Consider the following 72,089-nt stretch of genomic DNA (forward strand, 5'->3'; position numbering starts at 1 on the left):
AGAACTGGAAATCTAGAAAAAATTGAAATTATAGACAGATACCATGTATAAAGTTAAATTCACTGTATCTCTAATGTGGAAGGAGGGTGTAAAAAACTGCCATCAATCACTGCTATGCTCTTACCTGAAGTTGATGAAAAATGCGAACCAATGATTGTATGACGAAACCAATATGGTCTATATCATCTCTCTAGGCTTTTGTACACTTTACATATTAAGAAAGGTTCTGAATCAATGCTCTACATGGATGGAAACAACTTCAATAAACATGGGACCAAGTACTAATGGACTTTGGTGGGTTAGTGCAAATGAATTGTTACATGCATTAGAGTTTGAGCCAGAATATATGGTGAAAATGTATATCTGCCATGACATGAGAGAAAAGTCACTATGCTTTTGTTACTGCCCATGTGTATGGTATGAGCTAAAGGGAAAGAGGTATTCTCATATCTTACAGAAGGACATTTCAATCAAAGTGTAATTGTTAACTATCCAGGTAAATATTTTCATTCCCCCAAGATTTTCTTTGTTTCAGGGCTTAGGATATCAAGTTAATGTCTGCATAGAGAACAGAGGTTTACAGGGCACTGCTTTTTCTGCCCCAAATTGGCCCAAAGAACAGTGGGATGAACTGATATTGTGCTGAAATACTGTTACCCACTATTACCTGAGACTCAGTGGTCTAACCATGGGAAAATTGACAGTGCCCTAAGAACAAAAGGAGAGCTTAAACTCAAACTCAAAGGTTGGTGTTGAACAACAAAGAAAGGATTGCTTTACCAAAAATTATTGGCAGGGCTCTGCTAACTAATCTTCAGCAGGATTCCTCTCTGGGGTCCAAAGTATTGAATTGTTCTTACTTACATATGTTGTAACAAGATTTGTAAGTTCCTTTCTGTAAATCTAAGCAATGTGTTAGATTTGTAGTAATGTAAATCTAAAATAGTGAAATTTCTTTCATAAGTGAGTATATGTGGGGGTCTGAGGCAATGGTCAAGACTGGGAGACTGATTTCACTAATAGCTGTCAGAAAGGGGAAGTTAAGGGAACATGATTTTTTTTAAAGAAGACGTTTCTGGGAGGGAAGATATTTTCTCCACAAGACAGAAAAAGCTCCAAAAATAACTACACGTTCCTCCAGGTACTTTTCCAAGAATTTTATTACTCCCTCATTATTGTTGTTTTTCACAGTAACTGAATATTCATAGTCAGATCTGATAGTTAAAGGTAAAGATAACTGTACCCATTGGAAATTAATTTTCCATGTGGACTTCAAATTTCTGGTCCGGTGAAAATAAAGAAAAGGACGTTACCGGTTACAGTAGAAAACTATCATTAGTGTCCAAGGAAGGATGCATAGGCCTCCTACTTACCTTTGACCTATTGTACCACACACATGGAGATATTTATCTGTTTATGTTTTACACACCTCATTCTCAGACTCACAGGTAACCAATTGTCCAAAATCAATAACTAATTACTTTTCATTACCAGGCGGTCTAGTTCTCCGTATGGACTATTCATTGAACTATCTCAGAGATTAATTGGAATTCTGACTTCCCCAACATCTCCCTGTTCCCATTTTGAATTTTATCATTGTGATACTACCTGCTCAAGGGGTTGCAAAAGGTAATGAAACCAATTTCGAAAGGATATGCATGATTTTTCTACTCTTTCAACTTTGTGGTTAGTCAGCATTTTACCATGGCTTTTGAAGACTGTCAATGTCCTCTCTGACACAGCATATTCGGGTCATTCGTATCATAAGACTGAAAATTCTATAGCTTTATTCACTGAATATATACCCCAAGTTCACCTGGTGCAAAAATTCCAGAAAGCACAGTGGGAAAACCAGGCTTAAAGCTTCAGTAACAAAAGACTGAATAAATATACCAAATTTCCTGGGGAGAAATCCAGGAAGACCAGTCTAAGTCCCAAGAACAAAGACTGAGAACAAAAGAGAGGAACAAATGGACCATCGCCCAGGTGTATGCCCAGATGTGTTGCTAGTGAACCAATGCTTTCCTTTATTAAGAACAAAAAGCCTCTACATGCATCAGCAGGTCTTAGCAGTGGACAAACACTTCAGGGCACCCAGAAGTGTCTGACAATGGGGTCAACCCTTTCGTGGAGCCCAGCCCAACACATCCCGCCTATATTATTTCTTATTAAGTAGCACCAGTCTTAGGACATTTTGGGGTAGCACCTCTTTAAAGTCTTCCAGTCTCTGGTTTTCCTCTCTTAGGCAAGGATTGGTCCCACAGAGTTGCCCATCTTTGGCTTACTGCTTCTAATGAAGGCTGAGCCCAATAAAGGCAGGGGAATTGTCTCCTACCAAGGAGAGTAACACCTAGTTTGTCACTGCCCAAGACTGGCAGTGCTGTTTGCTCGTGTGATAATAAGCACAAAGCCTACTGTTGCACTGCCCTAGGGCCCAGACACCAAGACCCAAAACACCAAGAGCCATTGTCCAGCTGTTCCTGTTGATTTATATTTAGAATTCCCAATTGTCAGTATCTACTCATGAAAGTTTGTCCTCTGTGCTTGCCTTAACAACAGATTGTGGGAGGACAATTCAAGACACTGAAGACACAGTGGTTGCAGCATCATTATCTGCTACAATAGTAGTGAAGATGTCAAAGTCTTTACCAAGACAGTTCAAGATCAGGCGACTTTCTCCCAAACAACCGGGCAGGAAATAGAACCATGTCTATGATCCCTACAATCAGGGAAAAGTTCCACATAGATGGCATTCCTGTGAAACCACAGACTGTGAAATGGCAACACAAGTCACAGTGAGGATAGCCACTAGGGGAATGAGGAGAGGGAGAGATAACAGCTGGAGTTTGGTCTTCTCTAGCATGTAGCAGTTCATGGAGTATCGGAGTGCCGGGAGTGGTGGGACTGGACATACAGCAGGGTAACAATAAGAGCAGCAATGACAAAATCTCCAGGACAACGCAAGTGAGGAGGAATCCTCTATCTTCATCCAAGGGCACAGGAATGATTCCAGGGTCTCAAACCACAAGAGCTGAATCTTCATTCTTCCATTATAGCATGTCTCAACAGCCACTCTTGCAGCTGGCACCCTCTGCAATAACCTGCCGAAAAAAAAAACAAATTTGACCTCTTCCCCATATAAAATATCTGAGTTGGATCATGCCATATGCCAGTATGTGGATCCTTTGATTTCACTTAGGCACAAGTATGCTTAGTTTAGGGTCCCATAAGCATTCTAAGAGTTTCTTGGAATCCAAATTTTCAAATTTAAAATAAAAGGACCATTACAGTGATAAAATTACATAATATAGGTTTATTCACCATTCTTTTGTAAAAGTTTTTAATATCATTTCATGGCTTCTCTAAAATTGTAAGGAAGCTCCCTAAATGAAAACCGTTCACAATTGCAAGTATGTAATTTCTTAATAAAAACAATCCTCTAAATCTATCATGAAATGGCAGTTGGAGTAAGTAAATAGCCTGTACTGCTCTCACAAGTTCCACAACAATCTCTATCTGTTTGACTTTTTCTTAATTACAAATAGGTATGAGTTACCAATGTAACACTGCCAATCTTTAACCACACACTTTAAGTTCTCATTGCAATACCAGAGCACAAACACAACCTTGGAAAGAAAAACTTAACCTCCATCAAACAGTCTACTTTCTAAATTTTAGTCTGTCCAAAACATTGAGTCTATCCCTCATTCTATTAAATTTGACTGACAATTCCTGTGCATGAACACAAGGTGTTGCGGTCTCCAATATATTAACAAAGAGACACTGCCTTAAAATTTTTATAAATTTGATTTGTAGGATAACAATTCCATAAAAATATTACCCCTGTTTAGAACAGTTTCCCTGGATTGCCTCATGCCAATGTTTTCTAGAATGACTCCACCGAAATTACCAGATTTAAGGAGACAATCTGTTACCAATATTACAATTTCTAAGCATATTCAATAACTTAAAAGCCACCAGTCTATAACCAAGGAATGTAGAGCTTACATGTACATTTAAAACAACCTAGAGACAAAAGCGAAAGGCTACATGATCTGGAAACCAGGTTGGCCTCAAACTCTGAGTTCCACCTAGTGCTAGGATTAAAGACATTGACAACTAGTGCCAAGTGAAGTGAATTCTTTTTAAAAATATTGTATTTTGAGTTCTAATAGTAGGCATGTTGTTCTCAGAGTGGGTATGTATATATGAATAATTTCAAGTGTTTGTGTAAAACAGAGTTGTAGGATCCCCTGTAAATGGGACATATAGCTGGCTGTGAGCCACCCAGATATGAATGTTAATCCTTCACAAATACACTTAAAAATTACTTAACCACTGACACATCTCTCCTGTCCTGAGTCTTCTTAAATAAAAGACATTAAATAAACAAGAGGTAACAACTGCAAATTATAGATGTGAACAGAAGTTTAGAAACTGAAAATCAGGAGTGAGTCTATAATATGACTGTTAGTGTGATATTCTCTTAAGAATCAGACATGGAAAGGGAAACACACCAGGAAAATCCCAGGCTTACTCTCCAATTACCAAGGAAGCGATCAAATAAAGGTGTAAGCACAGAGGCGGACATGTCTCCCTGAGTTGCAGGGAGGAGGATGGCACAACCAAAAACATGTATGAGGTAAAGAGGTGGGAGAGAAATAGAAGCGGAGAAGTTCATATGATGTGGATAGAGGCTGAACTGGAGACCTGATGGTACTGATACCCACATATCAATATGAGACCAAAATGTGTACAAAAAAGTACCCCTTGAGTTGGTTTTGTTCTGTCCAACTACTCTTGGATTGGGGCCTGACCAGGTGTGCTTAATATAATAACCTGAGTTTACTCTTTTGTTTCTTGTTTTCTATTATTTCAATCAAGAATTCATCCTGCTTCTCTACTGGACCTATCCAATTAGCTATCTCGTATTGGCAAGTGCTTTTGCAGCGAGGTTCTGGCAGCGCAGTCAAATACAGAGTCAGATGCTGTCAGTCAACCATTGAACTGAGAATTGGGTTCCCATTAGAGAAGTTAGAGAAAGGATTGAAGGAGCTAAAGTGGTTTGCAACCCTGCAAGAAGAACAATATCAGCAAACCATTGCTCTCAGGTACTAAACCACAATCCAAAGAGTACACATGGACAGATCCATGGCCTCAGCTGCATATGTAGCAGAGTAGAGCCTTAGTGAGCAACAGTGGGATGAGAAACCATTGGTCATGACAAGGCTGGAGTCCCCAGTAAAGGGAATGTGATGCTGTGGAGGTGGGAAGCAGTGGGTAGTTTGGTGGGGGACACACTCAAAGAAAGGTGTAGGGATAGAATGGCGTTTATAAGGGGAAACTAGGAAAGGGGATAACATTTCAAATGTAAATAAATGAAAATAAATCCAGTTAATTAAAAAGATCTTGCACCTTCCATACAAATATCTTTATAGAAGAAGATATTGCTTGTTATTTTTATATATTACAAAGTGACATAGAGCCCTGATGAGATTAATTCTCATGGATCCTGAATTGACCTGCTATTCCAGCTCCTTGCCTGATCATAACTCAAACAGATTCTGTTTCCAGACAATTGCTTGCAGGGTATCTTCAAAAAGGGATAAAACAAACATAACCTTTCAGTTTTATTTTGACTTAACCATTTTTCAAATTTCCTTATGGGCCCCACAATAGAAATTCTTTACCTCAATCATCAGTAAGAAATCATAAGTCGACCATCGTCCCCAATTCCTTAAATATTGACCATTTAATGAATTGTAGATATACTTTCATTTTAAGTTACAATTTCAAAATAATTTCAGTTTTGGACAAGGAGGAAACTAAAAGGAGTGTGTGCCTTTCTTTTTGTCTACCTTCATTCTTTCTTAGCTAAAGGGATTGAAAAGATAAAATGGAAAATAGCATAATACATAACAAATTAATTTGGATAATTAATTAATAATTAATAATTAATTGGGTGGATAATGAAATTTACTTTTATACAAAGAATTTTATAGTCATAATCTGACATTGGTAGAGATCTTTCAATTTTGATGGAGAATTGTTTTATATTTTCTTACACTGGTACAGAATCTTCATATTGATACAACTTTAAGGTTTTCACTGATATAAATCTTTGTATATTGATAGAAAATTTAAACTTACTTTGTTACTCGTAGGCATCTTGCCTATGAAACTCTTTTAAGAATAAAAGTTTTAATCTCAGAACATTAAGTAGTTGTTATTACATACTATTTAGGATAATAAAGTAATGCAAGTTAACAGAGAGTCAAACTCATTAGATTCACATTAATTTAGTACAATAACATGTCTTCAAGGTTACTCAAATAGTAAATAGTTACTCAAATAGTAAATAGTAAATAGTTGAAAATAATCAATATTTAACAATAAGCATGATATATGTAGATAGTTGTTCTCCAAAAATGTCATTGATTTAGAGAATATGGCTTTTAAGTTTATTTCATTATTATAAGTTCTTGTGACTACAAGACTGCTCCTGATGGTGCCAGTTGCATCTTATAAAAAGGAAAGGAAGAACCATGCATATGTTTGTTAGAAGCATGTTATGATGAGGTGAAAGGGCGTGCCTCTGTGAGCCAATGCTGAAACCCTTCCATAGACGGACCAGTCATATGAAAGACATAGTATGGAATAGAGTTTGTTTAGGATATGCAGACGGGAATTGAAGGAGTAGAGACAGAGAAAAGCTGCGGGTGGGTTGAAAAGGAGTAGAAGCTGGCCATGAGCTTCTTGAGAGGTGGGAGAGTAATGAGGAGAGTATGGACAGAGAGGGAAGAGGGAAAGAGGGCAAGTAGGGGGACAAAGTGATTATACTGAGCCAGGTATACCTGGCTGTTGACAGGTTAACTGTGTTGTGGAACTGAGAAGGAAATCAAATAGTACCCACATTCCACTTCAGACAAAGTGATTAACATCACTACCTACCTCTGGAGAGTTCAACCACTGGAAATGTCATAATTTTATCCACTTTGGGCTAGGATTTGTTGGACTCTGTGTTTGAGCATTCTAACAACAAAGACTATTGTAATAAAAATGCAGTGTCGGGTTATATATCACGGAGGGCTCCATTGGCAATTGGTAATATGCCACCAAGGCATTGCCACTCCAAACACCAGAGGAAGGAGATGCACCCAAGCACCCAGCATAAGCCCTGAACCTCATCCACTGTTCCTGTTCAACTAAAGGAAAGAGGCAGGTTGTACTACAGAGCAGCATGTAGGAGCCATCATGAAGGGGAGAGGCTAGTACCGTGACTGAGGGTGCAAGAGATGCAGTCTGGTGCAGCTCAGAGATGTGCATCCTCCTTAACTTCTGCTGCCTTCCTCCTGATCTGGCAAGTACAATGGATGGCGGTAGCACCTGGGATGCTTAGTTAAGGTGTCATGACACATCATGGAAGGTGAGCCACTACCTGGCCAACCCCATAAAATATGGGATGAAGGAAGTAAAAGATACCATAGAAAGTTTACTTAAAGGAAACATTATAGAACAGAGCTTCAACTGTAAAAGACCATTTGGCCAGTTCAGAAACCAAATGGCAAATGGAGATTAACAGTACACTATAGAAACATAAATAAACTTACAGAACAAATGCAAGGACAATTACCAGTTGTAGAAGACGTATTCCTAAAAATAAGAGAAGTGACAACCTAAATGGCTAAACACTGTAGATTTAACAGACTTATTGTTTGGAATTCCATTATATCTTAATTCTGGGAAATAACTACATTTCCTTGAAAGGAAAACAATACCAAATAACCAGGGTCTCACAAGGATATAAGAACAATTCAATCATATTACATTATGCATTAAGTTGGGAATTAGGCTCATTTCAAAGACCACAAGAAGTCACTATTATTTTGTATGTAGATGACTTCTTCCTTATAAATATAAAAGAGAAACAGAAAACAGTAGCTGATTCAGTAGCACACTTAAACAAAGGATGAAATATCAATAAGGATAAGGTGAATGAACCAGCAGAGGAAATAAAATTCCTCAGGGTATACTGGTCCTTTAAATTACTATCCTATCACTTGAAGTAATTAGCAAAATAAAAATAAAACTTACCAAGACTGCAAAATAAAACAGAAATACATCTCATAGGTCTATTTGTATATTTTAGGCATTAAATACCTTTTTTACAATTGATGCTCCAGTCACTACATAATATAGTTAAAAAAGCTTCTGACTTCACCTTGGGAATGACCAAGAAAGAGACGGTAAAGACCATAATGCAATATATGAAACACTATAGCAATTTAATGTATCTTAATATAGATGACAAAGTAATAATAGATATCTTATTTCTCTATCCCATTTCTACTTGATCTTTTCATTTTAATAGTTTTTTTTAAATACTGTTTAGGATAATTAAGTATGGCAAGTTAATAGATAGTGTTTGTCTCTCTGTCTTTCATAAATCATGCATGCATGCTGGCTCATAGTTCTCAACAGAGATTATGAATATATGTCATAAGACCCCAAGAGAAGACAAATGCGAGCCCAGGCTACTATATCCAAATAAACTCTCCATTATCATAAATGGAATTGTGATAATAGAGGAAGGAAAAAGCCTATTGGCACAGCATGAGGAAGTAATAGCAGTGTTAAGGCATGTCTCTCCAGTGGGTATTTTTCTGCCTGAAGACAGATAATGTTTTCAGAAAGATATAATGAAGTAAGAAGAATGTGTGTCCTCTCCTCATAGGATAGTAAGTAAAGCTGCATAATAACTAATATAATGAGGTTTCATCAGTGGCACTAAGAAGAAAAATATGATTGTAACAAATTAATGATCATGAAGAAAAAATCATTCCAGGTCAGGTGTGCCGTGGGATACAACAATGTCATATAGCATCTGGAGAGTTGCCTCAGCACTAAAGAGCTTCCTTGTTGCTTCCATAAGAAGCCTGGAACTAGGAATTCAGGAAAGTAGTTATTGGAGAAGCAATAGTATAAGACCACAGAGCAGAAAAGGACAGTGCCTGTTGAAATTTACTCACTGAAGTTTATTTTAATTATCGGCGTATACTCATACTTTCAGTGCTCTTCTGCTCCCCTCAGGCCAGAGTCTAAACCACTCCAGGAAAGGGTTGGACTTGATGGGGAATGACCACTCCTTGTTAACGATGGCAGCTGTTCTTGTTATATGAAGGCAACTGCACTTGCAAATCTAAAAGACACAAGTCTACACACAAACACACACACACACACGCGAACTGTCCCCCTTCCCCTTTATGCCTACCATATTCTAGGACATAGAGCTAGATGACCGATACATATAATTTCACAGGATACACGCCAATCATTTGATGGAAAGAAATGCAGCATGTAATTACTCCCTCAGGGCATGTTATTAAAGGGCTCACACACACACTTACTGTGATCCCTTACAAAGGGTGTTTCTGAAATGTCTTACTAAAGTTAGGGCCAAAAAATTTTTTGCTAATACAAACAGGATTTTATATCCATGTTTTGAAGAGAGAAACTAAGAAACAGTTAAGGATGAAGTGGGTTATCCGAGCACCTTGGAGAAAGAGGTAGGTAGGCAGACCATGAATTCATTTTCAATTGTACATCACATAAAAAGTTTATAGCATAGGTAAGAAATATTAACTAGATGTCTTACTTTCTATCAGCTCAGACTTTGCACTGCTAACAACATGAAAATCAGATGACAGTATGTGGCAAGTAAATTCTTCATGTATAGCAGAGGATGACCTTGTTTGCTGACAAATATGGAGTGTGCTTGCAAAAAATCAAAACATTGGATTCTCCAGCCACCTGTTTTCCCCTGAGTCCCACAGTGCCTGAGGCTATGCCTTTGTGGACTTACTTCCTGCTTTCTGTACCTGTTTTGGCTATTCTGTGGCTTGTTTTTCCCTATTTCATGGTCTTCCAACAACACGGTGAGGTGTGTGTTTTGCATTTCCTGAGTTTTCTACCATGCTTCCATGTATAAGATTCCACCCTGAGCAAGTGGGTCCCTTGGACAACCAAGTCAATTTTCCTGTCATTCAGTGGTGACAATTTTCTGCAATGATCTAGTATCCTGTTTGATAATAAGGACATAGAAGGTTCCACTCTGCTCACTCCATGGTGTGGAAAGTCCTGACATTCAGGGATGTGCATACAAGATATGGAGTGTCTTCTATACAAATCATGAGGGAGAGTGCTTTAATGTAATCAGGCAGGACAGCATAGAATTTATAAACTGCCTTGAGCACAGAGAGCCACAATGTGATGGCCTCACATCTGTTTCATTGCGAGATGAATGCCCAATCCCAAATATCTATGCTCCAAGTACAAGGGCACCTACCTACATAAAAGAAACCTTTCTAAAGCTCTAACCACACATTGCATCGTACACATGGTGTATTCATTCAGTCATTTCAGCAAAATCGATAATTAAAACTATGATTATCAAAATCTATGCCTTCTAATCCTCTTGGTTTTATTTATTTCTTTTTCTTCTGGAGCTTTTAGGTGTGCTCTCAAGCTCTGAGTGCCTGCAAACCAAATGAAGCAACACAAACATATTTCCCATTAGGCTCTAGGCTTATTGGCTAAACCTTCCAGTGTTTTGGTTCATCCAAATGAAATGTACACTACCATGGTTGACAAATATATGTCCCTAGTAAAATGTTCCCATTTTCTTGAATAACTAGGTTAATTACCATTTTTGTTGTAGTTGTACAGGTATGGTTGGCAGCTGCCACAGCTGGTTCATGAGAATCTTCAGGTTTTCCCACGCCAGGGCGTGCAGCAAACATTGCTTTTTTTGATCAAGCAGTGCAGCCTAAAAATGGGTAAGTTTACCAACACAATGGCATATGGACCGGACCTATAAGTGGGGAGGGAGTTCAAAGTACCCCTCCCTTATTACTTGTCTCCTTGTGTCTACTTCCAAAACATCATATCTTAATTTCACACACACACACACACACACACACACACACACACACACACACACACACAATAATTTTATTGCACTCAGTGAAGACATTTAAACTTTTAAAAAATGTTTATTTCATGTATATGGGTATACTCTCACTGCCTACAGACGCACCGAAAGGGGGCATCAGATCCTTTTTACAGACAGTTATGGTTGCTGCAAATGGAACTCAGGATCTCTAGAAGAATAGTTAGTGCTTTTAACCACTGAGCCATCTCTCAAGCTCCATTTAAAAGCTGTTTGACAGAACATGGGTATAATGTCCTTGAATAAGTTTCATCCCCTGTCACCTCTATTTCTCCCCCTTTAACCAACTCCTTTTCCTCCTCCTATTCCTCCTCCTCCAGAGGCAGCCTCAATATGAGATTAAAACAGGCTGGTCAGTCAAATGATCAAAAGCCTCTAGTAATTCTTCATTTCTACAACATAGACTCCATTTCGGCAAAACTTGTTCATAATAGTCAGAGACAGGGAATATCCAATATCTGTCTCTAAACAGATGTATGAATTTAAAATTGTGGTAAACTTATACAATGGATGGTTAGTACCGCTTGGTAAATGCATCAAATTTTCTTGCTAGCCTCCTCTCTGAGACTTTTTGTCTCCACTTGCTGTGCAATTATGAGGTTCAGGGGATCTGGAAGGTGTTGGAGGAGAGATGGCGGATGAAGACGGACTATTATGTGAAGGGAGGAATTTCTCTTATGGTCTAATATATTTGGAGTAAGGGCCAGATAGGTATGTAGAACTCTCAGCTCCTTCTCCAGCAGGATACTAGTCTCTCACCCTCCCCTTCTATGAGAATCATGTGTCTACAGATCTACTTCTGTTTAATGACTGATGTGATCAGAGTGCAAGTTGTCTTAACAAGTACAAGAACATGCCTACAACTCTTCAAACCTGAGTTCATTCCCAAGGACACATGTGATTTAACGAAAGAACATAGTTACTTTTAATATACAGAATGGGTACGGTCAATCAAAGTACATAGAGCTGGCATACAGCTCTGTGAGTTCTGACCTTTTTTATATTACCTTACTGATGGCTTCTTGTGTTTATGGACATCTCTGTCTTTAGGCTAGAGAAATCTTCTCATTAGATTTTCATTTAGTTTATTATAATAAAATGTTTTCATTGTTATTCAAATAATAAATAGTTAAAGTAGTCATACTAAACCTTACGAATGACTAAAGAGTATGCATGAGCCAGTGCATTGCTTCTGCTACATATAGCATAGCATCTGCTGTCGCTGGCATATTCTGGTGTGTCTGCAGACACTGACAGAATACTCACATAGTGCAAAGCTCCTCAGAACTGAGAGTGAGGAAAGATATTTGTATAGTCTTACATATCTCTATGTGTGTGAGCATGTGTGCATGCATGTGCATACAAATGTATGCAAATGTGACTTGAGGCAGAAAGTTGAGGCTGCATGTCTCTACCCATCCATTGCTACTTTCCACATGAATGTGCAGCTCAAGAATTCAATCTAGTTAGCCATGTTGTACCTGAAATATCCTATCTGGAAATGCTTTTGATATTGGAGGGCAGATGTGTCCCCCTAATTTTGTGTGGGTAATAGGATTCCAAATGCCATTCTTCTCTCGTGATGTAAGCAGCATAGCTGTTGAGTCATCTCTTGAGGTTTGATATATTTTGGTCATTTCTTTGTTGTTGTTCTTATTAATGTTGTCATATGTATGCGTATGTTGTACATGAATGTTCATGTTAATGTGTTGGTGCCCATGAATGTTCATGTTGGTGTGTGCATGGAGAGGCCTTAGTTTAATGTCACAAATCAATTTCATATGGTCTTCCAGTGTATTCTCTCAGCTAAGGTGTCTAATTCTAACCTGGAGATCAAAAACAGGACCAGTATACTGAGCCAACAACATTTCTAACTTTTCAAGAAGAGAACTACAAGTGAAATGCACACAAAGTTTGATCAACATTTATATAAGTTCTAGAGACTTGAACTCTGGTCCTCTTGTTTAAGAAGTAAGCATTTTAATACCAGAATCATCTTTCCTGAGACTGGAGTTACAGATAATTCTGAGCCATTATGTGTGTGCTGTGAATCTAAAGTGAGTCCTCTGAAAGAACAGTCAAAGCTCTTAGCTACTGACCAATCTCAACAGTACTCCATAGACATAGTTAAAAAAATCCTTGGGAGAATATAAATATAGAAACAAGAGTACTTACGGTCAAGATGATGGAATTTCAATTCAGGGCAGTGATAACACAATGCCAACAAATGCTTTGAACATAGGTATGCATGAAGGGAAGATGGCTCCATTTAAACTTTCATGGAAACAGGTGAGTCCTGAGATTCAGATTGCTCCATTGGAACAGATTCCAGAGCACTGAATATATCTGCAGGAGTGAGACTAAAGGAAGGGAAGCATATGGGAAACAGTGAAACAATGAAACAATGTAACAAAAAAAATGACAAGAGGATCTCAAAACAAGCTGGCATTGAAAAACTAATTGTAAGTGTCTGTACTGACTGGACAGATAAAAATGACATAACCACAGCAGAGGCATTCTGGTGTTTGTTCATTGCTGGTTCAGGATGCCAGTTGTGAATTGCCAGTGATGGAATACGCTTGTAGTTAAACCACAGGCAGTTGCTGAGCCATAAGTCCCTACTCCCAAACCTCGTGGGAGAGAGAGCTCACTGCCTGGACATGTTGGCACACCTGTGATTGCAGAGAGGGAGAGACCACCAATATTACCCACCCCTGCCCACATCCCTGGCACAAGAGGAAACTGAATACGGCCTCTGGTAACCGGAAGACCGCGTACTGGAGCAGCAGGTCCCCAGTGGTCCAGACACCACCGGGACTTAAAGGGACTGATCAACAGTTCTCTGCACCCAAATCCCGTGGGAGGGAGAGCTAAACATTCAGAGAGGCAGACATGCCTGGGAAGCCAGAAGACACTACACTTTCCCCACATTTCTGACTCCAGAGGAAAACACATAACACCATCTGGGATCGTGGTGCACAGGGTCTCCGAGAAAAGCGACTTAGGCCCCCCTGGTTGCTGCCCTCAAGGAGAGCTCAAAAGGAGCCGGTCCAGGAGCAACTTGAGCCATGGGACCACGGGTAAGACCAACTTTTCTGCTCCAAGCGACCTGCCTGGTGGACACAGGACACAAGCCCAGAGGAACAGTTGAAGACCAGCAGGGAGGAAAGACTACATGCCCGAAAGTAGAACACTCTGTTCCCACACCTTGCTGAAAGAAAACTGGAAGTCAGGTCTACAGCACTCCTGACACACAGGCCAATAGGAAGGTCTAGGCACTGTAAGAAATAGCAGAACAAGGTAACACCAGAGACAACCTGATGGCCAGAGGCAAGCACAGGAACCTAAGCAACAGAAACCAAAACTTCATGGCATCATTGGAGCCCAATTCTCCCACCAAAGCAAACACTGAATATCCAAACACACCTGAAAAGCAAGATTTACATTGAAAATCACATTTGCTCATGATGATTGAGGGCTTCAAGAAAGACATGAAGAATTCCCTTAAAGAAATGCAGGAAAACATAAATAAACAAGTAGAAGGCTATAGAGAGGAATCACAAAAATAACTGAAAGAATTCCAGGAAAACACAATCAAACAGGTGAAGGAATTAAAAGTAGAAATAGAAGCAATAAAGAAAGCACAAAGGTAAACAACCCTGGATATAGAAAAACAAAGGAAGAGACAAGGAGCGCAGATAACCAAAAGAATACAAAGAAGAGAGAATCTCATGAGCAGAAATTCCATAAAAATAATCCAAAGGGTCAAAGAAAATGTAAAATGGATAAAGGTACTGGTCCAAAACTTACAGGAAATCCTGGAATCAATGAGAAGATCAAACCTAAGGATAGTAGATATACAAGAGAGTGAAGACCCCCAGCTCAAAATACCAGTAAAAATCTTCAACAAAATCATAGCAGAAAACTTCCCTACCCTAAAGAAAGAGATGCCCATAAACATACAAGAATACTACAGAACTCAAAATAGATTGGACCAGAAAAGAAAATCCTCCCATCACATAATAGCCAAAATACCAAATACACAAAATAAAGAAAGAATATTTAAAGCAGTAAGGGAAAATGGTCAAGTAACATATAAAGGCAGACCTATCAGAATCACACTGGACTTATCACCAGAAATTAAAAAAGCCAGAAGATCCTGGACAGATGTCATACAGACCCAAAAAGAATACAAATGCCAGCCCAGGTTACTGTATCCTGAAAAAGTCTCAGTTAACATAGATGGAGAATCCAATATATTCCATGACAAAACCAAATTTACACAATATCTTTTTACAAATCCAGCACTACAAAGGATAATAAATTGTAAAGCCCAACATAAGGAGGCAAGCTACACCCTAGAAAAAGCAAGAAACTAATCGTATTGGCAACAAAAAGGAGAAGGAAAGCACACAAACATGATCTCACACTCAAATATTAATATAACAGGAAGCAATAATCACTATTCCTTAATATCTCTCAATATCAATCATCTCAATGCCCCAATAAAAAACATAGATTAACAAACTGGATATGCAATGAGGACTTTGCATTCTGCTTCCTACAGGAAACACACCTCAGAGAAAAATACAGAAACTACCTCAGAGTGAAAGGCTGGAAAACAAATTTCCAAGCATATGTTCTGAAGAAGCAAGCTTGAGTGGACATTCTAAAATCAAATAAAATCAATTTTCAACTAAAAGTCATCAAAAAAGATAAAGACGTGTACTTCATATTCATCAAAGGAGAAATCCATCAAGATGAGCTCTCAATCTTAATTATCTATGCAAATATCCTAAAATTATCGAAATACAAGGACACCTTCATACATAAAAGAAACCTTACTGAAGCTCAAGGCACAGATTGCACTTCATACAATATTAGTAGGAGATTTCAACACCCCACTCTCATCAATGAACAGATCATGGAAACAGACATTAAAAAGAATATAGAGAGACCCAGTCAAGTCATAAATTAAATGGACTTAACAGATATTTATAGGACATTCTATCCTAAAACAGAAGCATATGCCTTCTTCTCACTACCACAATATACTTTCTCCAAAACTGACGATATAATTGCTCATAATACAGACCTCAATAGATACAGAAAGATAGAAATAATCCCATGTGTTCTATCAGAGAACCACGGGCTAAAACTGGTCTTCAACAATAAGGGAAGAATGCCACATATACATGGAAGTTGAACAATGCTCTACTCAACGATAACCTGGGTAAAGAAGAAATAAGAAAAACATGAAAGTCTTCTTAGAATTTAATGAAAATTAAGGTACAACATACCCAAACTTATGAGACACAATGAAAGCTATGCTAAGAGGAAAATATCATACCTCTAAGCGCCTGCAAAAAAGAACAGGAGAGATCATATATCAGCAGCTTGTAAGCACATCTAAAGCTGTAGAACAAAAAGAAGCAAATACACCCAGGAGGAGTAGAAGGCAGGAAATAATTAAACTCAGAGCTGAAATCAACCAAGTAGAAAGAAAAAGAATCATACAAGGAATCTACAGAACCAAATAGTTGGTTCTTTGAGAAAATCATCAAGATAGAAAAACCCTTAGCCAGACTAATGGACACAGAGACTGTGTACAAATTAACAAAATCATGAATGAAAAGGGAGACAACTACAAAGTAAGAGGAAATTCAATGATCAGATCCTACTACAAAAGCCTATATTCAACAAAACTTTGAAATCTGCAGGAAATGGACAATTTCCTAGACAGATAGCAGATGCCGAAGTTAAATCAGGAACAGATAAACTATTTAAACAAACCCATAACTCCTAAGGAAATAGAAGCAGTCATTAAAGATCTCCCAACCAAAAAGAGCCCAGGTCCAGACGGGTTTAGTGCAGAATTCTATCAAACATTCATAGAAGACTTCATACCAATACTATCCAAATTATTCCACAAAATTGAAATGGATCGAGCGCTACCTAATTCCTTCTATGAAGACACAATTACTCTTATACCTAAACCACACAATGTAGAAAGAGAACTTCAGACCAATTTCCCTTAAGAATATCAACACAAAAATAATCAATAAAATTCTGGCAAACTGAATCCAAGAGCACGTCAAAATAATTATCCGTCATGATCAAGTAGGCTTCATCCCAGTCATGCCCATTTATCCTTTCTGAAGAGAAATGACATTGTTCAGTTTTAGTTAATTTTATGTACAGTCAATTTGATGAAGTTGTTTTACCAAGTGTATGAGTACCCTGCAAGGAAATGCTGGTCTCTTATGTATACTACCTTAAATTGTTATTCTCTAAAATCAGAAACGAACACAAATAAATCTATAGGCAACATTATAAATGTATCTGAGTGAGATGAAAATTCTTCCAGAGATTCAGTCTACCAAGTTAGTGCTTAATGCACAAATAATGCTTGAGACAGGCTTCTCAGAACATTTTGAGAGATACGTATTTCCACTACCTTTCCTTAGAGCTTTGTTGGGTTCTGCAACCTGTACAACGGATTCACACTACTCAGTTTATGCACTTTAGTCTTGGGAGAAAATAAAATGTGACTTCCTTCCAGTCACATAGAAGATGTCAGTACATTTTCAGAATTTTCACAAGTGAGTTCACTAATTCCATCTTAAATTGAGTTTTCAATTTAAACATGTGCAAGCATGATTCATTGCTCCTTTATCCAGTGACTGTGCTAGGTGGTCACAGGATTTACCTATCAAACTATAACTAGTATCTAGACTTCACTGCAGAAGTGGCTATCTCTTGATCTGTGCTGGTTGCTTGTCTTCAGTGATAACATAGGCTATATCATTTCTCATCTTAAGCAATGACCACTCTCTGCTCTTATGTCTCAACAATGAAAATACAAACAGGTGAATAGTGGTATATGGTAGTGAAAAGCCACAGAAGTCTTAGTCAGTGATGATAGAGGGACTGTTTGGACAAAGTTTGCCAGGGTATCGTTTCCTGAATTTGTTACATTTTTATGGGAAACAGAAGAAATGAGGAGGTAGAATCTATGACTGATGAGATACCTAGGTTTAAATTTATTAGTTCTTTCCATTTTAACCAACATTCAGTATTTCATCAATATCCAAATTAAAACACATTTTTTGGCCCAAAATTTCAAAATTTCCAGGTTTACTACACTTTTTTTTATCACATATATTTCCTAATAGTATTCTAATAATTTTTAAACTATCTCTTTAGGTATTACATCTTTATGGGCTACAGCAATAAAGGAAAAAAATCTTGGAAGCATAAAATATGTTTTTAACTCTTTAAATGTTATCCAGGCCCCTCAAATCTTTAAGTTGTTTTTCTACAGAATATGAGGACATTATGTTGAAAAAAAACGCAGACATGAGCAAAGATGTCCTTAGAAAGGCCCCACACAGCAGATTACTCAGACAAATGCAGATGTCACTTGCCAAATGCTGAATGATATCTTTTTTTTAAGTTCCCATCATTTTTATTTTATTAAGACTGTTTTTTTTTAATTTTCATTCCTAACATCTGTTGGTGTTTGTCGGTCTCTTTCTTTATTGCTTTGTTTCTTTTCCAAAATTATTAAAAGAAATGCTATAAAATATATATAAAAACAGGAAAATAAATTGCTAAGATTTAGAAAACATGCTCATCTTTTTACAACTAAAAAGAGGTAGGGGAATATTGAGTGACCCTAAAGTGATTTGACTTCAAACATAAATGTATGAATTAATATCATTAGTTTAGATTTTTGAACTGCTCTTAATATGGTTAAATGTCTGTAATAGTAGAGGAATAAATATAAAAAGAAAACACAAATCAAAACTTTGATCTTCTATCCACCAGTAGTATGTAATAGGAGAAGAGACTATTTATCTTTTGTATTTGTTAGCTTTATAATCATATTACTTGCATTCAATTCAAATCTTGCCACTAACAAATAAACACCTGAACCTTCTTGTGTTTACAACCCTCTTATGCAAAAGTGAGTGAACAAAGCATTAGTTCTATATAAGCAGGAGCTTCCCTGTTTTTGAATGTTCATTATTAGGCCCCAAATTTAGATCCAGTGTACAGGAACCTATTGTATTTAAATACCTTCCATTTGGTAAATTTACCTTCACTGTCTGAATTACAGTTTTAACTTCCTTCCCCCAAAGTACTACTGATTGGCAGACATTCTCCAAATCACTCTTAGTCATCCCTAAATGATGTTATTTATATCTATTATACTTATACAAAGTAACACAGTTCCATCTTCTTTCTGGTTTCAACAGTACATTCAAAATATGCCAAACTTTAAAGAACAAACACACAGGGTTTCAGAGAGAAATTTACTTTTTCTGTCACAAATTAGTAAGAAGGCATCAAGGAAACCAATCACAGTATTAAGAACAACTGAGATCTGTCAGGAAATTATGGAAAACTGTCAATTGTCATGGACACCATGTAAGTTCAACCAAAAACTAGATTAGGTTAACAGTATATTAAATTCAAGGTCTTTAGTGAAAGGTACAAAATAAATTATACGATGATACGAACACAGAATATATATTAAACAACTATTTGAAATCAATTTAAAAAACAAAAAACAAACAAAACAAAACAACAACAACAGCAACTGCAACAAGAACAAAAACAACAATGAAAAGATACTATATTCATAATGATAGAATACACTTAGGAGGGGCAATAAAATATTTTTCAATTTATTAATTCATTAGGTTGTCTTCACGTTTGGAATATAACTAAACATTTACGAGTGATTTTATCACACTGTGGAACTTCCTAGCAAACATTAACCAAAATATTTATAAAATAAAAGATTACTGTTAAATAACTCTGATAGAAGGACATAACAGAAAGCTCCTCCCACCTCCCCTTCCTTATGGGTGTCCCCCTCCCAACCCTCCCCCCATTGACGCCCTCCCCCCATAGTCTAGTGCACTGGGGGTTCAGTCTTAGCAGGACCCAGGGCTTCCCCTTCCACTGGTGCTCTTACTAGGATATTCATTGCTACCTATGGGGTCAGAGTCCAGGGTCAGTCCATGTATAGTATTTAGGTAGTGGCTTATTCCCTGGAAGCTCTGGTTGCTTGACATTGTTGTACTTTTGGGGTCTCGAGCCCCTTCAAGCTCTTCCAGTTCTTTCTCTGATTCCTTCAACGGGGGACCTATTCTCAGTTCAGTGGTTTGCTGCTGGCATTCGCCTCTGTATTTGCTGTATTCTGGCTGTGTCTCTCAGGAGCGATCTACATCCGGCTCCTGTCGGTCTGCACTTCTTTGCTTCATCCATCTTGTCCAATTGGGTGGCTGTATATGTATGGGCCACCTGTGGGGCAGGCTCTGAATGGGTGTTCCTTCAGTCTCTGTTTTAATCTTTGCCTCTCTATTCCCTGCCAAGGGTATTCTTTTTCCTCATTTAAAGAAGGAGTGAAGCATTCCCATTTTGATCATCCGTCTTGAGTTTCGTTTGTTCTAGGTATCTAGGGTAATTCAAGCATTTGGGCTGATAGCCACTTATCAATGAGTGCATACCATGTATGTCTTTCTGTGATTGGGTTAGCTCACTCAGGATGATATCTTCCAGAAAGCTCTTAAGAGTCAAAAGACATTAGAGTTTAAATGACAACTGAGAATTTAACTTGCTATCAAATTCCATGTTCAACTCTAAGTTAACTAAAAGAATACAAGTCGTGTGAATATGTGAAGGAGACTATGTTAATTTAGTTCATGAGTTAACATTAGTGAGCTCCTGTTTCATCGACTACAGCATACCCAGAACTATAATTGAAATACTGAGGTATGATTTCTCCAATCCACATAGTTATTGTATCCCTCTAGTCACAAAGGATCCCAACACTTTTAAGGTAGACACGTTAGGATGAGTTCTTAGTGAGGAGGCATCTTTCTCTTGGGTTTGCTTTTTTTCCTTTTTGAAAGGAATATTTTCTCAGGAAGAAATTATCAGTATGTCTTTTAAAATTGGGACAGAGAATAGAGGGAACAAGGATATTTGGAAGGATGGACTTCATTATATATGTGCATGTGTATTGCTGATAATGATTTTGTGTATTTGTGTCTGTCTTCATTCTCAAGACATAATTAAATGTGTACTTTTTGAACTGATATGCACCATGCCCAAGAGAAGAAATTTCCCTTAAAAATGGAAGAAACAAACAAGTTGTAATGATCTTGATTTTTTTGTGGGAGAATGAACTCTATAATGAAAAAAAAATACAAAAGTTTTGGTGTCTGAATTGGGCATCGGTGTGATGTGTTGCATATGAACAGTGATTGTTGCCCATCTACATGGGTCACATTCTATCACAATATTACTGCATATGTATCGAAGCCAATATAGGAATATATGAGTAAGAAAAATGTAAAAAAAATGACAACACAATTACTTTTTTTTGCTTTGTGTAAAATAAATAATTATATACCAAAGGATCATTGTTGGTTGATTTGTTTATTAGATGCAGTTGCATTAGAGTGTAAGATCATTATTATTGTTGCCTGTCAACAACCATGAGAATTTCCAGAAGCACTATCACAGTTCACAGAGCCAGAAACTGTTGAGAGACAGAGTTTTCTATTTATTAGTATCTCTCCTATAATATATATCCTCTACAATCTTGCCTGTCTCCCTGGGGATCTTTAACTATATGGCTATAATCCTAAAATCAGAAGGTTTACTGCTGCCAATACTGGGACCCAAGATTGGGTAACTGATGATGTACACTATGCTTTTTAGGTGCTTAGCATGATATATTTGTGGTACATGTCTCATTACTGAAAATTTTAGCTCTAGTTTGGGTAACTTAATTTTTTTTAAATCCTATTTTTTAATTTTTACTGGATACTTATGTTTACATTTCAAATGTTATTCCCTTTTCTGTTTTCCTGTCCAAAATTCCCAAATCTCATTCACCGTCTCCCTTCTTCCAAGAGTTTGTTACCCCTCCTGAAACACCGACTTCATCTTGCCTCCATGTCCGGTCATTCCCTTATAAATGAAGATATCACTCAATCTAACCACCATTGATTATCTTCTAAATCTATGTGTATAGACAATGGCCTCATCGCATGTCTCAGAATCACTTTGCAATATCGACTGTTATCTAATTTCAAGGAATGTTCAGGCTGTCAAAAACATGGATAACTAGTATGTTTTTCAGTAAGGAAAAAAGGAAAGTATATAATATTCTCTAAAGTAAAATTATTGAGTGGAATAACTGTAAGCCCATCAAAACAAAGGACATAAAAGGTGCATAACACAGTATGCAGTATTTCTTTTTGATATTATATCATAATTACTGTTAATCCTTCTTCAATTGGACAACCATAAATATACACTTTCTTTCACTTCAATGGACTCTTTTCACATTAATTGCTATATTCAATTAAGGATATCTTTAAGCATATTATTTTTGGGATGAAATAAAACACTCATATTTCCAGGATACCTATCATTCATTTTGTCAGTGTGTTCTTCTTTGCTTTTTTTTAAGTTCCCATCATTTTTATTTTATTAAGACTGTTTTTTTTTTTAATTTTCATTCCTAACCTCTGTTGGTGTTTTTCGGTCTCTTTGTTTATTGCTTTGTTTCTTTTCCTTTATTTCTTCCAATTCTTCCTTCTTTTTCTTTCCTTTTTTTCTTTGCTTTTCCTCTGAGAATATTTCTGTAATAGAAATATACCTCCATTGTGATTATACGGAATACTGGGAACTGTATTATGGTATCACATCAGACATTATGTGTAGTTAGTAGATATTTATCTTCACATTGCAGACACATTTGACTTTTGTCAGTCAAAAATGTTAAGATGATATTTAAATACAGAGAATGCTAACAAAAACATGAATTTCGAACAATTCAATGTATCTATGATTTATACTTGTTCCACCTTGCCTTGCAAGCATAAATCCTGTGTTTGTTTGTTCACTTATCATTAAATCATTTTTAAAATTCAGGAACTTAACCTGATCATCAATATTTGGAAGTTCTAAAGGTAAAAATCGAAATGCCATGAAGCTATCCTTTTTAAATATAGGCAGTCCTAAAATAATAAAAAATTCCTGATACTAAAAGGAAGATGGAGTTGCAAAAATCATAATTTTAATCTAATAAGGGGTACGATATACAAAGCCCATCGTATATAGAAACATCACATGTTCATTTTAGCTAAAAGAGGAAGGTAAACTGTGGCAAGATGAAAAATTACTGAGGAGTTTATCAGTTGTTATGGGTGTAGCAAAGCATAATTCACATTTTTCTCTCTATGTTTAGGAAAATAACAATGTGTGTATGGTGGAGTTGACATGGAGACATAAACCTCAAGTAGAGTGCAGATGGCAACAGGTTATGTTGATAACTAAGGAGAGTGTTCTAATCTGTTTGCGATAGTAGTTGATGACTAACGGAGTGCATATATAACCATTAGATTGCCAAGAAAATACTGCAGTGGGTTAGGGAATTGAATCTCATATAATCCTGGGCATTTTTTTGCATGGACTATCTGCTTAGGATCTCAGTATACTACTTACACACTTCTGTTAATACATTCATTGTCACATTCTGGCTCTCGTTTTTTCCTCTCTTTCTTATCAGGGTCCTGTCTTTATATTTGTATTTTATTTTCCTCACATATGATCAGCTAACCATTAGTCAACCTCATGTTACATTTTTTTTCTTTTTAAGTCAATGTCACAATATTGTTCAAATCAAGGAAATGTGAGAGAGGAAGTACACTGAAATTGTTTGTAATGCCATTAAGATTTCAAATATAGGAGATATATACAATAAATCAATACAAGGGATTTCAATGTCATTGTGAGAATGATGGAACAGAAATATTATTTCATTGATGAAAAAAGAATTTTTACTACACCTCAAATATACAACTGGAAACCAATACATACAGAGAGAAAGAGTTTCATGTTAAAATAATCTTCACATTATAGTAAGATAGCAGTCTACTATATATAAAAGATGTGCTCAGAAAGGTGCTTGGTCTTTATATGGTCTCCCAGTAACTAGAATAGTTCTTGTCTCAGAATGATTTTTTAGCTTGTGCATTTCATTCTCATTTGTGGATCACCTTGTCTGGCCCCAGTAGGAGAGTCCTTCAGTGTCTTGAATGCCCTGTGATGATTTGTTAGCATGATACATACAAAAATATTGCATATCTGTTAACAAAAACAATTTCCGTTTTCATTATCTTCGTTCCATTTACCTAACATTTCTTGATACATATTTTTATGTATTAAAATAGGTTTCATTAAAAAAAAAACCTTTCCCAATCCTAATTCCTCTTCTCCATCCATGAGCTCTGATAAATTGTTTAGAGTATGTTTCAATTTTGTAGCTGTAGCACAAAACTTTTCTAAAAAACTAATTTTTTTAACGTTCTAAATCATACACGCCAATCTCCCTCACTTTCTTATTTCCCTTGGACCAACAATTCATTATTTTCATTTTTCTCCTATATAAATATAAACTTTAATTTCGAGGCTGTGGTCACAATTTGACCTACAGTATACCCTGTTGTCTACCTATCTTTGCTTGAAAATATTCATTTTAATGATTTATTGGTCTATTCAAAAGCCTCTGGCTTCTCCTACAATATCAGTATATACGTGGTCTAGCATGGGTATTTAAAAAGTTGTATGAGACAGTTTGTCACTGTATTACTGCCAGGTTATTGATGCTCATCATTTTCATACATGCTTATATTTACTATTGTCCTGAATCTGATTTGCTAATGATTTTATTTTACTTTCCATATTTAATTCTGGGGGATATTCTCAGAGATAATCAGGACATATTAAGTAAACAAATATCGTTCTCTGCAGTGAGGATCATCATAGGACCTTGGAAGACAAGTATTAGGCTGTTGGTGCCATTTAGGATCAGAGGAAATAATCTACATATCATATGTACAAAGTACATAAAATTCAACATGATAGTTTGCAGAAATATTTCATCATCAGACATGATCTTGAGGATACTTGTAATTACCTGTTCAGTGACTGCTGCATTAATTAATAGTGAATGAGGGGACATCAGGTATGAAGTGACAAAGTGTTCTCAAAAATAAGAGGCATAGATAGGAAAAGAAGGAATCTTTGTAAAAAGTAAAAAAAACAAACAAACAAACAATAGACTGGTTGATTTTCTTGAAATAAGACACATATCATGATGCAAAGTTTGTTTCTGGATAGCTATGTCTTTTGAAAAACACCAGGATAAAGGACGGTCCTGAAATGTTTATCTGAAATTGAGTAGTAAACATTGTGATGTTTAATTTCATAAATGAGCACCAGAACACTGAAAAAAACATATTAACTGCTTTCTAATCTATATAAGATTTAGCCATTTTTATTCAATGTTTAGTTTCCCTTGGTGGTTTACACATGGTGAATGCTCTTGGACAGGTTAAGCCATAACCACAGAATCTCTAGAACTAATATTCCTGCAATGAGTAGTTTAAAAGTACATGCCATCTACATCATAATGAGCTTACTGAATATCTATCATATTTTCACCAACCTGTGTACAAGGTTTATCTCTCATGTCTACCTATTATAAGTTGGAAAAGTATGATTGGGAATCAAACTCTATCTAAGGAAATGGGGATTACCAACTAGGTTGAAATGGAAAACCACTGTTCTGTTTTATTCTATAGTTATCAATGTTTCTTCAAACCCAGAATAAAACTACACGAAGATTATATCAAACTGACATAAATATGACTTCTTTAATAAACTACTTTCATAATGATTATACTATACATCAGTATCCTTAGAGAATCATAAATAATGCAGTGTCAATATTAAAATTGATGTGAATACAAATTACAATTATATTTGAATAAATTCTAGAAAAATACATACAGATATACACATCTATGTGTTTGTATTTGCAAAATACTACTTGCTAAACTATCAATATATGCTATATTTCATACGTAAATGAGTCATATCAAAACTCTGTTCATATTACGTCCATTCTTCATGAGTGAATGTGTGCTCATATATTTTTATCTTTCTCTCTTCTATACTGAGATTTTCATTTTAATGTATACCTAATAATGGAATGCATCCCTGATATGTATAGTGGGAACTTTGTGAGAGTATCTAGGAATTAAGAGGACTGGGTGCTTCTCAAGAGAACACGAATTTAGTCATAAATACTCAACGAAATCTCACATTCTTCTCTATTTATAACCACAGGATTTTGCCAGCTTCTTCGGAGACTGAATGCTTTGAAATATCACAATATCTTTATATTTTGGATCTCAAAGGGTTTTAAAATGACTTGATAATTTAAGGACTTTTAGGATGAAACTGGATAGAGGATAAGTTTACTTTGAAATTGATTCATTTTCATAATATCTTTTGGATCAAAAAGTAGTAATTCCAAAAAATGTTGTCTGATAACTTAGAAGCCCTTCTTGGCAGAAATTTAAAATTGTAAGCACTGTATGTATTTAGGGTTAATAAAGTTTATAATATATTTACAGAAAATCTTCATTCCAGATACTTTAATCCTGGTAAAATTCTGATAATGTAAGAGATATTAGAGCTTAGGTGTCCCATATAAATCTTGATTTTAGCATGTTATTTACCTGTTTGATTGTCCAGATAGAAATATATATATATATATATATATATATATATATATATATATATATATAACTTTGAAGTTTATCTGGACACATAATTTACTCGATGAATGTGAAATAGCAAATACCTGCTTCCATTATGAATGCCATTCACAGTCAGACAATGTGAACATATATATATGTGTGTGTGTGTGTGTGTGTGTGTGTGTGTGTGTAAACATGAGATTCTGCAAAGAGTTTAGGCTTGGCATTCTGATATAGATTCCTGGATCTCAGGAGAAAGTAGATATTAAGATCCCAAATCTAGATTTATCCTTAAATTACAAAAGATGTCCTTCATATGTGTAAACATACACAGAAAATATTGCTCACACACTCATCCCTATACAAACATGTATATTAAAATGAGTCCTATATCGAAATTTTCTATTTAATATTAGCTAACTTATAAGGGAATCCCATTTGATTTGTCTCTTCTGATCTATTAACATAGAATGAAACTAATTTTAAGTTTTCTTAAGTAATTTTAAGACTTTTATTCTATTTTGGGGACAAATAAAGTGAAATTATTCTTATTTTTAATAATAAAACTATTACCTCCAGGTAGAATGTCACACACACTTCCTTTTTGCAGAGACAGCTGGTGGGTATAAAGAGCTCTTCCAGGCTCCCACTTCCTTTTCTGACACCGTTTTTCTTTTCTTTTCATTTTATAAATATGCAGATTTTGTATTCAAACTTTCATATTTGAAAACTGTACAGAAAAAAACATATGTAGGATGTAATTTTTGAGTCAGCATATTGGCCCAAGAATAGCATTCATTTTGGTTTTTATTGGATGCTTTTTTTACAAAGAAGTTCTTTGACTTTAATGTCAGTGTATTTTACATAATAGGTGCCAGGGGAAGAAATGTTACACAATAGATATTCTGTCTCAATGAATAACAAAAAAATGATTAAGTTCCTTAAAAGCTGCAAGTATATCAACTATAGGGACATGACTGACATCTTTTTTGGTAGCATTGTAAAAACTGACATGTGACTGTCAATTGGATATTGTTTTGGTTAAATTACTACATTTATTTTAATTTTTATTGATAATTTTTTTCTCTGTTTTGTGAATCAAACTAGGACTTTAAGATTCCTGGGCATGTATGCTTCCCCAAGTCTACATATTTAACTGTATACTTCATGTCCTGTTTAGTGCCAATTCCTGTTTACCACCTCACATAAACTATTCCTCAATACCCTTCCAATTACCCTGAGCAAGTGGTGCAACCTTAGGTAGCCGCTTACCCAGCACAATAAGTCTCTTCAAGGTAACTGACATCCCATTTTGTGGCAGAAATAGAAGTCAACCTACCTATAAATAAAGCTCCAATGTTCAGGGAACAGCATGAAAACCAAGCTAAACATCTCGTACATACATTCAGGAAGGCCTTTGCCTCACATGTATATGCCCTTTGGTTGGTCACTCAATCTCTTAAAGCCTGAGATGTCCAAGATAAGTCACTCTGTTAGTGTTTTTAATTAAGTTTCTATCCCATTGGAGGCTACAATCTATCTTCTTTGTTTGTTTGTTTGTTTGTTTTTTTCATAATAGTCCTAACAGTCCAAATGCTGTTTTACTGTTGGTATCTGCATCTCTCAGGCAGTGCCAATCCTCTTAGAGGACAGTAATGCTAGACTCCTATCTGTAAACATCAGAGATTATGTTTAATATTGCTCATTCATATGATGAGTCTCAATTTTGACCAGTTATTTGTTGGCCATTTCAAGTATTTTGGAATCCAATAAAAGGTTAGAACTATCAAAATCCTATAACATTCACACTAGCATTCTCCTTTTTATTACTGTGCCCCTAAAAAGAATGGATATTTAGTAAATATCCGGGCATTTACTGTCACTGCTGATTTGCCTTATCAAGATTGCTATGACTTTTCAGGACCATGTACAATTATGTTTGTATACACAGTCTAATTGCTGAAAAATAAGAGCAAAGACTGGTCATTGTACAGGATGTTGATGGCTATTGCTTAAGTGATCCCAGAAGAGAGGGCACAAGCTTATAATAAATACAAGCAAACTTTTCTGTGAGGCCCAAAGAGTAGATTAAGCTGGTTACGATAGACTTGAAATTAGCTGGTATCATCATTTTAGGAGAAGGTAACTGAAGAATCCTGTACTTCTTGTTTACTTCCAAGCAGGGCACAGTTTGAGAATGTGAGACCAGTGGATATTCTGGTCTGCTGGAATGTAGAGAGAAACCTATCTCAGTGATAAGTAATTCTTTAAACACTGGGAATTTGTGACCAGATGCTATGGTAGAATTTCTTTATAATTAAGCTGGGGTGGTAATTTACTCTTCAGATTTATTTGAGCTCATTCTGATTTTTAGAATTAAAAATGTATTCTAGTATGAGTGCATTCTGATCATGGCATTTGAATTTCTAGAAATGGATTAAATGCATTAAAGATGTATATTCATCCTTTTACAATCCATCCTTATTTGCAACATAGGTATAGATATTAAATACTTGTAAAAGGAGGAGTCTCATGAATTGGTGAAGATTGCAGTTTCACCAATTGTACTGAATGTTTTAAGGTCTTTGAAGCCCCAGTGGCCACCGGTGTGCTTTCCTACACATAGGTCCTAAATTGTAGAACATGCCCATTTTTCCCTGTTATTTTACTTGGATTCTGAACAATGATTAAGGTTCTTTTATTGGTGCATCAACTTCTATTATTTTGAGGCACCTCTAAAAAAATGAAATTTTCCATGTGTTAAGATATAAAATTTAAACATCACATTGGCACTAAAAAATATATGTTGGAATTGTGTTGTAGTTAAGTATAAGCATAAAACTATTTAGATGAAAATATTATGGTTCAATACAAGTTAACTACTAAGTCCAGAGCCTCAGGTGACAGGAGAAGATAGTAAGGATGTGGAGGAAGAACAACACTGCACCATTTCTGGTGTTTTGCAAGCTTGTGTTACCACTGTGTAGCTGATTGAGTGTTCAAAGTCACAGGAAGATCAATAATATAAACAAGTCAAATGTCCCAGAGTACCCAGAGCCTAAATTAACAGCCAGAATTGCACATGGATGGAAACATGGCTCAGACACATATGTAGCTTAGGATGGGCTTCTCAGTCATCAGTGAGAGACCCTTGAAACTGTGGTGGTTCAAGTCACCCTACAAAGGAATGCCACAGATTAGAGATGGAGGGACTTGGTGAGTGGATTAGAGAATTCAGACAGAAGCAAGGGGAATGTAGAAGTGATAGGGTGATTACAGAAGTTAAATTTACAAAGAGTATACCATGTGAAATGCACGTACATATAATATCCGGTAAATATATGAACAAACATGTAGGTAAACAAATAAATAACAAAAAAATAGATAAATAAGGGACAGCGCAGGGTCATAACTTGGGATGTAAATAATTAATAAATAAATAAATAAATAAATAAATAAATATTTTTAAAGAGAAAAAGAGGAAACATAAAAATATCTACACTATTGTAAAACAATTGATTCTGAGATCTAGATGACGGACATTGATGGCATTTTTCCTTGTTTGCTTGGATTCATTAAATTCTAAGAATACAATGTCTTTTGTCTGGTTGCAAATGTAATTTGCTCAGATTGTACATAAGGTGTATATGACTTTTATCAGAAAAGACATAGATGGTGAAACTAACCTTCATGAACTGTGAAAGATAATTTCACTTTGAATATTATTGCAAGCAAGGTTGCTGTAAGTTGTTAATTGTCCTTAGCACTTTAAAATAAAATTGTTGTTTACATGAATTAAGCAAATAAGATCGTACTATTCAGCAGGTAATTCAAAGGTGAGCAAAACTGTGATAGGCAGTGCTGGCCAATCATATTTTAATTTGAATTATGTTTAAATACTTATACTAACTATAATTCACTCTTAAATGTTTTTGAAAAGAGACCTTGGTAAATAAAGGTTAACAGTGTTACATTAGAACAAATGTCTCCATTTGATTTTCTGATGCATGTTACAGCATGTATTCTACATAAGTACTTTACACTAAATGCAGGTACTTAAATCATGAGAGAAGTTATGAATATTTCATGCTTTTTTTCAAAATCTTAGTGTTTTTCTGAGAGATTGATACTTGCTCAATCACTATGTATTGAAGAATATTTGACACTTTCTCTTCTTTTAATTTCAATGTACCTAGTTTTAGGGAGAGGTCTATTATACATTTCAACTAGCTAAAATGGGTTGATATCTTTTCTTCTAATTAATGACCTCAATTTGAACCAGAAGCATTTAATGAAAATGCTATCTTTTTTTTAATTGGATAGTTTTATCCCTTTGTAAAAATCAAGTGATCATTGGTGTGTGGAGTCATTTCTGGGTCTTTAATGTTATTCTATTGATCTAGATGCCTGTCTTTGACCAAAACCATTCAATTGTTTTTATAACAACTATTTTTTTAATATATCTTGAGGTCAAGGAAGCTAGTCCCCCTGAAGTTCCTTTTTTGTTGAGAATAGTTTTCACTTTCCTAAAATTTTGTTTTTTTCAAATGAATCTGAACCTTGTCCTCCTAATTCTATGAAGAGTATTTATATATATATATATATATATAATTATTATATTATATTATATATAAATATAAATATTATATAATATATATAATTATATATAATATTATATATATAATTTTCACAGCATCTCATAGTACATTCTCATAAAACTGAAAATATAATTGGTCACTAAAAGAGGCCTCAGTAGATACAAGGTGATTGAAATAACCGCATGCATTCTATTAGATCCATAGACAATTTAACACATGGTGCAAGAGGCCCCTGAACAATACTAGTGAAGTTTTAATACAGAACATTTCTTCCTCAAACTTTTCCACATACTCACAATGGACACAAAATTGCAAAGAGCCAGGGGAATCAAGGGTATGATGAAGCAGATTTGAAGAGTCAATGCTTATCACCACAGAAAGGAATTAAGAAGACCATATAAGTAGTTTTTCTCATATCTTGCTAGAAAGAAGAGTCTTCTCCGTTGAAATCATAATCAAATGCAGTCAGCTCTTGTGCTCAGGAATCACAGACCATACGACATACCTGCCCTCCACAAGAAAAATCATCATGGCTGTGGCATTATCTTTATTTTAACACTTAAATTTCTTTTATATTTTTAATGTGTGTCAGTGTTTTGACTAATATGTGTATTTCAGTGCCCACATATATATATATATGCAATGCTAACAGACTACAGAAGAGAGTTTCTGGTATACTTAAATGGAAGTCACCAATGGTTTTAAAACAAGCAGTGCTGAAAACCCACCTTCAGTACTTTTAAAGTGCAGCCTATCTCCTTATTGTGTGATATATCTTTATTTCCTATGGCATGCAGTTGATATCTGAGTGAACATGATCTTATTGAATATTGGAGACATTAGCCATCATGAGCCTTGGCAATGGAATAGATTCTGGGGTCTGAAAGAACAGGAAAATTGCAGGCTGTGATTAAGATATCTAAGAAATGAAAGAAAGGGGTTCAGTTATGCATAGAAAAATTACTAACTCTAGTTACCACCAATTCTACCTTTATACCACTACACAAACTGTGAGAACTAACAAGCACCTGACTAGTTTTGACATTATCGACAGATACAAGACAAAACAAGCTTCATGAAAACAAGCATTTAATTCTTCATGAAATTATTTTAGATATAAACATTTGGTATAAAAATGCATTCAGATGTCAGAGATGGACTTCAGTGATATTAGGAAACATATGGTAGAAAACTCACATCAAAAGAACTCAAGCAAATTTATAAATAATGGACAACATCTGAAATTTAGAAAGAATGGCAGGGCTGCATCTATGTCAATGGTGCGATCCCTGCGGCTGCAAAACTGTCTCATTCAGAACGACCAAATTGAGGACTGCCTATGACATAAGCATTACTGCAGGAGAACCAAACTGAGGACTGCCTGCGAAAACAAGGATTTCTTTTAGATATAATGTAAATTAATCAGGATAGGATGTTTTGAATAGATAGTTTCTTGAAATCAATATGGACCTGGTAAAAAGTATTAAAGGATTTTGGAGTAATGTTCACATTAGCTTGCTACATAATTTCTAACACGATCTTGGAGTTTGAGTCATTGTCTGTGAACTAACTTGCCACCCATACAGCAAGGTCAGCAAGAGTCAGGAGAAGATCTGTTCAGTGTGAAGATAAAACTGAAGTAGCTGTTAAGAAAGATGCTAAAAATTTTCACCATGCAACTACAAATAATGGGCCAAGGTCAATTATTCTCATGTGACTCAAATAGCCTGCATGCACAGGTTGACTAAGAATATTAGCAAACATATGAGTAAAAAACACTGCTAAATAGATAACACCAGGACAAAACAGAAACACTAACCAACAATCATGCTAGTGTCCATAAGAGGAAGAAAAATATTCAGATCGAAAGCTTACAAAGCATTACTATTTTTGCTCTTTTCATTTTTTTACACTTTACATTTTTTTACAATTTGTGTTCTGCAAATACACCATCCAAGGTTCTTTGAAAAACTATATGATTTTTATGTTTATTTTCTTATATCATTTCAGATTTCAGATATCTGAAGCTGCCACAGTGAGCAAGAATTCTTTATACACAAGTATTTGGACCTTATCACAGGGTCTTAAATGTATATAAATAACAGGTATAACTGGGCATGTTCTGATGTCTCATTTGATGTATGAAGGTAGATACAGTCAGATCACTAGGCCTGAAAAGATATCACAGGAATTATACAAAAATTAAAAATTGTAAATACATGAATGCAAGCTCTCTCTGTTAGAAATATTTATGTGGGGAACTCCTAACCATGATATGTTGGTGGATGAGGAGCTAGGAAGAAAGTAATAAATATCATTCAAATATCTAATCACTTTTAGAAAATTCTACTGTCTGGTTCCGACTTCAGTGATGCTATCATAAATTGTTACCCGCAAGAATCATAAATGCGCACAACTAAATCTGTAGGCAAAATTCCATGTGCATTTGAATGAGAGGCCAATTCCACCCGAGGTTCAGGCTCCCATGTTTTTGTTCAAAGTACATCTGATAATTACTAAGTACAAAGTAATCTGATCCATATTTCTTTGAACATTTTATCAGACCATTACTGCCACTTATTTTAACACTGCAGACTGTGCATGGTCAAACTAAGAGCATTGCTGTGCTCTGTATCATGATCTCCAGCCTCACATTATTTGGCAAATGCACTTTAGTATTCAGAGAAAAGAAAATGTCACTTTTTTCAAAGTATATAAATAGCAGGTGTGGGTATAATTTCAATATATTCACAAGTGAGCTCAGTAACTCAGTCTTAAATACAGTTTTAAAATTAAATATGCTAGCTCGATTTTTTGCTTGTTTCTCGAGTGACTGTGTTATTCAATCACCGAGATTTACCTATCAAACTCTTATCTTGTACTTGGCCTTCACGCCAAAGGTTGCCAAAACTTGATCTGTCCTGGTTCCTTGTTGTCAGTGATTTCATAGTATGTAGCAGCTCTATTCCTAGGCAGTGACCACTCTCTGTTCTTATGCCTCCAAAATGAGTTTACAAATAAATGAATTATGGTATATGGCACTGAAAAGCTACAGAATTCTTAGTAAGGCAGAAAGACAGTGAGAATACATGGGTTATTTTGAACAAAGATTTCAAGGGTATCCTTCCCTAAAGTTGTGAGATTTGTGTGGTAAGCAGAAGAAATGAAGTATAAAAGCTATGTCTGTTGAGGAACTTAGTCTTCAAGTCCTTACCTCTTTCTGTTTCCAAACAACACATTTTTTCTCATCCATTTCTAAAATATACTTATATTTTGTCAAAAATTTCAAATCTTACAAATTAATTATAGGTTTCTGCACGTTTACAAATATTTTACACATAGTCTAATGCTTTTTTAAGGTAACTTTTTCTTTAGCCATTACATCTTTCTCTGGTTGCCGTATTAAAAGAAAAAAAAGGCATGCAACAGGTTTCTAATTATTTAAACATTGTTCAAGATGCCAAAATCCTTCAGTTACATTTTCTATAGTAAATGAGTTCATTGTAGTAATAATAAAAATGCAGACATGAGCAAGTTATATTTGGAGAGCATCCCCACATCAAGTGATTCAGATAGATAGATAGATGTTAAGTGCCAATCAGTCAATTGGACTTATAGAATAATAGGAGGAAGTATTGTGCTCTGGAAGAGGAACTAATAGGTAAAACAATAGATACAAGTAACCTGGAAACTTGTGTCTCTTTATCTGAACCACCATCCAAAAACATGCTGGACCTAGGCTTCTACACACTTAGAAAATGCAATCATTGTAGAGACAACACAAAATTGCCTTGCCTCTATGTGGGATATGTTTAAAAAATAAAACACAACTCAATTGTCTTGTCTGGCTTCAATGTGAGAGTAAAGGCCTTGCCTAGCAGAGCCATGAAATATTAGCATGAGGTGATAATCAGGTCAGGTATATGACCAGTCAGAGAAGAAGATGGAAAAGTACTAGAAGAAGGATTATGGAAAGGAGTGACTTGGTAGAAGACAGTAAGCAAGATAAGGAATGCATTAAAAAATAAATTTAAAGAAAATAAGGTTAGTGCTATAGCATAAATATAATACTTGCACAGAATGCTGAAAGACTTAGAATTGATTCACAACACCCAGAAGAAAATCAAAATAAAAAATATTCAAAAGTAAATAAATATAGTAAATTCACCCAAAGTAAACTCAAAACATATACAGAGTTATAGAAAGATTTCCCAACATACCACAATGTTGGATATGTTAGTCATGTCCATAGAGCCTGTCTAGTAAAAATGTAAAATGCAACTGAATTTGTGTGTGTGAGTTTGTGTGTGTGTGTGTGTGTGTGTGTGTGTGTAAGAGAGAGAGAAAGAGAGACAGACTGAGACAGAGACAGAGAGAGACAGAGAGAACAAGAGAGAGAGATGGAAAAAGAAAAAGTAATTCATAAAATCCTGTTTATCCTCTAACCAAGTAATGGAATGTTATGGCCTTGATCTCAAGCAATCTGCCTGTGAAATGGAGGGATTAAATATGAGCCACCATGCACATACCTATTTGGTAAAGGAAAGGCTATATAACCAAGGGGTGAAATGTAAATTAGTAAAGATTAGAAAACTTTCTCATTATTTTACAAGTAAATTGAGGTAGGGAAAAATGAACTAAAATTATAGTTATTTAATTAATAAAACAAATTTAACTTTTAGTAGCATTGTTTAGATACCAAACTATGTTCTTTACTAATAAAAGACTATAATTGTGGAGTAGCAAATAAAAAAAAAAGAACACAAATCAAAACTTTGATCTTCCCTCCACCAGTAGAATGCTGGAGGATCAGAGACTGTTTATTACCTCTGTCTGATTTATAATCATAGATCTTGCAGTCATTTCAAATCCTGCCCCTAACAGGGTAAAACCCTGAACTTCTCAGTGGCTACCAACTTATGGAAATGTTAGTCAAAAGAGATATAAATCTTGTGTCACCTGGAGCTTCTCTCTTCCTGAGGTCCCATTATTGGGACTCCATTTTAGATCCACTGTATGGGAACCTGTTGTATAAACACATAGTTACTACCTTCATTTGTTAAGTATATCTTTATCTGTGTGTCTGCGCTACAATTGACAGCCTTCTTGCCCAAAATATTATTGACAGTTATTCTCCAAATCATCCTTAGTCATCCCTAAATTGACCTTAATCATACTCATTATTCTTTCACAAAGCAACTTAATTCCATCATCTTTCTGTATATTCAGCATATGAAAAATTTTAAGGACACACATTTTAAGTTTCACAGGGAACTGTGGTTTATCTGCCATAAATTAGTAAGGAGGTATCACAGAAAATAATCAGATATTGAGGAACAATTGAGATCTGTCAGTAAATTATGGAAAATGGTCAATAATCATGATCTCTTTGCATGTTCAATAAAAACCTAGAGAGGGATAAAAAACAATTAAATCCAATGTCCTTAATAATAGGTAAAGAATGTATCATAGGATGATAACATAACAAAGTATTCATTAAGTAAAATACTTAAAATTAATTTAAAAGCAAACACCCAGGAAGTGATACAATACTCATGGTAATGAAACAATACACTTAAGAGGGGTAAATAAAACTTGTGTTGCAAAGTTACAAATGTATTAAATTTTCATGGTATTTTAAATATAACTACAAAATCATGAAATATTTTATCATACTATGAAACTTCCTATTAAAGATCACCCAAAATAGTTTTAAAATAAGATAACTCTGGCAAGTAAATAGAAGGAACCAACAGTATGATTGTAACAGTCAAATGACTTTAGACTTAACGTGGAAAGTGACTCTTTGACTTGGTAGCAAAGTGCATATTCAAGTCCAATGAAAACCAAAAATATTGCTAGACTTGGGATTATATGAAAATGTATAACTTAACTTAGTTCATGAGTTAACAATCTTAACATAAATGTGAGAATTCTGGGCCGATTTCTAAAATAACCATGTTAAACTATTGAAGTATGATATTTATAAAAGAAAAAAAAGGAAAATAGCTGAGTAAGAGGAGGAAGAGGCATGACAGAGGAGTTCTACAAACCTATCAGTGTGCACAAATAGACGCAATGATGGTTACACCTAATATGAGGAGATTTTCGTGTTTTGGTTGCTATTTTTGTTGTTGTTACTGTTTGTTTGCCTTTTTTAAAAAAATACAAAAGTAGTTTTATTATTATTTTTCTGAAAGAGTACAAGTATCTTATTACCATTTATTATACAACAAAGATTATAAATTTAAGTATATAACCATAAGTTGGAACAAAGAGATCAATTGATATTGCTGTAGAAATCTATGGCTTACATGATTTTTTCACCTAATTGAGATGTGCATACAAGGAAAAGGTCAATAAAACACTGTGAGTCATCTTGCCACATTCTTGAACTTCTGGAAAAACTTCTCTAATCCCAGTGCAGATATAGAGAGAAGCTGTGTGGGTAAGAAAGTTACATGAAAAATGTAACTTCTAGGGTTTCATGACATTCATTTTATGAAGTGTCTAGCTTCAGTAAGAGAAGTAAAAAGTTTAATAAAATGTAATCCTTTCAATATTATATTATTGAAAAGATATGCACTCCAAGAAGAGATAATTTACCCGTGGGGAAAACTGGAAAAAGAAATAAAGTATTGACCGAATTCCGGAATGTCTTAGAATATTTGTATTCATAATAGCATATGCATTTTAGCATAGTTCCTTTTGAACCTTTCCACTTAACACCCACAGTGCAAACTAAGATTATGTTCATGTAAATTTGGATGATCCTTTTATTTACATTATTTAGCTTTTCTTGGAGCATCGCTTTGTAGAACAAAATGCAATTCGGTACTCTGACTTGTATGTAAAATGCATGCCATTGTCCCTGTGGTGTTAATATGTCCCTACACATATATACCTATATCTTCCTACATAGTTGTCACCATGACTGTGTCAATGGAGAAGATACTGTTTCCTACATGTAGGACCCACAACGTGATTTCAGCCAAATACAATGATACCCTAAATTACTTGTTAATATGTGTTTCAGGAACATGTATTCCAAATGTATAATTCGGAAATTCTAATGAAATTTCTCACCAAGATATAGTTTAAACCTAAGAAGCTCTCCCCAAAAAACTACCTCAGTTTAAGCTCAACATTGAAATACTTGGAGAGGAGCAGGTATTCTTTTATTCCAAAGAAAAAGGCATCTTGACAGTAATATGACATATGCATTTTGATTTCACTGGGGACAAGACAGTATTGATAATACGTATCTTCCTTTATGCCTCTACTAAAAACTGAGGGGATAACTTCAAAACCTAAGTGTTCCAAAGCATCAAACTTACTGACACTGGGGAATGTAGAACAAATAATGACATACCTTATTCATAAGAAGACTCACATTATCAATTAATCTACAAAAGAAACAAAATGACTAGCAGTCCAACAAATGTGTAGCAGATATTCATCAGCTTCTCATGCAGGTAAACAAACTATAAGAGTACTTTTGTCTCCAAATTCTGTTCTTCTAACTGGGCTGATGTACTAATAGTACTGTCTGTATTTCTTTTCAGGAATTTAATTTAGGGGAGTGTAATTTCACCCACACTAGATAAAGTTGGGTTTGAAAGTTCAACAAAATATTTAGTTTGGTGGAAATGGTGGACAATAGAAGTTTCGGAGAAATTCATGAATTCATGATTTGTTACACACCAAGTTATTGTTCCAGTGCCACTTGTGGCAAGGTTTATTTGAAAGGTAAGGTAAACAGGATTATACTAGGAGTCTTCGTTTTGAGTTTGGTTACTAAATTTTGAGAAACTAACTTGGTCTAATTGACCAAGTTTTCATTTTTCAGAAATACGAAAGGAAATAAAAAGAAGAAAGTATACATCCCACTTTCATCCAACATATTTTTACAAACTTAGAGGGATTCTCAGTTTTGTAAACCATATATTATTTCATTGTTTGAAGTCACAACATGCCATTAGTATCTGGCCTTGATCCATGGAATTGATTACATAAGTTTACTCTTCAAAATATTTACATACAGATTGTAATTATAATATGATTGCAATGTTTCACTTTGCAATATCCAAAGCATTTCATTGATTCATGCTTGTGTCCCTCCAGTTTAATAAATGTTTTTTTTTTATTATGGCATTTTATACATCAACAGGGAAAGGTCATACATAAGTATTCTAAAATATACAAGATTATATCTGAGTAATTCAAATCTCCTCAACAGTCTAGAACAAAATACAGATTTATCAAGTAGGAGTAACCCTTTGCAAAAAGATGAAAACAATTAATTTTCTAATATTGTTATTTTGGAAGGGTTTGAGGCAAGATGTAGCCTCGACTGTCCTGCAAGTGAAGTTTTAGAGTAGAATGACTGGAAATTCTTAGATATGTAATTAATGCAGTCTCACTAATTCTAGGGATAAAAGTTTGTGATACCAATATCATACATAGTATCATTTTTTTATATTATTCAATAGCAAAAGCCTCTTCCATTTTATTCTAATACCAATTTATTATTTAACTAAATCTTCAGAGAATTTTTCTCATTAATATATACTACCTCTTCTTACATGTTTGTATAAGAATACTACACTAACTGTAGAACTACATACTTCTCAGGTATCTGTGGTTTCTTGGTTTCATTCATTTTCTACTGCATTTTTTCTACAGATCTTTTGCCTGGTTAATTACTATCCTTTATCATTCTTTATTCCCTCCAACTATCATTCATTATTCTTGAGTTTTCTTTCAAGGCTCATTGTTAATTTTTTAATTATTAATTAGTTAATTGTTTCTCCTTGTGAAATAATGTTTCAAAAGAGAACACAAGCTATATTACAACTGGAATTTAATGTGAGTTCTCTAATATGGTATTCACATTAGGCATCTTTTATTAGTAGTATATATGTTGGAAAATGGAAAGAGAATTTGTCTTTCCATGGTAAAAAAGTGGCAGGAATAGTGACCAGTATTTTTAGCAGATACAATGTTTTTTAAAAGCAGGCAGAGCCTCACATTTTTAGGTTTACTACTTTGTAACATTTCTTTTAAACTAACATTTTACAAATGTTACATTTGTTTTTAATGTGCTGATAACTCATTCTGCCTTGGTGTGATCTCTGGAGAACATTTAGGATAAAAGATGAAAAAACCTTCAGTCCATGTTTTTTCAAGTTTAAGGCTCTCTCCTGAGTGAGATGCTAGAAGTTTGTGGATGCAACAATGCTTTGGATGCGGTGAATTATTATTCCAATATTTCAGGAACACAAGGATATGGAGAAATAGTATGCAGTGTGTTTGTGGACTATAAAAACACAAAACCTCAAAATATGAAGAATTGATGACAGAGTGTGCAATATACACAATAGTTATAGAACAACACATTTAATACTAGATCTCTGAAGGGTAAATTAAAAAATAAATATTGTTGTGTACTGGTTTCTCAATAAAGACAAAGTTGTCAAATGAACACTCCGTACTTACTCAAATTGCACTTCATGGAATATTGAAGGCAATCTAGGTTGTATATACATCAAATATTGTGTAAATGAAGACACATCATGGGTTCACCTGGTTGTGTATAGCAGCCCAAAATTTACATGGGTTTTAAACATTGTTCCATGGTTCACAGCATTTAGACATCTATATTGAGCTCATGCTTCAACAACTATGGCATTGCCTGAAGTATAATTGAAAAAAATAGAGAAAAGTTATTTCTCCAAACTACATAATTATTGTGTCATTTCATTTATCAAGTATCACAGCCTGAATATGTTAGACTCTTACTTGAGACCCTTTCTTGTGTTCACAATTTTTTTTCCCATTTGAAAGTAAAATTTTCTCAGGAATGAGAGATATCTGTACGTCTTGTTTAAATGGTTCAGGGAATCAGTGTGGGCATGGATATTTGGGAACAAGTGCATTATTTTATGTGTCCATGTGAATTTTTGTGGATGATTTTGTGTGACTCCTCCTGTCTGGTTTCTCAAAGTAATCACATATGTACTTTCTGAATTGATTTTGACCTTGAACATAACAATGAATTTCCCTTAAAAAAGAAAGAAAGAAGTTGAAATGATCTCAATTTTCTCTGTGTGAGAATGGGTACTATAAGCTAAAAGTACATTATTGTTAGTGTCTCCATTCTGCACTGGTGCGATGTTCTGTAAATGGATATTACTGAATACCTGTCGCCATATGAGAATGGCATCCTATCCTTATTAATGGCATATGTATTTTAGTCACCAAAGGTGTCGATGAGTAAGAAAAGTACAATATGAAAACACACAATCTTATTTGTGTGCTTTGTACAAAGAAAATAATTACATATCAAAGATCGTTGGTGGTTGCATTGGGTATGAGATATGATTGCATTAGATTGGAAGATTTTAATTATTGCCTAAAAAACACCAGTGAGAATTTCAAGGACCAATATCATGGTTCAAACATTCAGAGACTGTAGAGAAGGAAGAGTTTCTATGGATACATTCATCTACTAAATTACACATTCTCTACAAATGTTTCTGATTTTGTACTGACCATGATTTATCATGATTTGGTACTGACCTTCCATATTGATTATCAGTCCATAGTCCTATCATAAGAAAGTCTACTGCTGCCTACACTAGATGCCATGATAAGGTAGCCAAAGCAATGCACTATACTATTTAGGTGCTGAGCATAATATATTTGTGGTAGATATCTCTTCAATAAGAATTTTAAGCCCAATTTTTTTAATTTTATGTTTTTGAATTTTTATTGTTTTATTGCATATTTTTTATTTACATTTCAAATGTTAAATTCAGCTACCACTTTTACATCCACAAACCTTCTATCTCACTTTCATTCTTCTGTGAGGGTGCTACCCCTTCCCAACCACCCACCTTTTCTGACTCTGACATTTCTTTAAGAATGAAGATAACTCTCAATCCAAGCATTATTACTATCTTGTAGATCTATTTCAATGGATAATACCCTCAAGGGATGTCTTAGAAATACATTGTGATATGTCTTGCGATTTGTATTCAATTCCGGTTTAGGCTGATAGAAGCAGGAGTAACTACAAGGTTTTTTTCCAGTGAGTAAAGGAAGGAAATAACTTTTATTATATAATGATGTCGAGAGTAAAACATTGAGTGAAATAACTGCGAGCACTCCAAAAAAAAAAAAAAAAGCAAAACACATTATACATTATAAACTCTTTTCTTTAGATATTATATCATAATTATTATTAATTCTCTTCCACTGTAAAACCACACATATACATTTTGTTTCACTTCCATTGTCTCTTTTCACATTAATTGTTATATGTGCTTGATGACATTTTTAAGCAAATAGATTTTGGACTACAAAAAAAAGACAAAAATTTAAAAGAAAACACAACCATGATATCTACCAATCATTTATTTCCGTTCTTCATTGCCTAATTTTTATTACATTATCTTAAATTCAATATTTTTAGTTCCCATCATTCGTATTTTATTAAAATTCATTTTGTTTCCTTTTTTAAATTTCGTTTCTAACTTGTGTATATCAGTCTGTTTGTCTGTATTTCTGTCTCTTTCTATGCTTACTTTTTTTGTTTCTTTCCCTCTATCTCTTCCTCTTCTCTTTTCTTTATTCCCACTTTTCTTTTTTTTTGTCTTGTAAAATATTTCTTTAAGAGAAGCATATTTCCATTATAAGTATAAGAAATTCAGGGCACCCCATTACGGTATCTCATTAGGCATTACATGTAGATAGTACATTTATATCATCACCTTTAAGATCCTTGTGACATTTTTCAGGAAAAATTGATGAAAAGCCAATATTTACACACAGAGATAGAATGCCAATGAAAAGCAATGTATTAGGATGAGTGAATGTGCCTATAATTTTATGGTTGTTCCATCTTGTCTTGAAAGAACACCTCTTGTGTTTGTGTGTTCCATTACCATTAAATTATTTTTAATATTTAGGTCCTTCACTTCACCTCAGACATGATTTTTAGAAAGTTCCAAAGGTCAAAGCTGAAAAGTCGTAAAGCTGCATTTTTCCAAATATAGGGTTTTCGACAGTAGTAAATAATTCCTAAGTGTAGGAAGAAAAATGGGTTGCAAAAATAATAATTTAAATCAAAATGTGTTCTAAGATTTATGAAGCTCATAGTATAAAGAAGGATCATACATTCCTTTTAGTTTAGAGAGGAAGATAAACCGTGGAAAGATAGAGAATTACAGCAAAAGTTTGTATCATTTGTTATGCATATAGGAAAGCATATTTCAGATTTTTGTGTCAATGTTTAAAAATATAATGAGGGTTGTACAGTGGAGTTGAAATAGAGACATAAACCATAAATAGATTGAAGAATGAGCTAGGTTATGGTGATGAATAACTGAGGAGAGTTTTCTAATCTGTTTTGAATAGTAGTTTATTACCGATTGAGTGCACATAAAACCATTAGATTGCCAAGATATACTGAACTGGATTAGTAAATTGAATTTCATAATATAATCCTGGGCATTTTTTCCTGGAAAATCTGTACAGGATCACCATTATTACATGCTTCTGTCAATGCTTTCATTGACACATTCTTCTCTATATTTTGGGCTCCTTCTCTTATCAGTATCTTTTCTTTATATATGAATTTAAATTTTCCTCACTTAGGTTCATCTAAGTTTTACTCAAGCCATCTTTTTTTTTCCTTTTCATTCAATGTCACAATATTGTTCAAATTAAGGAAATTTGAGATAGGAAAGACACTAAAATTGTGGATTATGTCATTAAGGTTCCCAAGATGGAGGATTCAGGAATTTTATTGTCAATATAAATCATATGAAAATGACAAAACAGTGTCCTCTTCCACCCTGGCCTGGAAGCATGTTGTGACTGGAACACTGAAAATTGCCATTTTTCAATTTTCAGAGTCTATTGACTGTATTCTTGCTGCTTATATGTACATGTGCTTATGTGCGATTCCTGGCACCCAGCATCCTGGACAGAAATAAAACTGGACTATTGGTAATATTTTGGAAGTGTGCCCGAATTGGAGAATTCAAGAGTCCTTATGTCACCATATGCTGTATAGTAATGGCCTTCAGCATTCTCTTCATACTGTAGTTTTGGAATCTACCAGCATGTGATTGCCATCAGACTGTACACAGGCCTTGCCTCCAGAAAATAATGGGGAGAATGGTTAAGCCTCTTGTCTCTGAACATGGAATGTGATAACTTTTGAGATTCTGTTCTCTAATTTTATGCCATTGGACCAATGACCTGCATGAATAATTAAGACGTAACAATTTAATATACAGAATTGTAGCCATCAACATTGGTTCTCTCACTTCAATATTACACTCTACAAATGTCATCCTGTTATGTCAGGACCGCTTTTCCTAAGGTTCTCCAGACATGAAGTAGAAACCCAGTGACCAGTTCCATAGGCTTCTTTGACTAGGGCTTCAAAATAATATCAACACAGAGTGATACCTTCTAGTGACCGGCCTATTTTTACTGAAGAAAGAAAATGGTTATATTTTTGTTTTTACTGTTATTAGCAATTGCATTCATATTTAAACCCTTTCGATTTCTAACAAGAATACCTCTATTCTTGGCAAATTCTGTACTTTATTACAGGTGCTTAAAATAATTTAAACAAAACTGCATTTCTTTAATTAGCATAAGAGTTGGGCTTCTTGTCACAAATATATGGCTGCTGTCATATGAAGGAGAGTATCTTAGAATGACAAAAGCAGCAAGCATAACAATGACTGAATATGCATCATACATTTTTCATTCTCTGTGGTGTTAAGTCTTCCAAATCGAACATCCATTGTAGTTAACGCCCCCAAAAACAGAAATATTATTCCAATGATGAAATAATTTTTAATATACATCAAATATACAACCGAAAAACAAATATATAGAGACAGACTTCTATTTAAACAAAATGATCTTCACATGATAGTAATAGTGTAGTCTATGAAGAAATGCGTTCAGAAAAGTATTTGGACTTTATATAGTCCCTGAGCAACTGGAATGAGTCCTGTCTCAGAACCCTTTGTCAGGCTACGGATTCCATTATTATCAGTGTGTTACTATGCCTGGCCTCAGTTGGAGAGTCCTCCTATGACTTCCATACCAGATCATAGTTTGCTGGCATGATACATATAAGGTCATAACATATCTGATTTAAATGCCAATTTCCATCCCCACTGTCTTGATTCCATTTACCCAACAGATCTTGATACTTATATTTACTTTTTAAAATGGATTTCTTTGTTTTTAATTAAAGCTTTACCATTCCCATTTCCTCTCCTCCATTCATTAACTCAGATGAATTCCTTGGATTTCTTTTCAATTTTGTTGCAGTAGCAAAATAATTGTTTGTTGTAAATGTTTATTAATTATAAGGTATACATCATGCACACCTATGTCACTCTCTTCTTTATTCAATTGTACAAACACTTCATTATTTTCATTGCTTACCTAAATAAAAATATTGTTGCTGTCAAGGCTGTAGTCGCAATATACCCTAAAATATATCATGTTATCAACCTATCCTTGCTTAGAAATGTTCATTTTAATGAATTATTTGTTCATTCAAAGGCCTTTTGTATCTCCTATTCTATCAGTGTATTCCTGGTCTGCCATTATAACATGTATGAGACAGTCATTGTCTCTGGAACACTGGCAGGGTATTGATTCTCATCATCACAATGTGTGCTGATATTTAAACTGGTAATGTAAAACAAATAAGAATCTACACAATGATGAATGGAGGAGGTCATGAGACTTTGGAGGACAAATATCAGACAATTGCTTGGCTTTTAGTGTCATGGAAAATAATCTATATGTTGCATCCACAAAATCCATAAATTTCTCTATGGCCCTTTGCAGAAATATTTCATTTCCCTTTTAGTGTCATGGAAAATAATCTATATGTTGCATCCACAAAATCCATAAATTTCTCTATGGCCCTTTGCAGAAATATTTCATTTCCAGTCATGGTCTTAGAGTGATACTTGTACCCACATGTCCAGTAACTGCTTTATTAATTAGTACAGGTGAGTGTGGGTATATCAGGGATAAAGTAACAAAGTGTTCTCAAGAATGAGAAGCATAGATAGGAAAATAAGGAATCTTTAGATAAAAGTAAATGAGAGAAAGGCATTTTTTATAGGAGAAAGTCACATATTACTAAGAAAGGATTGCTTCTGGAGAGGTATATCTTTGAAGAAATCTAGGGTAAAGGAGGGTCCTATAATATTTTTCTCCAATTTATAAATGTTTCTGAAGTTCAGTATTGAAAAATGTTCATTTTATCTTCATAAATAAGCATCAGACCACTGAGATAACCCCAAACCCAGTAACTTCGCTGTAATTTACACAAAACTTAGCCATATTATTCAACAACAGACATTTTGTTTCCCTTAGGGTTTTGCACAGTGTATCTTCTCATGATTTCTTGGAAAGAATAAGCGATATAATCAGAATCTCAAGAATTGATGTTCCCTTCATGAGGGGCAAATTTTGGCATCAATTTTGAATTGTAAATAATTTTTCTATTTAGTTCTAAATAAGTCTTATTTACAGGAGAGTTTATTTCCAGACAGTGTAATACTGGTAAATTCCTGAGACCTATTAAATCTTAGGTGAACGATAAAAATCTAGATTTGAGTATGTTACATTATCCATTTAATTCTCAGGGTAGGAACTTATTTATTATATTCTCAAGCTCATCTGGGCATATATTTTTTCCTGTAAAGTAAAAGAGCAGCTTGAAGTTACATGTCATAGACAGTCAGAAAATGTGATTGAATTTAAATATACATTATGAGCCTGGAGATTTTCAATGTGTAAAATTTTGGTTTCTTAGACTTAACAATCTGATTTGCATCGTTGATTTCAGATGATGTTGGATATTGAGATCCCAACTCCAGATATATCCTTAATCCATGAAAAATAAAGTTGTTAGGTGTACACATGAATAGACAGCACAGAGTAACAACACTCACAACCCTATACAAACATATGTATGTGAAAGAAGTTCTATGTTGAATTTTCTATTTGCTAATAACTAATCTGCAAGTGTATGCCATTTGATTTGTTTCTTCTGACCCATGGTTATTTTATTAAATTAATGCTTTGTAAGTTATAAAGCAATACCTGTAAGATATTCAATCTAGTTTCAGAGAAATGACGGTGGAACTATTTTAATTTTGATCAAAAAATATAAAAATTCAGGTGGATTGACAACTGGCTTGCTTTAGCGTGACTTCGGTTTGGGTTCTAGAACTTTACCAGAATCACTCTTCCTTTTATCACACAGCACTTCCCTTTTATAAATATGAAGGTTTTGTATATGAACTTTCTTATTTGAAAACTCTATAGAGTAAAATAGACAATTTTGTTGTAAGTTTAGAGTGAAAATATTTTTAGAAATATTTCAGAAACTTTGGGTAACAATTTTGACCCAAGTTTGCATTCACTTTGCTTTTTCACTGGATGTTTCTTATAAAAAAAAGTTCTTTGAGTTGAAGAACAGTATATTTTATGTAATGAATTACAGGAAAGTTAGAGCTAAACCATAGAGATTCTGTCTCAACAAATAACAAACACAAAATAATTCTGATACTTAAAGTTTACAAGTGTATCAACTACAGGGACATGAGTGACACCTTTTCTGTTAACATGGTTGAAAATTGACGTGCGTCTATGGAATGGAGAATATTTTGACTAAGTCCCTACATTTATCTTATTTTATTTTATTTTATTTTATTTTATTTTATTTTCTATTTACCAATTTTCTCCTCTGCTTCCAGAATCAAACCTAGGACTTTATGTATTCTTGCCATGTACTCTAACCCTAATATAAATTGTTAATTATTCTCCTTATATTATGTTCAGCACTACCTCCTGTTTACCACCTCATACAATCTATTCCTCAATCTCCCTTTACATTATCCTCTGAGAAGTGAATGTAGCGCTGGGTATCCCCTTAGTTGGCACAATAAATCTTTTGAGGTTAACAACCTTTCTTACAATGATGGGAAAAGAAGTCTACCTATCTAGATATACATATCCCATGTGCAGGAAACAGCTTTTAGGGTAGCCCATGCTCATCTTTTTCAGGCGTCACATGAAGACCAAGCTACATGTCTGGTACATATGTTCAGGAGGGTCTGTGTTTAGCCTGGGTATGCACTTCGTTTGGTTTTTTACTTCTTCAGAGCCTGAAGTTTGCAATGTAAATGACTCTGTTGGTGTTTTATTAAGTTTCTATCCCATTGGAGGCTGTGATCCCTCTTCTTGTTCTTCCATAAGAGTCCTCAAGCAATGGACATTTTGGTCATCAATGGAAGTAGAAACCTAAGGCTGGACCTCCCAATGTAGGGGAATGTCAGAAGGTGGAAAGGGGGGTAAATGCAGAGGGGAACACCATTGTACTAGAAGGGCTGGGCTATGGGATAGGGGTCTTATATCTGTAAACTGGGAAAAGGAATATCATTGTAAATCTATATAAAATTATACAGTAAAAACAAATGATCAAAAACCAAAAACAAACCAAACAAACAAACCATAAAAAGAATAATTACAACAAAAGCCAAACATTAAATTGAAAATGTAGAATATTAGTATAAAGTGGTTTGAGGAAACATGGCTGTACATTATTGCAACTCTAGCATTTAAATATTGTATATGTATGTCATTTGTATCATCGTTTTAACCATGCATGAATTATGTTTTAGTGGAAAATTATTCTATATTTAATGTATATGGCTTGACCTGTTCAATGAAAAACTAATCCTCAAGCTTCAGCTACTCTTTTACTGTGGGAATCTGCATCTCTCATGCAGATTGGATTCTTTCAAAGGACAGTAATGCTAGACACTTGTCTGAAAGTCAAAGACCCCTGGAGCGGGGGAACCCTCGCTCATGTTTCGGGATGACAAGAACCCAAAGAACTCACGTGAGACCATCCTTACTGTAATCACACGAGGTTTATTAAAGGAAACAAGTATACTGGGGTTGAGACTTGTATCCCACGCAGGGACAATGAGTTTGACACAAGTGGTTGGGAGAAAGGGTATTTAAAGGGAGAAACCACAACCTGAGGGGGCAGGGATAGCGTCATTGGAAAGTGTGAAGAATAACAGTGAAAAATCACAAGGAGAAACTCTCTGTTTCTCAAGATTGTTTAACTTTATGGTCCGCTAATTTCTGGGAGAAGCTTCCTGCTTTTCAAGATTGTTCAACTTTATGATGAGCTAGTTCCTGGGAGAAAGCTGTTAAAGCAGCCAATGTAATTACGCATTCTATAGCCCTAGGAGAGACTTCCTGGAACATACAATTCTGGGGCTTAAGTTCTTCTGCTCTAAACTTTGTGTCTAGTGAGGCAACTTAAAACTTTTACGTTTCATTCCCCACTTCTTCTAGTGGCTAGTTCTAATCATAGAACTAAATTTCTGTATCCTCATAATATTGATTCTCCTGTCCTTAAGCAAGGTATTGCTGGCGTAGCATCAGAATGTGCACAGCACTTATTCGTTGTGTAACAATAGCTACTAGCTCATTAAGGGTATATGGCCTGAGAGTGAGAAGCAAAAGTAAAATCAAATGAGGACATTAAAGTAGTCAGCCATGGAGATCTATTAAACCATCCCTCAAACCATTCTTGTTGTTCTTCTCTGTCCTTCCTTCTCTTGTCTAGTCTCTCTCTCAGCTTAGTCATAAAATCTTTAATCACTGTAGAGGGCCGCAATAACATTCGCCACCACAAGATGGTACTGGCTTCCACTGCACCCCATGTGGAAGGCCGAGATAGTTTCTCCATTACAAGATGACGCTGGCCTCCGCCGCACCAGCTGACTTCCTTTCAGGAAGTTAACTGTGTGCGCATGTGCAAGAGTGCCTTTGTGCCAGGTCTTTGCCCACTCTGGGGAGTGCCTAATGAGATCATGGGTAAGCAACCAATCAGGTGTGGATGCGCCCCGTTAGGTTGTATAAAAGCCGCGCCATGCTGGCATCCCGGGGCCCTCTCTAATATTAATAAAGAATAAGCATTTTGGCTACAGAAGGATTCGTGTGTTCCCGTGTATTCTTGCTGGCGAGAGGTGGCGCAGGACATTTTGGTGCCGAAACCCGGGAAGCCACGCCATCGCCAGGTGCCAAGAGGGGCTTTTCCATCTGCGGAAGGAATCCAGAACTGTAGTGTTTAAAAGGTAAGCCCTGAAAGACATGCATCTTGATTTGTTCCACTTCACTCCCCTGCTACATGCGGCGGAAGTTTTTATTATCATTTTGGCAGCCCTTGTGCTTTCTCTATTGGCTTTTGAATTTCTAGACACCGCCAGACACTGTCAGAGGTCGCATGGGAGCTGCACAGCTGTAATAGCAAAACAGAGAGCGCTGGGGGAGGTGCAAGGTGGAATGTCAGAAACAGGGCGGGGTAAAAAATTAAAGAACTCAAGGAAAAAAGATAATAAGCAGACAGTCCCCTCTGTGGAGGTGAGAGATTGGGGAAAAAAAAACCCGTGAAAGAAAAAGGGAGGAGATAAAAGGAACACAGTATTTTGGGAGAAAAATTTTGTCTTTGTGTTGTAAAAGGTGTGATTACGCTCTCGAAGCTTCGCAGAGACATACTGATCAGATTTGGTAGAGGTAGACCCCCTGAAAATTTATTCAGGAGGATCAAACAAAAGGACATCTCAACGCCCATGCACAGCTTGATGGAGTTAATGTAATTGTGAGTGGAAATATTCAGGACTGTGTTTCACTTCCATACCATTTGTGAATGTCAGTCGTGCTGCTCAGATATCCCATAATATATCTCAGTATCTTACAGGAATTTGGTTTCAACACGTTGATGGACTAGTCCAGGAATTGAGACAATCCATCATACATATCAACTCCACTCGAGTGGAAAGTCACCATGGAAGTGGTGGGAAAGGGAAAATCCTACTTCTCTGCTGACACCATCTGGTTTTTTCCCTCTTTGTCTATTGTCTGTCCTTGGTGCACCAAGCTGTCCCTATATGTCAGTTTATGTCTGTGGTTTTTGTTTCTTGTTGCTTAAATGTTTTATGTTTCATGTTCAAAAGGTAAAATGGTAAAAACTTTATCTGCTGGTCGTTCCCATCTTGATTTGGTTTTAACTCGTTCCAAAAAGGAACAAATGAATAATAATAAAAAAAAAACAGTTTGAATTGGCCTTTAGAGCACTGCACCTATAGCTAGGAGCATAGGTCAGCTGGAGAAGCTGCCCAGGGGCTAAGCTTCTGCACGAGCTGATCTTAAAGGCTCCAGCAGCTCCTCATCTTCTTTGGTACAAGAGCCAATACCTGTTTCTCTTAGAAAAATCCGACTTATTATTTGACTCAATAGGTAACAAAGTGCTTCTCTTGAAATCATAGCTAAAAAGGTAAAAATGGTGCTTGGTCTAAATATTAAAGATATGTGTAGCCACTTCAATTTTGTTTCTCATTTGTTTTAAATGTATAGATATGCTCTACATGCCTTGGTCATGGATTGTTGGGTTTCAAGTTATTGGATATGGTTAAAATGTATAATATTGGTAACAGAAGTTGACATAAAGCTGGTAATTTTGATGGAGTCATTCTAGACAACATGTGGCATGAGCCAACCTAGGGAAACTGGTCTAAATTGGGATAATATTTTTATGGAAATCTTATACTAGAAACCAGGCTTCTAAAAGAATTTATGACAATGTCTCTTTGTTGAGGTACTGGAGACTACACCATTGTGCGTTCATATGTATGAATTTGCAGTCAAACTTTGTAGCATGAAGGATAGACTGGAAACTGGATTTCAGAGACTAGATCGTTTGTTGGAGGTTGAGTTTTGCTTTCCATAGTTGTGGTTTGCCCTGAAACTATCTGTATTTTGATGCTAATTCCACTGCCCCATGAACAGCTGCCTAGTCAGCACTCAGAACTCAGGTTACTTTCCAAAATTGTGGCTGTGCTCTGGTGTTACAAGGAGAACTTGATTAAGGATTGGCAGTGTTATATTGACTAACTCAAACTTATTTGTAAATAAGAAAAATCAAACAGGTAGATATTGTTACAAGATTTATGAAAGATTGATGAGGTTTAGGAACTTGTGAGAACATTACAGCCAGTTTGTTTACTCCAACTGCCATTTCAAGATAGATTTAGAGGATTAATTTTGAGTTTTCATTTCGTGAGCTTGCTTATAATTTTAGAGAGCCCATAAAGTGATATCATTAAGAATGGTTAATAGCCTTATATTTTGTAATTTTGTTGCTTCTTCAATGTAAGAAGTTAGAACTTTAAATCTTTCAGTGTATACGGAAATTTTTACTACACACCTTTGATCTCAAAATGAGCTTTAATATTTCGGGAGTAGCTGTTGCACTATTCCAGAAAAGAATATTTGAAACTAAATTTAAGCTTCTAAGGATATGTTAATTGGCTAAGTACCTCACCTTGCCAGATGACTTAGGTCGTTGTTTGTTATCCACATTGGAGATAAAGCTTCAGTTGTGTTAATACAAAATTGTAGGCTAGAATCATTGAAGTATTTTAAAAAGAAACCTGGTAAAACATACCTTATTCCAAACAGCAATTAAATTGGTTATTACAAAATACTGATATTTGGCCTATTACATATACAAATTTTTCAGGCAAAATTGATAATTTTACTCTTTACATGCTTTTGTATCTACTGTAAATTTGTACATACAACCAATCGGAAATGCGCTTACTGTATTTATAGGTGGTTCATCTAATGAAAAGGCTATATATATATAATTGGATCACTTGTTTATTCTCTTGAGTTTCTGTTGCTTCAACACAGATTATTAAATTCTGTGGTTTAGTCACTGTTTTTAAATCAAGCTTTCAATTCACATACCAATTAGCCAATGTGTGGCTTGTGGTTTACAATTGATATTAATTACTTAATGCTTTATTAGAGACAGGTTTTCTACTTAAAATCAATGAGTGATTTCAGTGTGAATTGTCGGACAACTCACTGTCCTTTCAGTGCTCTGGCTCAGGGAACTAAACAAAACCATAGACCCAGCTCTTTCAAAATGATAATGGAGTTAATATAAAAAGAAAAAGACTCCATTTGCTTACTTTAAATTCTCAGCCTCGCCCTGGCAGCTCAGGGATTTCTAATAAGACTGAAATTAGACAATATTTACAGGATTTGACATTTCTAATTAATGCTTATGTTTAGGTAAATAAAGCTTGTGAGGGGCTGGAGAGATGGCTTAGTGGTTAAGAGAACTAAGTCCTTTTGCTTAGTAGACCATTTAAGAACTCAAACTGGATTGCCTGGACCCTTTAGCAAGGGAAGACAATGATACCAGACAAATTATAGACCTTACATAAGAACAATTCGTCAAAATATCTCATTCTTTATATATCCAAAACAATAGTGCTGGAGACAATAATTTGGTATACAAGTCAATTTATAAATACAAGTCCTCAGTGTCCTCAATTCAACCCTTGAGGACTTACCTTAATAAATAATATCTTTACTATATCTTAATAAATAAAAAGGTGGAGTTATCCCTGTATGCTAAATAATGCTCCTTTCATTCCAATTTTAAAATTTGAATGCCAAAATTTATGGCACCCTACAACTAGGCATACTTCTGCCTAGGTTAAAGAGAAAGATCCACATATTGGTATGATCCTATCCAGGTATTTTATATGGGGAAGAGGACATGTTTGTGTTTTTTCTACAGAATGCTACAAGAGTATGCCAGCTGCCAGAGGTGGTTGATGAGACTTGCTGATCCTGGGAGCATGAAGATTCAGCTCTCGTGATTAGGGTCCCTGGAATCATTCCTCTGCCCTGAGAGGAAGATGGAAGATTCCCCCTCATCTTTTGTCATCACAGAGATTTTGCCGTTGCTACAGTCAGTGTTACCACTGCATGTGTCCCGTCCCACTGTGGCCTGCTCTCTGACCCTCTGCGCACTGCTGCTTGCTAGAAAAGACTGGACTCCAGCCATTGCTGCCCCCCTCATTCCCCTGGTGACTCTTGCTGCCTTAACTGGTGTTGTCATTTTTGCAGACTGTAGCTTCACAGGAATGACACATGTGTGGAGCTGCTGTGCGCTGGGGAACTCTGTCCTGGTTGTGCAGATCTCAGACATGGTTCCATTGCCTGCTGGTTGTTCCAGAGATCCTGAACTGTCCTGGAAAAGACCTTGACACTTTCGCTGCTATTGTAGCAGCCATTACTGCCTCAGACATTGTGTCTGCAGTGTCTGGAGTTATCCTCTCCCAATCTATTGTTAGACAAGCACAGTGGGTGAACTTTCTGGAGTAGTTGCTAACAATAGGGAATTCTAAATTTTATTATTGGAGCGGCTTGACTACAGCCCCTGGTGGTAACAGCCGTGGAGAACCAGATGAGGTGCCCACTACTTATCAGGAGTGGCTCTGTTTGGTGCAGACCTATGCTGTGGATTAGTGTTCATGCTATGGTTGGTTTGCAAACTCAGATATCAACAGAAACGTGACAGGGTCATTGTCACTCAAGCACTTGTACCATTGAACAAGGGGCCTCCCCTAAAATTTGGTTATCTATCTTCAAAATTAGTCGGTATCTGAGTTCTCTGCTCTTACACCCCATGGATCTGTGGATCCATTGCACTGGGATGAGAGAGACTCAATGACTCTTTGATCAGCCCTTCCACATCGCTGAGGTTTCCTCATTGCACTGATAGGGTGATCATGATTTCCCCACTAACTCGTTTTCTGGCTGTCCTCCTTTTAGAGTTCTCCCTAGGTCATTTAACAGTTACTGTCACACAGCATTGTGGTATCCAGAGACAGGCAACTTTCCTCATGCACAGTACACGAGGCCCGGTGGCAATAGGGTTACCCTTCAATAAGGCTGTGACATAGAGGAACGACCTGAGACAGGAGCCACAGCAGATGGACGTAACTACAGGGACCTAGACCAGCCTAGACATAATTTATTTGTATTAATTAATAAAATAATAAGGGGGAGATGTAGAGGGCTGCAATAACATTCGCCACCACAAGATGGCGCTGGGTTCCACTGTGCTCCACGTGGAAGGCCGAGATAGTTTCGCCATTACAAGATGGTGCTGGCCTCTGCCGCACCAGCGGAATTCTTTTCAGGGAGTTAACTGTGTGCACATGTGCAAGAATGCCTTCGTGGCAGGTCTTTGCCCACTCCGGGGCGTGCCTAATGAGATCATGGGTAAGCAACCAATCAGGTGTGGATGCGCCACGGTAGGGTGTATATAAGCCGTGCCATGCTGGCATCCCGGGGCCCTCTCTATTATTAATAAAGAACAAGCATTTTGGCTACAGAAGGATTCATGTGTTCCCACGTATTCTTGCTGGTGAGAGGTCGCGCGGGACAAATCACCCCAGCATGGTCTCCATAAAAGCAATGTTCATCTCTTAAGGCAGCACACAGTCCTCCTTCTTTAAGGAACAGTAAATCTAGACCTCTTGTTTTACAAGATCACCTCTGAGAGGGAGGTCAATGGTTCTTCAAGCTTAGATATAGACAGTTCTATGGCTTGTAAATCTTCATATATTGCCAACCTCAGTTCATGGAAATATTGAGTGGTCTGCATTAATTGTGCTTTGCCTGTTCCCACACCTGCGGGTACCCCAAGTCCCAATATGACTGCTAAGGTCAATGAAATGGTTTCCTGAGGAAGTGTCTCAGATGGTTGTCAAACTCATCTTCAAGGGTGCCTGCAGGGTGATAATAAATTTGAGGGGCCAGCTGTATAAGTTTAAGTATGCAGTAGTATTTGGTGTCATCAAAGACAGAAGTAGATGTACAAGGGGTTAGTCCTGACCCACATGCCCACCATTTATCAAGTGTGGGTACTAAGAATCTGTTAATAGAGGTTCAAGGACTCCTGAGGATCTCATTACAAAGATGCCTGTATGCAGTTGGTGGGTTTCCTAGGCAGGTCCCTTTCCCAGAGACCTCTGTAAGGGTTAATCTGTGCTTACTGTTCCAGGCACAGGCATCATGGCTGGTGGTGTTATTAAAAGTTCCAGAAACCACAACACCTTCATAATATGGGGGTCCTGAGGAGAGGCAAATCTAGCAGGATTCTGTCATATTAGGGCTGGAACTATTTAGGAAAATTTATGCCCCTTGTATTAAATTCAGTAATTTGTCCAGTGCTCGTGAAGAGTGGAGTGGAAGTTAGAGATGGCCTCAAGGGGTGTGGCTCTGGGGCATCTGGGGCAGAGGGTCCCTTTTCGGGTAACACTTGGTTGGGACCTACAGGTTGAGTCGGAAGGCTCTCTATTTTTAGTTGTATTGTAAAAGTGGCACCTAAATTTCGCTTCAACAGCCTATCTGTGAAAAAACCATCGAAGGCCCCATGTCCTTCCCATCAACCATTTTGACATATCTTCAATCTGTCCTTGGGTGATAAAGATAATATTTACAGGCAAGCATTTGGCGCTGGTGCCACAGACCCTTGCACTTCTCTGGCTGCACCTTGTTGGGGAAGTATAATTTTTATGTACCACAATCCATTCCTGAGAAGAACTGGGTTTCCAGTAGGCTTCTCTAGTAGTCTCACATCCTCAAGCAGAACAGTATAGAGTTTCTGTTCTACCAACATCAGATGGTAGCTCGGTCTCAGTCATCTCGGAGGCATATATAAAATCCCACCCTCACAATTGGCACCTTGCTTCTGGACTTCCACATCTGAACTTACTCCCAGGGGAATATCTCATAGGGACTTCTAGGGGCATGTTCTGAGGATTTATATCATGAATATACCAGGTATCTAGCCCAGCTACCAACTTACAAAAGTCAGGCATGAGAGTGGCCCTAGCATGTGTATGGTGGGACCTCCTTGGAGATGGACCGTATTACCTCCCCAGCCTGGGAGGAAATTTGCCAAGTCAGTTTCTGTGGAGCATGGGGTCTCTTATCTGCTACCGGAGAGACACTTGTGGTGCAGATCCAGCTTAAGAGGATCAGGAGTTTTCTACAATTTCCATTCATCTTTAGCTGGCTCGAGTGCTCTTTTGACATGGGAGGCATGGATCCAAGCTGAAATGCCTTCAACCTTTACCACTGTAGGAATTGTCAATAGCACTAAATACAGCCCTTTCCAGTGAGGTTCTAGATTCCCCTCTCTATGGCAGCAGATCAGGACATTGTCTCTGACTTGGAACTGTAGGGCTATCTCCGGATTCCTGGTCTCATAAGCCTCTTTCACCTGTCTCCAGGCTTGACATCTCACCACCTCAAGGGCCTTTAGGTGAGCAAACATTTGTTTGGAGAGAACAGCATCAGGCTCAAATACTCCAACAGACTCAGTGAGTGGTGGTGGCCCCCCACAAAGAATTTCATAAGGGGTGTGTCCAAATCATCCTGGGGTTTTCCAGACCCGGATCAACGCAAAGGGAAGGAGGGCTGTCCAATCATCCCCGCTGGTCTCTAAGGCCAATTTTGTTAGGGTCACTTTTAGGGTTCTATTCATCCTTTATACCTGACCTGAGCTCTGGGGTCCATAAGCACAATGTAATTTCCACTTATCCCCAGTTGAGTGGCCAATCCCTGACTTACCTGGGCAACAAAGGCAGGTCCATTATCAGACCGAATTACCTTTGATATTCCAAACCATGGAAAGATTTATTCTTGGATCTTCTTGGCCTCCAGATTGGCTGTCTCAGTTCTGGGGGAAAAGGTACCACCCAGCCTAAAAATGTGTCTACAAAATCTAGTAAGTACTTGTTGCCATATTTCCTGGCTTAATTTCTGTAAGATCAACTTCCCAATAAGCTCCCGGTAAATCACCCCAGAGCCTCTTTCCAGAAGTATTTATAGAGTGCCCTGCATTTGTCAAAGCACAAGCTTTGCAGCTTCTGACTACATCCACCAGGTCTGAGAGCCCTATCACATATTTATCAGACCATCTCAATATATCTTTAAAATTTTTTGTATCCAAGTGCAGGTTAGCAACATATTTGTGCTCTTCCTTCTGAGGGAGAATCAGTCTGCCACTTTCTGTTTCAGCCACCTCATAAAGGGTAAATCCTTGTGCCAGGACTAATTTGTCCGTTATTTGATAATCTTCGAAGGTGGATCTAAAGCTAGTTTCTCTGGTATCACAATAATCTTTAGACTCTTTGACTGCCAGGGTCATTGCACCATAAGCCACCTGTTTGGTGTTAAGGTCTGTCATCTGATTCCCTTTTGCCACAGTATCTTGAGTTCTCTGGTATCAAGGACAATGGATAATGGCCACCTTTTTGTCAAATGTATAGCCTTGAGGAGGCTCAGAATTTCTTCTTTATGTTTTGTGTCTTTTCCAGGTGATATTAACAGTCTCCTTTGTCTGTATTTTGCTCCATGTTTATGGACAGTGCCAAAGATATACCTGTTATCAGTGTAGATGTTGATAGACTTCCCTTCTGCCATTCTTAGAGCTTTTGTCAAAGCCACCAGTTCAGCTTTCTAGGCTTATGTCCCTTCAGGGAGGCTGCTGGCCCAGATCACTTGCTTCCCATTCACCACTGCTGCCCCAACATTCTGCTTACCTTTGACCATGAACTACTGCCATCTGTGTACCAGCTCGGACTCCCGGGCCATGGTTGATCCTTTAGATCATGTCCAATACCAGTCTCTTCCACCAGGATGTCAGCACAGTGATGAATAGGTGAATAGTCATCAGTCTTGGGCAGTAAAGTACCAGGGTTGAGAATAGCAGGGGGAGCAAAAGTCATTTGTTCTGTCAACAAATGGCTCTGGTAATGTGTCATAAGAGCATTGGTCATTCATCTCTCAGGGGGTTGCTGGATAATGCTTTCAAGTGTGTGTGGAGCCACTATAGTTATTTCCTGTCCCAGGGTGAGCTTGTCGGCATCTTTAACAAGCAGGACTGTGGCAGCAATAGCTTTCAGGAAAGAGGGCCACCCACAGGCAAAAGGGTCTAATTTCTTGAATAAGTAAGACACTGGTCTTTTCCAAGGTCACAAAGTCTGAGTAAGGTCTCTCTGGCAACCCCTGCTCTCTTGTGCACATAGAGAGTAAAGGGCTTGGTTAAGTCAGGCAGGGCTATGGCTGGGGCTGTCAGTAGGTCCCTTTTGATTTCCTCAAAGGCTCGCTGGTGGTCTGGGGTACACACAAATGCCACCCCTTCTTTCAGTAGAGGGTACAATGGGGCAGCAAAGGTCACAAACCTTGGTATTCATAGCCATCAGTGCCCAAGAATTCTCTTCCTTGTCTCAGCGTAGTTGGGGTGGGGATCTGGGTTACAGTCCTTTTTCTGGCTTCCATTATCCACCACTTTCCATCTCGGAGGGTGTATCCCAAGTAAGTAACCTCAGTCTGACATAGTTGAGACTTTTTAGCTGATGCTCAGTACCCCAACCAACCTAATTCTGTCAATAATTTTCCAGTCCCTTGTCTGCACTCAAGGTCAGTGTTTGTGGCAAGAAGTAAATCATCAACATATTGAAACAGAGTTACCTGAGGGTTCTCAGCTCTGAAGGTGGCCAAATCCAAGTGGAGGGCTGCATCAAAAAGAGTGGGAGAATTTTTGAACCCTTGGAGCAATCTGGTCGAAGTCAATTGACTTATCAGTGGAATGATGTAACCTTAGACAAAAGAAAGCATCTTTTAAGTCTAAGACAGTGTACCATTACCTGTCTGGTGGAAGTGAGCTGAGGAGGTTGTAAGGGTTGGGAAAAGTCAGGTGTAGGTCTTGGACCCTCCTGTTAACTTCTCTCACATCTTGCACTGGTCTTTAGTCATTAGTGCCAGTTTTTTTAACTGGCAGCAACGGAGTGTTCCAGGGAGATTAACAAGGTACTAAAATGTGTTGTTGTAAAAGTCTCTGAATATGAGGTCTAATTCCTTCTCTGGCCTCCCGGTCCATCAGGTATTGCCGTACTCCTAGGGGGGCAGCATTGGTCTTTAGCCCCACCACTATTGGGGGAACTCTCACTGCCATTCCCATACCCATGCCTTAGGAAATGCCATCCTTTTATGTCAGGTTGCTATTCCTGACATGGAAACTCATGTAGTTGATATTCTTCTTCAATCTTCAGGGCTAACATCATGGAGTTGGGAGTCTCCCATGTCACCTATTTCCCAGTTTGAGCAAATCTGACCTGAGCCTTCAATTTCATTAGCAGGTCTCTTCCTAGCAAAGGCATGGGACACTCAGGAATAACCAGGAAGGAATGAGTTACTTGTCCCCTCCCCCAATCTACAGTTCACAAAGTGGTCCACACATATTGTTTCTCTCCAGTTGCCCCAATTACTACAGTCTTTTGTTTTCTAACTTCCCTAATGGTTGCTTAAATACAGAATGCTCAGCTCCTGTGTCTACTAGAAAATCCGTAGGGGTCCCCTTCTAGCATTACCCTAATGGGATGGGGTTGGAGCCCTGTATCCTCTAGTTATCTTCATGTAGAGCCAGTAACTTAGAGGCCCTCCCTTTCTTCTTTGGGCACTCCCTCGCCCAGTGTCCTTTTTCATTGCAATAATCACATTGGTATTTATCCACGGTACACTTCTGTCCTTCTTTATTCATTCTTGGTCTTCTGTTGCCCAGGTTCCCTATCTGTCTAGATCCTGTCTTTTCTTTTTCTCTTATTACTGTGGCCAAGATTCTAGTCAGATTACTCTCATGTATACCATTCCTTTGGTCCTCTCTTTCCTCTGCCTCATGCTTCTCTCTCTCTCTCTCTCTCTCTCTCTCTCTCTCTCTCTCTCTCTCTCTCTTCTCTTCTCTTCTCTTCCTCTGTCTCTCCCTTATGAAACACTTTCTCTGCCCCTTTAACTAAATCCTTTAAGGTATAATCCTGCAGCCTTTCTAACTGCTGCAACTTTCTCTTTATGTCTGGCGCTGACTGTCCTATAAAGGCCATAACCACTGCAGCTTACTGAACCTCAGAGGTAGGGTCAAAATGTTTTAACATCTGTAAGCCTCCATTGAACGCTCTAGAAACACAGACAACGATTCAACAGGCTCCTGAAGAATCTCTCTTACTTATGACAAATTGGTGGGGCATCTAGCAGCCCCTTTGAGACCTGCCACAAGAGCCGGTACGTTGACGGTCAGCTGCTCCCAACCTGACACTGTGTTGTAGTACCAATCAGGCCAGTTGAGGGGAAACAACAGCATCTATTTCATTCAGGAGATTAGTTGGTGCCCCATTCGTCCTGGGTACATTCTTCCGGGCCTCCAACAGGATCCTCTCTTTTTCTTCAGTAATGGAGAGGACCTGCAAAAGCTCCTGAACATCATCCCATATTGGTTGTTGGGAAAACCTGAAGGACTCTCCTAGTCCTGTCAGGCTAGCTGGATTTTCTGAAAAGGTAGGTGATTTGTTTTCCAAGGTCAGGGGAAAATGGCAAATACTGGAGGGGTTGAAGGTTGGCTGGGTCTATCGGAGGCCTGTAAATGCACAGTGGTAGCGACACTGTCGAATCTGGTCTTCTGAGACCCTGTGCTGGACTCTGAGCACGCCAGCTTCGGGTGCCACTGCTTGCCCCACTTCTGCACCTCCACCAGCTCCCGGATCAGGCATCTGAGGCAACGGGTGAGGAAGGGGTGGAGGGCTCGGCCACCCGGGGTCTCCTCAATCTCAGGGTAGATTTTAGGAGGAGCTTAAGGTTATTTTTGGGAAAACTCTTAGGTTTTGGAGCTTCTGGTTGTGGTCCGTGCTCCACCACTCCTTGGAGAGGCAGAGCTGGACAGCCTGGCTTCCATTTTTTCACACAGGCTTGACCCAAGGTGGGGGGTTCTGAAACAAATCTTGCCAGAGAGCAATGTATGGTTGTCGATCAGGATGAGATCCTGGCCCCAACTGAAAGACAATAGCTTTAAATTCAGAAATGATAATCAAGTTAAAGCTGCCTTCTGGTGGCCAGCCATGGCAGCGCAATTGGTGAGCCTCTGGCATGTATACCCCTCACACACACGTTTCTCCTGAGATACAAGCCTCCCTCTCAGCCCAAGACATGTGAACAAATGATGCTGAATAAGCTTGAGGTCAAAGATTTAAGAATGCCAATCAATCCAATCTTCTTACTCTGTACAAACCTCATGTCCAAGTAGATCAAGGATCTCCATCTAAAACTATTAGAAGAAAAAGTGGGAAACAGACACAAATGGTCACTGGGGGGAATTTTCATGAACGGAACTCCAATTACTTATTCTCTAAGATCTAGAATTGACAAATGGGATATCATGAAAATGCAAACCTTGTATAAAGCAAAGGAAATTTTCATTAGGACGAATTGGAAGGCAAAGATTGGGAAAAATATCTTTTTTTTCTATGGACATACACTTTATTTCTTGGGTGTATAGTTGTATTCATTACACTTCTGTTGCTTTGATTAATGCCATGACAAGAAACAAGGAAGAGTTTGTGTTGGCTTACAGTTTGAGAGGGCAAAAGACCATCCTGGCAGAGAAGGCATAGGAGCAGGAAGCAGAGAGACCACATTTTTTCTACATGCAGGAAACAGAGATCTGGAACAAGAAGTGAGGCAAAGCTATAAACCATCAAAACCTAAGCCCAGTGATGTACTTCCTCAAGGAAGACACCACCTCCTAGTGAAAGGATGACATAAACCCCATTTGTCTCCATTTAAGAACCAGGTCTGATTTTGAAAAGAAGGCCATAAGGTAACCACTCCAGGACCAGATCCTTAGTCCGGGGAAATAGGCCATATGGCACAGGCTCCAGGAACAGACCATAAAATCCAGAAATAAGATCATAAAACCCCCTCCTAAAGAAGAGGCTCAGGATAATCACAAAAACGGGGAAATATCTTATCTCAGGATGGGCAGCCCTATCTTATCCCCTGGTTAAACATTCATGATATAGGAATGCAGACCGCTGATCACCTGTGACCTCCTAGCACCCATGAATGAAATTCTAGATTACCTAATCCTTCTAGAGAGTTCCCCGTTCCCTGTAAGAAAGCCTATGTGCTTTTGTCTGGGATCACCATTTTGCATAATGATTGACCCTGCATGCTGGATGTGTCTGCATACTATCTGAGTCCGGGGTCTTCCTTTAGCGATCTCTGGAGCCCTGTGCTACAAGTTGCATAACCTGCCCAAATGGGAAAAATATCTTTACCAACCATTTATCTGAAAGAGGTCTATTATCCAATATATACAATGTACAAATGAAGATAGAGTCCAATGATTCAAGTAACCCTGTCATAAAATTGTGTACAGAGCTACACAAAGAATCTTTACTAAACAATATTGAATGGCTGAGAAATACTTGAAAGAATGTTATATCCTTAGTCATCTGGGAAATGCAAATCAAAAGCATGCTGACACTTCACTTCACACCAATCAGAATGGCTAAGATCAAAAACTCAGGTGACAATGTATATGAGAGCCACCACACATAAACCAGCAATGGCAGCATAGCCCACTTTAAATAGCAAGGGTTACACACTGTCTGAGGCCACAATGAAAGCAGCAAGCAACCCCTGGGTCCTAACCAGAAGGTATTCCTCAAGATTTTGTCTTTGCAGCACCACAAGCAGAGTTTACAACTCAATGAAAAGTGATCTAGTACATGCAAGTTATTAGAAAAGAATAATGATGAAGAATACAGCAAACCATTACTAGAATCCCCATGGACTGTAGGGAAGTTTTTGTCTCTCTTCTGTACATCACGCATCATTCCATTTGATTGCTATAGGCAAATATCCTTGCACCTGTGTCTGCTACAGGAATACATTCTATCACATGCACACTTAGCACATCATCCTTACAATGCTGTGCCCAAGAATATATCATTTATCATAACAAAATTTCAAAAGAAGCAAAAAGTTTCCACTTCAAGAAAATATTTTCATGTCTTTGATTTTATTCTTCCTTGTGATCTGAATTATAAATTCTTAAATATCACTGTAAAGATCAAGGCAAATTGAGCTGAATAGAACAACTGCTAGAGGGGTTAACTACCATGGTTTTGCAGTCAGCCACATGTCTCTATTCTAGCTCCATGAAAGACTATGCTTGGCATATTAATTGAATAAGGAAGTTCACAAACCGTAGGGACAGCAATCACTAACTTTCATCCCAAAAAGTGAAGTTTGTAGATTTTAATGTAACACTTCAGAAACCATGCTATGCCATGGGTTTGTAGGCTAATTTATTACTTTACATTTGAATTAATCAAACTGTTTCAGAAAGATATTTTATGAACCTAGATCATCACACATTTTTTTCTTTGTTCCATTTCCTTCTGCTTCTTCAAGTGTATTCGTTTCTTACCCCAGTTAATTACAACAACTGCTTTATTTTTGCATGTATTTAGTTATAGTCTGCCTTTCTTAAGATGTCTTACTCCCACTGATATCTTTCTGGTTCAACATCACACACACACACACACACACACACACACACACACACACACACACACCTTTTTACCTACTTCTGGATATAAAATAAAATGTGCCTGAGCCTGGCTAATTTGAAATGCAATAAAAATTTGTAGTTAATTTCATACATATTACCGAAGAGATCAGGACTTTCCTTTTTTGAAAGGTTGAAGAAATAAGAGTTCAATATGAATACTCTACATCCTTTTATCCTTTGGGGCGAAAGTAGGCTGCCAAAAGAGCTAGGTTTTTCTGTACAGTCCAGGGACACTTATGAATATGTAAGTATCTCTGTGGCTTCCTTACTTAAGGATATTCAGATATATGCCAAATAAGGATGTAGCTGTGAAATTTGCAACTCCTTTTATTTTCTGATTTTATCTTCCTCTTTACTGACTTTCACAGGTATTTCATATCCCTATATGTATTCTCTACCCCCTTCTTCCACAGTGCATTTAAGCAAGATACCTGGAGTGAAATGGAATTTCATAGCATTATTAACTTTCAGTTCCCTGACTCCTAGGGGTGTTGAATATTTTACAAGTATCTGTTCTTCTTTTGAAAATTAAAAAAGCAGTATAATATTGGATGGTTTAACTAAGATTGAATAAAGGATGTTATTGATTAGGGTTTGCATTTTTTTATTTTATCTTTGTAAAACATTTATTCAAATTACATACTCTCACTTTTCCCTTTATTATTACCCCCTTCAAAAACCCTTTCACCCCACTCTAAGGGTACAGATTGTTTGACTCTCTCATGGTTCCTGTGTAGTTCTTATCAACATTGGGCCACTCAATCCTTACTGGTATTCTTCTGTAAGAGACCCCATGTTCCATCCACTGTTTGGGAGGAGCCTCTCCGATGACAACCATGACAGATTCCTATTTTCATTCATAACACATTATCTTTGATAGTGTGATAGTGTCAGGGACTTTACTTTCTTTTTTTTTTTTTTTTTGGTTCTTTTTTTTCGGAGCTGGGGACCGAACCCAGGGCCTTGCGCTTCCTAGGCAAGCACTCTACCACTGAGCTAAATCCCCAACCCCGGGACTTTTCATTTTTAATAGAATAAGTCTCAGTTGTTGCTGGTTATTTATTAGCTATTCCCTTAGTCTCTGTTCTATCCCATAACCAGGCATTTCTTGTAGATAGAATAAGATTTGGGTTGACATTTTTTCAGATGGGTTGATGGCAAAATAGCCCCATTGGGCTTATTTATTAATTAACGGAGACAATTTCTTTACATTTCATATCCTCAATGCTGTGACTTTTTGTTAAGGACACCATATTGGATTCTTATGACCATTCTTTAAATCAGTTTTTCTTCTCATCCTTTTTCTTATCCTATACCCCCATATCTATTAATTGCTTAATTTCATTCATCATCATGGTGATCTACCTATCCTTTGTGTTCCTACCAAATCTGATCATGAATCACTCCACTTCTATCATCCTCATTTATCCTGTACACTTCCCTCCCTCCTTCTGATAATTATGACTATTATATCACTCCTCTACATTAGATTTAATCATCTCCCTTGAGCATTCTTTCTTTAGCCTCTTTGGATCTGTGAGGCATGTGTACCCTGTACTTAATGACTAATATTCACTTAGTGAATATATAATATAAATGCCCTTTGAGACAAAGTTAACCCACTGAGGAAAAGAGTAAGTTTCACCTATTTTCCAGCAAAATCTATGATACATTTATATTTGAAAACTAAATAGTTTTCAATTCTGTTAATGAATCACATTTTCTGTATCATGCTTTGGTTGGCAGTTAATAACTATATGGGTTGGTTGGAGTTCATGCCTACTAAAAATAAGTCTTCTCAATATATTTTGAAGAACATATAGTACTGGTATGGTAGGGCATCTTTTGAGTATATCATCAACAGTGATATATCTGGGTATTCAGGTAGAATAATTTCCAATTTTCAGAAGAAATACCACATTGATTTTCAAAGGGTTGTACCACCTTGCAATCCAACCAGCTGAGGATGAGTGTTCCTCTTTGTCGAGTTTCCAGAAGCAAGTGTGTCAATTGACTTCTTCACCATAGACATTCTGATTGGAGTGAGTTGGAAACTCAGGAGTGTATTGGTTTACATTTAAAGATGACTAAGGATGGTAAAAATTTTCTTACATACTTGTCAGCCTTTTGAGTTTCTTTTGTTGTGAATTCTGCTTAACTGTGTACACAATTATTTAATTGGGTTATTTACATGTTAGTTAGAAGTTAACTTGTGCAGCTCTTTATTTATTTTGGATATTAGCCCTCTGTTGGATGTACAGTAAGTGAATGTTTTCCCAATATTTAGTTTGTTGATTTATCCTACTGAGGATGTCTTTTATCTTACAGAAGCTTTTCTATTTCAAAATCTCAGTTTATCATTTGTGGTTCTTAGAGCCTGTTGTCCCGTTAAGGAAATTTTTCTTGGTGCTGATGAGTACAAGGCTCTTTTCCAATATGTTTTCTATTAAATTGGGTGATTTCAATCTTTAATACCTTTGGACTCGACCTTTGTTCATGGTAATATATTTTGGATTTATTTTCATTTTTCTACATTCAAACTACCAGTTAAACTAGCACCATTTATTAAATATGCATTCTCTTTTCTATTCCATTTTTCAGCCCCTTCATAAAAATAAAATGACAAAAAGTGTATGAATTTTCTTTTCTGTCTTTGATTTTATAACTTTATTTGACCTATCTGTATTTTTCACAATCTCAAGGAGTCTTAATAACTATTTCTTTGTAGAGCAGCTTGAGAAAAGGAATGGGGATTCCCCCAGAAGCATACATGCAACTTAACAGGATACCTGAGAGCTCTAGAACAGAAAGAAACACACACACTACAGAGGAGAGGAATACAAGGAATAGTCAAAGTTGGTGCTGAAATCAGTTAGAAAAAAAGTAAATGATATAAAGAATCAACAAAACCAATACCTGTTTCTTTGAGAAAATCAACGAGGTAGATAAATATAGGAAGTTCATTGTCAATATCTCTATGTAAATGCTGGGGCTGCAAGACCACAAGGGTTGTTTCTGCAGGAGCACCAAATTGCAACCTGCATGACTGACCTGTACTGGATGATAAGAAACTGCTATTTAGAATAGATGCTTTCTTCGTACCAATGGTACTGTGGAAATATCAGGAACTAAAGCTCATCAGTCTGAGCTTGCTGAACATTGTTCACTTTCTTATGGAGTGTCTGCTGTTGACTCTATGCACCTCACCTCCAATCACCAAGGGAATATATGGTACAGAAAAAGGTCGTCAAGCTTACATGTGACATCTTGCTCTATATATGGGATTCAAATACATGAGCCTGGAATAAAGAGTCTCATGCTCATCCATTGCTAATGGAATACTTGCTTCATCATCGTGTTCTAAATGCTTTAGAACAACCCCTTTTATATTTGTCTATTGCTATAAAAACTGTACTTGGGATTTCAATTGATCTTTTTTTCTCCTGGTGCTGCTTTTATGTCCCCCTTGACTGAGGTGGTCCCTTAGTGTTGTCTTCCAGGGAAGGTGAGATTGTGGATCTCGTTTATATCTTCTTTGTCTTTTTTTTCTCTTCATTTCATTGGCCTTCCTACTTTTATACTCACACTCGTGGACTCTGTTAGAGTGTCAATGTGTTATATTTTTTCTACTGGATGGTTTTAGTTCTTTGATCAACTACCAAGTGTGTAGGTTTATTCTTGGTTCTTAAATTATATTTCATTGTTCTTTGTACCTTTCTTGTTATTATTACCATATTACCATTTCTTATTTTTTAATCACTATTACTTTCGCCTAGAGGTTGACATGTGTGAGGTGTTCAGCTGTGAAAAATATCCTGGTTATTTGTTGAAATATGTCAAAGTCCCAGGGACCATAAGGGACTGCAGGACCTTCCCAATCTTCCAGAAGATCAAGCCCATTTCACATAGATAAAGCTCCCCACAGCCCCATGTATAGGAGTTAAGATGGTGCAGTCACTTAGGGCAATGCCCCAAACCCCTTCTCCACAAATGAGAACCTGAGCACAGACAGAGAGAGGATCAAGAGAGGTCAGTCATATAGAAGCAGGACCAAATTCTCAAGTAAATTTATGGCCAAGATCTCAGGTCAAACCAAAGTGACTGCTGCCCAACCCTAACCCATCACAACACTGTATTTAAATTACTATTCAGCAGAATAAAAGGTGTGCAGGAATTAAATCCTCTGAGAACCTATGTCAAAACAGCTGTAATACTGCCACTTAGGGAAGGGAACTGCTCTCTTGAAATCTCTGTCAGAAGATCCCTTCAACCTTAACCAGTGTCCAGCTGGCTCGACCCAGCCCTAAGTCGTGCAGCAGCTTTGAAATGGATTCGGAGCAGCACAAGCAGTGGAGTCAGTTCTCCCTTCCTGCCTGAGGCATTGATGTTATATGGGGCTGCAAAACCTCAGCTCTTTCAATTATTTTTCTAATTCCTCCAACAGGGGTCACAAACTGCGTTCAGGTTTGCTGCCAGCATTTGCCACTGTAATTAAGATGATTTGGTTGTGCCTCTCAGGAGACATGTATATGCAATGCCAAACATGATGAACTTCTTAGTTCATCTATCATACCCAGGTATATTCTCATCACATGAGGAGTACACTCTGAAAGGCTCTTCCTTCAGACTTTCCTGAAACTTTGCCTCCATATCCCCTTCTATGTCTACATTTCCATCATTTTCAGAATGAGTAAAGATGGCATTTTGGACATCGTTAATCCTGAGTTTTATGTATTCTTTGTACTGCATCTTGGGTAATTAGAGGTTTTGGGAAAATATCCACTTATCAGTGACTGCATATCATGTGGTTTTTTTAGTGATATTTTTATATCAGTCTCAATGAAAATTCACACTTCAAATCATTTGCCTATGAATTTCAGGAATCAATACTTTTTGATAGCTGAATAATATTCCATTATGTGTTTGTACCATATTTTCTGTATTTATTCTTCTATTGAAAGGCAATCTGGATTCTTTCTACCTTTTGACTAATATAAATAAGGCTGCAATGAAAAAAGTGGAACATGTGTCTTTGTATATATGCCAAGAAATAGTATAGCTGTGTTCACAGGTAGCACAGTAGACAATTTTCAGAGGAAATTCCACATTGATTTTAAAAGAAGTTGTAAAAGTTTGCAATCCCAACATGTGTTTCTTTTTCTCCGCATCGTTGCTAACATCGTTTGTCACCTGAGATTTTGATCTTAGGTATTCTAACTGGTGTGTGGTGGATTCTCAGGTTTGTTTTGATTAGCATTTCCCTAATGAATAAGGTTGTTGAGCATTTCTTAGATATTTCTCACTCATTCAAAATTCTTCAGCTGAGAATTCTTTTTCTCCATCTGTATCCCATTTGCAAGAGTGTTATTTGTCTCTGTGGAGTCTAACTTCTCGATTTTCTTTTGTATATTTTGAATATTTGCCTCCTATCATATGTAGGATAAGTAAAGATCTTTTTCCAATCTTTTGCTTGCCATTTTGTCCAAATGACTGGGAACTTTGCCTTACAGAGTCTTTGCTATTTTATGAGGTCCCATTGGTCGATTCTTGATCTTAGAGCATAAGGCTTTGGGATTTTGTTCTGAAAAAAAAAATCCCCAATGCTTATGTGATTGAGACTCTTTGGTAGATTTTCTTCTATTTGAGTTCATCTAGGTTGATGTGGAGTTCCTTGATCCATTCAGACTGAAGCTTTGCACAGAACAATAAGAATGGAATGATTTGCATTCTTTGACAAGCTTACGTCCAGTTGAACCAGTACCATGTGTTGAAAATATTATTTTTTTCCGTTAGATGATTTAGTTCAAGGGACCATAGGTGTGTGAGTTCATTTATATTCCATTGCTTTTCGTGCCTTTCTCTGTAACAATACCATACAGTTTTTTTTTTTCACTATCGCTCTGAAATAGTGCTTGACATCAGAGATGGTGATTCATCAGGAGTTCTTTTTTTGTTGACTATAGTTTTTATTAATCCTTGCTTTTTGTTTAGTTTTCTTTTGTTTCTTATTTAGTTTTTGTTTTTTATTTGCCTTTTGCTTTGTTTTGCTTTGTTTTTGCCATACTAAATGAATTCAGAAATAGCTCATTCTAACCACATGAAGAATAGAGTATTAGTTTTCATGGTGTTTACATGGAATCCTTAGACTGCTTTTGGCAAAATCATGACTCTTACTATATTATTCCTATAAACCCATGACAATCGGAGATCTTTCCATCTTCTCAGATCTTCTTCATTTTCTTTCTCAAAACTGTTGAAATTCTTTTCATAAATATCTTACACTTGATTGGTTAGAGACAAACATAGGTATTTTATATTATTTAGGACGATATGAATGGTTTCCTTATCCTAATTTCTTTCTCAGCCTATTTATGCTTTGTGTAGAGGAAGGGTACTGGTTTGTTTGAGCTAATTTTAAACCCAGTAATTTTCTTGGAGTTGTTTATCTAGATTAGTTGTTTTCACGTGGAACTTTTGGGGTCACTTAATTTTATTATCATTTCATTTGTGAATATTGTGATTACTTACTTTCCAATTTATATCCCTTTGAATATGTTTCATCTTCTGTCGGTTCTTGTTAGGAATATGACACTATATAAAATAAGGAGGGAGAAAGTGGACAGCCTTGTTTAGTCCCTGATTATAGTTGGATTGCTTCAAATTTTCTCCACTGAATGTAATGTTAGCTGCTGCTTGGATATATATTGCTTGTACTATGTTTATGTATGAGTTTTAATTTCTGATCTTTTGAAGAATTTTATCATGAAAGGGTGTTGATTTTTGCCAAATGTCCTCTCAGCACATAATGAAATAGAAATGTTTTTTCTTTCCCTATAAGTTTGTTTATGTAGTGGATTATATTGATGGATTTCCATATGCTGAACCCTGCATGGTGCGATGAAGATTATTTGATGAATGATTGTTTGATGTGTTTTTGGATTCACTCTGTAAGAATTTCATTGAGAATTTTTTCATCAATATTCATAACGAAAATTGGTCTGAAGTTCTCTTTGTTGGGTGTTTATGTGATTTAGGTAAAAGTGTACATGTGGCTTCATAGAAGGAATAGGATAGTGCTTCACCTGTTTCTATTTTGTTGAATAGTTGGAACAGTATGGGTAGGAGGTCTTCTATGATGATCTTATAGAATTATGCAGTAAACACATCTGGTCCTGATGTTTGTGTCGTTGGGAGATTTTTAATAACTGCTTCTATTCTTTAGGAATTATGGGGGTTGGTTATAAGGCTTATCTGTTACTGATTTAATTTTGGTACCCTATAATATTACAGAAAATTGTCTACATCTAGATTTCCAATTTTTCTGAATATAGGATTTTGCAGATGGATCTGACTTTTTTTAACTACCTCAACTTTTGTTGCTATGTCTCCCTTTTCATTTCTAATTTTGTTAATTTTGATAC

General features: G+C 36.6%; 1 long non-coding RNA gene across 1 annotated transcript; it reads right to left on the reverse strand.

The window, feature by feature from the left end:
* Positions 1–2,472: 2,472 nt before the first annotated feature.
* Positions 2,473–58,949, reverse strand: LOC147997946 (uncharacterized). Its single transcript, XR_015647404.1, has 3 exons — positions 58,805–58,949; positions 27,220–27,376; positions 2,473–3,101 (listed from the first exon to the last, which is right to left on the reverse strand). It is a non-coding gene; the product is annotated as an uncharacterized LOC147997946 (long non-coding RNA).
* Between the last annotated feature and the right edge of the window lie 13,140 nt (positions 58,950–72,089).

This window comes from Rattus norvegicus, chromosome Y, assembly GCF_021556685.1.
Source record: "Rattus norvegicus strain SHRSP/BbbUtx chromosome Y, alternate assembly SHRSP_T2T, whole genome shotgun sequence".
Taxonomy (NCBI): domain Eukaryota; kingdom Metazoa; phylum Chordata; class Mammalia; order Rodentia; family Muridae; genus Rattus; species Rattus norvegicus.